Genomic DNA, 72,089 nt, shown 5'->3' with positions numbered 1-72,089 from the left:
GGTGATGATTAGGGATTCAAATTCTAATATATCTTTGTTCTTTCTATTTGTAGATGTCGAACGCGAACAACGCTGCTGCTAGTTCATTCACGTTGATGAGCCTTTGCCAAAAGGTGACTTTCGATGGGACGAACTTTAGCGAATGGATAAGATACATTCGCACAATTGCTCGCTACGAGGACAAGGAGTATGTCCTCGATGAGAAGCTCGAGAAGATTAACCCAGAAATCGCTACTCCGGCTGAAATGACTGCTTTTGAGACTCATGAACGTGATGCGACGAAGGTTCATTGCATCATGATAGCCACTATGAACTCCGAATTCCAAAAGTCCTATGAAGACATGTATCCGTACGAAATGCACCAAGACTTGTTGGAGAGATACCACCAGAACACGAGGCAGGAGCGTTACGAGATTTTCACTAACATGATTTCCGCCAAAATGGGTCATGGAGAATCTCTTACCGTGCACCTGCAAAAGATGCAAAGGTATGTCGATCGTCTTCGCAAGTTGAATGTTGACTTTGGGGAAGACTTGGCGATCGACATGGTACTTCACTCTTTGCCTCCGTGTTACAATCAATTTAGGATGACCTACCACATGAACAAAGAAGAGGTCACCCTAAGCAAGCTCCAAGGTCTCCTTAGGGTTGCTGAAAGCAACCTCAAGGACAAGTCTGTTGCACCCACTCCCAATCCACCCGCTGCTCCGGTTTTGGTCATTGGGCAAGGAAGAGGAAAGAAGAGGAAGGCTTCGTCTAAGAACCATCGCAAGGTTAAGTCCCAAGATGGTGCCTCTTCTAGTGGGACCAAAGTTGATCCTGCTAAACCCTGTCCTAACCCAAAGGAGGTAGAGTGCCACCACTGCCATAAAATAGGACATTGGAAGAGAAGCTGCCCAGAATATCTGCAAGCTATCAAGGAAGGAAAGATCAAGCCATCTTTCACAGGTATATACACAATTCAATCTAATGATTCATCTCATGCTATTTCTTGGGTCCTTGATACCGGTTGTGGTTACCATATTTGTTCTGATTTGCAGGGACTAAGAAGAAATAGGGATGTGGAGCATGGAAGAATAAATCTAATCATGGGGAACAGAAGATCGTCGCCTGTGACCAAGATTGGAGTGTATTCTTTAGTGCTTAGGAATGGTTTATGTTTAGATTTGAACAATTGATGCTATTCGCCAGAAATGGCAAGAAACATCATTTCATTTCATGGTTTGTTTAGACAAGGTTTTAGATTTTGTTTTAATAATGAGAATGGTTCTATTCTTGCTTATCTAAATGGTGTCTTATATTTTGAAGCAATACCGTGTAATGGAATTTATGAAACTATTATGATTGTAGATAACTTAGGAAATGATGTTTTATGCATGGATTCTTCCAATGGTATGGATAGAGCATCCTTGTGGCATTGTCGTCTTGGACATGTCAACAAGAAGCGCATAGCCCAACTCCAAAAGGATGGAGTGTTGGAGTCATTCGACCTTAGGGAAGATGACACATGCGAGTCTTGTTTTCTTGGAAAGATGACTAAATCACCCTTCACTAGTACATGTGAGAGGGGTGAGGGTCTATTGGACCTCAAACATATCGATGTATGTGGACCGTTTAGATCAACCACGAAGGATGGAAACCGCATCTATGTGACTTTTACCAATGACTATAGTAGATATGGGTACATCTACTTAATCAAGAAAAAGTCAGAAACATTTGAAAAGTTCAAAGAGTTCAAGAATGAAGTGGAGAATCAATTGGGCAGGAAAATCAAGATGCTTCGATCCAATCGAGGAGGAGAGTACCTAAGTCTTGAATTCCATGACTATCTCAAGGAGTGTGGAATAGTTTCACAATTGACGCCACCTAGGACACCGCAGTTGAATGGTGTGGCAGAAAGGCGTAATTGAAACTTGTTAGACATGGTTCGCTCTATGATGAGTCGTGCTTCACTACCTATCTCTTTTTGGGGGTATGCCTTAGAGACTGGCGCCCATATCCTTAACCGAGTCCCTACTAAGAAGGTTGCCGAAACACCTCACGAGATGTGGACAGGGAAAGCTCCCTCGTTAGCACATATTAAGGTTTGGGGTTGCGAGGCTTTTATAAGACGAGATACTCACGATAAGCTCGAACCTCGTAGTGAGCGATGTATTTTCATCGACTACCCGCAGAAATCCTTTGGATATCTCTTCTATAGACCGAAGGACAATGTTGTCTTCGTTGCGAGGAGAGGAGTTTTCCGAGAGCGAGAACTCATAAGACAAGGAGACAGTGGGGGCAAATCGAGCTTGAAGAGATTCAAGAGTCGATAGATGAAGGTACCTCTACCGCTGGCACTCAACCCGAGGAGGAAACTCCGGTTGAACCGATTGACGAGTCATTACCTCTTAGACGATCTGAAAGAGTTAGAGTTCAACCGCAGTTTTATGGTTTTCATATTACTACCGAAGGGGATACGTATATTAGTGATGGTACACTAATAAACCTTGATGAACCTAATAGCTATAAGGAAGCCATGGCAGGCCCGGAGTCTGCAAAATGGAAAGAGGCAATGGACAGCGAGATCCAGTCCATGTATGACAACCAAGTTTGGAATTTGGTTGATAATATGCCCGGACGTAAGACCGTTGGGTGCAAATGGATCTTCAATAAGAAGACCGATGTGGATGGAAACGTACACACATATAAGGCGCGATTGGTTGCGAAGGGCTTTACTCAAACTCCCGGAGTTGACTATGATGAGACATTCTCACCAGTTGCGAAGATAAAGTCTATTAGAGTGATGCTAGCTATTGCCGCATTTCATGATTATGAGATTTGGCAAATGGATGTCAAAACCGTCTTCCTTAATGGAAAGTTGGCTGAGGATGTTTACATGGCTCAGCCAGAGGGTTTTGTCGATCCGAAGCATCCAAATAGAGTGTGTAAGCTTGAGAAGTCCATTTATGGACTTAAGCAAGCGTCTCGCAGATGGAGTCTTTGTTTCGATGAGAAAGTCAAAGAGTTTGGATTTGTACGAAGCGAAGATGAATCATGTGTATATGTCAAAGCCAGTGGGAGTATAGTAAGCTTCCTCGTTTTGTATGTCGATGACATACTACTCATAGGAAACGACGTCCCGACTCTACAGGAGGTTAAATCCTGGCTCGGGAAGTGCTTCGCTATGAAGGACCTCGGAGAGGCTTCCTATATTTTGGGAATAAGGATAGTGAGAGAACGAAGTGAGAGACTAATAGGACTTAGTCAGAATACTTACTTAGATAAAGTACTGAAACGTTTTAGTATGGAAAACTCGAAGAAGGGAGAATTACCGATACAAAGTAATGCCAAGTTGAGTAAGACTCAAAGTCCGAGTACTAAAGTTGAAATAGCAGAAATGAGTCGAGTACCATACGCTTCCGCAGTTGGCTCAATCATGTATGCTATGACTTGTACTCGCCCTGATGTAGCCTTTGCTTTGAGCATGGTTAGCAGATATCAAGGGAACCCTGGCAGAGCCCATTGGATTGCGGTCAAGAATATCCTTAAGTACCTTCGGAGGATGAATGAATGGTTCTTAGTCCTCGGAGGGAGTGATGACTTGAAGGTGCGAGGGTATAGTGACGCCAGTTTTCAGACTGACAGGGACAACTACCGTTCGCAGTCGGGCTGGGTCTTTACCCTGAATGGAGGAGCAGTAACTTGGAAAAGTTCCAAGCAGGAAACCGTAGCTGATTCAACGTGGGAATCAGAGTACATTGCAGCAAGCGAAGCGTCGAAGGAGGCAATATGGTTGAAGAACTTCATCGGTGATCTTGGAGTTGTACCTGCCATAAAGGAGCCCATGGAGATTTTCTGTGATAATGAAGGAGCGGTTGCCTTGACCAAGGAACCGAGGGATCATGGTAGATCTCGACATATCGACAAAAAATATCACTTTATTAGACATCGTATAGAAGAAGGACAACTCGTAGTGAAGAGGATATCATCAGAAGATAACCCAGCAGATCCGCTTACGAAGGGACTGAGTAGGGTTAAGCACTTGTAGCATGCTAGGAGTATTGGGCTGAAGGATGATATTAGTATAGATTAGATAGTAGTATTGGAAACGTGTAATAGATAAATGTAATTAACATTTGATGATTAAATAAAATAGTATTATTTATGAGTAATGTTACTGTCTTATGTTAATTGTTTAACTATTGTTTCACTTTGCATGTTTTGACTTCCAGAATAATTGAGCTTATTAAGAATAATCGAATTATTCAAATTGTCCACAATCGTTCATATATTGGAAGTAGGTATGAATGAAGATTATCATGAATTGGTGTGTAGATTGTCTAAATGGTATTAGACATAGCAAAAGTTTGCTGCAACGTTCATGAGTGCTTATGAACTAGTTTTGAGCATTGGAACAAACCCGCGCTTGCTGGAATCACCTTATGGAATGTGATAAAAGGGTGATTGCAAGATGATAATATCATAGTCTTAAAACCAAGATATATGGTTTGTTATTTGTTAATTGGTTGCACATTGATAATGCGAAACCGCATCAGTAACTTGATGTTATAAAACGCATTGTTGTGTATAGTTGATTAATGAATAAGTAAATGCATATAAGTCGAAGTTTATCTGTTACTTTTATCATAAGAGGGTAAAAGCAATATCTCGGCCGCTCGATGATTTGATTTGACTTATGTGCCGGGACCGGTCAGAACTGAATTGATGTGTTCGATTAAGTTCTATGTCAAATAAATTGGAGATCGAGAAACCAAATGCTAGACAGATTGTTCCATAGAATTGTCAGCATGATATCCGCACAGAGGACTGTACGATCCCTTATCTAAAGGACAAGATTGATTAGATCAGAGTTTGACAGCGTCTTTGAGAGCTACGATTGCTAATCAGATTATACTTGTATATAGTTACTAGACTTATCTAAGTGGGAGTCTATTGGAATAGTGTCTAAGGCTGCAACTATATTAGGCAAGTATTTGACCCGGTTGTGCATGGTCCTTTGGGGTTGCCTTCACCATAGCAACTTGATAGGATGATTTATTATGAGAGAATAAATATTATTAATATATTATGAGAATAATATAAAGAGTAATAATATTATTATTTGATTAATATAAGTCATAAATTAATTAAGAATTAATTTGGTGACTTAAAGAGATTAATTGAATAAAGGGGTATAAACTGTCAATTGTATGATAGTTGTACTTTGGGCTATAAATCTCTTATGGATAATGGTGGACGATTTCTAGGGCTTTGGATAGGCTTAGATTTAGTCCAAGACTTATCAATTAGGGTATTGGATTGCTTAGGGTCTAAGTTATCCAATTAGGGTTTAAGGGTGAAACCCTAGGAGTCGTACAAGTATAAATAGACCCTAGGGGTCAAGGGAAATCGGCACTTGTGCTTTAGAAAGAAACCCTGGCCGATTTTGATCCCCTCTCCTCTCTCAAATCATCCTCTTGCTAGTTGGTGTTTGTAAGCCATTAGAGGAGTGACAATTGTGACTCTAAAGCTCCAAGGACAAGAAGATCAAGCAAGTGATTCAAGGTAAACTTCTAATTCTGATTTCATATTGTTATTATAGTCTGTTAGCCATTAGAAGTCTTGGATTGAATGCATGTTTAATTAGAGAAACCTAGATCCAAGCATTAGGGTTTGCATGTGCACATAGGAATGTTCATATGGCTAAAACCCATCACATTTTTGTAGATATAAAATACATATACAGTTCAAATCATTGAAAACATGTATAACAATGTTCATCCAACATAGATAGCAAGTATTCAGATAATATGCACATATAGCACGTAATTTATTTAAAATACTTCATATATATGTGTAAGCTGAGAGTAACTATGCACTCACCTGAGTAGGTAGTGACTCGGCACTTGGACAACACTTCGTTACTCTTAACACACTTTTCCTTCGGCAAAACCTAGTATCATTGCCACTAGGGTTTAGTCTAATGTTCACCGCGACTAATTAATAGTCTAGCTATTATTACTATTATATAAGAATTAAAAGATACTTATATAACCCATAATAATAGCCCAAGTAATTATTATAAGGTCCTAATAACATTACTATATTGTAACATAAGCTATACTAAAGATAGGATCGGTACAACTCACTTACAACGGGTTTTTCGCAAAACCGGGCTTCGTTGGCGCAGCGTTCCCGATCTGAAAGGCTCTTTTCTCGGGACTTCGGGAGCCTCGGGGCTTCCTTCGAGTGCTAAGGGGTTTACCTAGACCTTAGGGGGGTTAGGATAGGCTAGAGAGAGAGTATAGAGAGAGAAAGAAGTGGGGAAAGGTGTGAGAAATGAGATAACCCGACACTTCTATTTATAGGGTGAAATCCTAACGGACTCGCCAAGTCGGTTCACTGACTCGCCAAGTCGGTTCACTGACTCGCCGAGTCAGTGCCACGTGTCATCACCCGATGGCTTTCCTTGGGGAGAAAGCCTTGGCCCATATTCAGCCACGTCACCCCTTTTGCAGCAGCACCCTACCGACTTCTAAACCCTGTAACTTTCGTATACGAGCTCCGTTTTTGACGTTATTTTTTTCCACGCGTAGTTAAAGACAAGATCTACAACTTTCATTTAGACTCCGTTGGCTAATTCTCGACCGATCTCAAATTTAACAGTAGGAGGCGTTTAGACTGTTAAATGACCACGAAGAATTCGTAACTCCTTCATACGAACTCCGTTTTCGTCTATCTTTTTACCGTTGAGTTCCTATTAATGAGATATTCAACTCTCATTTTGGTCGCGTAAGCCAAAAACCGCTCGAACTAAAATTCGAGTTTCGGGTCGTGCACTGCTAAGTCGAATCTTAGAAAAATCATAACTTTTTCATACGAAGTCAGATTTGGGCGTTCTTTTTATGGATTTTCTCGGTTTAACATATTCTACTACTTTCGTTTGGATCACTAAGGCTAAAAAGTCCTCCATCGTAAATTCACTATTTACGTCTCCCGGTGCCGTACCGGTTTTGCCGTAAAACTTCGGCGAGCCATAACTTCTTCGTTATAACTCGGATTTTGGCATTCTTTATATCCTCGGAATCCTTGTTTCGACCACTAAAACTTTATGTAAAGATATCGTAATTATCTCAAACTTTAATTTTGACGCTTATTTTTATTCCTTATTAATTATACATTTATAATTAAATAATAAGCACATAAATACACATAATTCACATAATACTCAAATATTTCATCTTTATTATTTCAAAATGAGTTACAATAGTTGACCTAGACTATTACATTGTCAAACATGCTTAGCCCCGAAACCCGGGTGTTACAATTCTCTCCCCCTTAGGATGATTCCGTCTCGGAATCATGCATTAGCAAACGTATGTGGGTAGCGACTCATCATGTCACTTTCTGTATCCCAAGTGAGATTCGGCGCATTTGAATGTTTCCATCGGACTAGCACTAAGTCGACCATCTTGCGTCGTAACTTCTTCGTCTTACGGTCAATAATTGCCTCAGGCTCTTCGATTAGCCTCTTATTCTCATCCATTATTAACTCCGATATTGGAATTATGTCGGGAACTTCTCCCATGAATTTCCTCAGATAACACACATGGAAGGTGTTATGAATACCATTGAGTTCTTCGGGCAATTCCAGCTTGTAAGCTTGGTTCCCAATCTTCTAAAGAACTTTGAACGGTCCAATAAACCTTGGACTCAACTTTCCTCATTTCCCGAATCTTATAAGTCCCTTCCACGGTGAGACTTTAAGCAAAACCGAATCCCCAACTTCGAAGGTCATCGGTCGTCTTTTCTTGTCAGCATAGCTCTTCTGACGATCCTGAGCTGCTAACATTCTTTCCCTAATCACCTTCAACTTCTCAGCAGTCTCGTGGACTATCTCGGGGCCCACAAACTGCTTCTCTCCAGCTTCAAGCCAACAAGACGGTGTACGACACTTCTATCCATACAAGGCTTGATAAGGTGCCATTTTGATGCTCGAGTGGAAACTTTTGTTGTAGGAAAATTCTACCAGAGGTAAGTGCTCGTCCCAGTTCCCTTGGAACTCGAGGGTACATGCTCTCAGCATATCTTCCAGTGTCTGAATCGTTCTTTCGCTCTGACCATCAGTTTGCGGATGGTAAGCAGTACTCAAACATAACTTTGTACCCAACTCCTCTTGTAGACTCCTCCAAAACCTCGACGTGAAAAGACTATCACGATCTGATACAATCGTAAGAGGAACACCATGAAGTCTTACTATCTCTTTCACGTAAACATTTGCGAGCTTATCTATAGACCACTTCTCGTTGGATGCTATGAAGTGTGCACTCTTGGTGAAATGATCCACGATCACCCAAATCATGTCGTGTCCGTTCTTCGTCCTAGGTATTTTAGTCACAAAATCCATGGTGATGTCCTCCCATTTACCCATGGGTACGGGTAAAGGTTCCAAACTCCCATACGGTTTCTGATGTTGTGCCTTAACTCTCGCACATGTCACCACTCGGCCACGTACTTCGCAACATCGAGCTTCATCGTCGGCCACCAGTAGTAGGGTTTTAGGTCCCTATACATTTTAGTGCTACCGGGATGAATCGAGTACATGGTCTTGTGGGCTTCTTCCATCAGAAGATCTCTTATTCCTCCCGTCTTAGGTACCCAAATTTGATCTTGGAATACCTTCAGTCCTCGGTTGTTTGTACCGAACACTAACGTTTTTCCCAAACGTTCTTCCTTTCGGTCATTCTTCTCTAAAGCTTCTTCTTGAGCTTTCCTGATACTTTCCACAATCGTCGAGACGACTTCAATTCTCAACGCTCTTGGCCTTTTCCTTTCAAGATTGACTTTACGACTAAGAGCATCAGCAACAACATTTGCTTTACCGGGGTGGTAAAGTATCTCACAGTCGTAGTCCTTGAGTAGCTCTAGCCAGTGTCATTGCCTCATGTTCAACTCTTTCTGATTAAAGAGATACTGGAGACTCTTATGATCAGTGAACAACTTGCACTTCGTGCCGTAGAGGTAATGCCTCCATATCTTTAGAGCGAAAACTACCACTGCCAACTCCAAATCATGAGTGGGGTAGTTCTTTTCGTGCTCTTTCAGTTGTCGAGATGCATATGCTATCACTTTTTCTCTTTGGGTCAGAACACAACCCAAACCGACTCCAGAAGCATCACTATAAACCGCGAAATCTTCAAGTCCATCGAGTAGAGAAAGTATCGGTGCTTCACATAACTTCTTCTTTAGCTTCTCGAACGCCTCTTCGTGTTTCTCACTCCATGTATAAGTAGCCCTTTGTGGGTCAAAGTTGTCAATGGAGCAGCTATCGAAGAAAAGCCTTGGATAAATCGTCGATAATATCCGGCTAATCTTAGAAAGTTTTGAATCTCCGTGGGGATCTTTGGACGTTCCCACTTCATCACAGCCTCGATCTTTGCGGGGTCCACCATTATTCCCTCCTGGTTGACAACATGACCCAACAATTGAACTTCTCGGATCCAAAAATCACACTTGGAGAACTTTGCAAAAAGCTTCTCCTTCTTCAACACTTCTAATACTTCCCGTAGATGCTTGTCATGCTCCTCTTGGCTTTTCGAGTAGATGAGAATGTCGTCGATGAACACTATCACGGGTTTATCGAGGAATGGTTTACAAACCCTGTTCATCAAATTCATGAATGATGCAGGAGTATTGGTTAGCCCAAATGACATAACCAAGAACTCATAGTGTCCATATCTTTTCCTGAATGCAGTCTTCTCAATATCCTGCTCTCCCACCTTCAGCTGATGATATCCTGACCTAAGATCGATCTTTGAGAAGTAGCTTGAACCTTGCAGTTGATCGAATAGGTCATCAATCCTCGGCAATGGATACTTGTTCTTCACAGTTGCCTTATTCAGCTCTCGGTAGTCTATACATATTCTCATACTTTCGTCCTTTTTCTTCATGAATAACACCGGAGCTCCCCAGGTTGATGAACTAGGTCGAATGAAACCGTTGTCCAACAGCTCCTGAAGTTGCGTCATGAGCTCCTTCATCTCCGTCGGTGCTAATCAGTATGGTGTTTTTGCTATCGGTGTCGTTCCTGGTAACAAGTCTATACGAAACTCCACTTGCCTATCGGGTGGTAATCCGGGAAGATCTTCGGGAAAGACTTCCGGATAATCACACATAACTGGTATATTCTGCACCTTTTTCTTCTCCTTCTTAGCATCGATTACGAATGCCAAGTATGATGCACATCCTTTGGACAAACATTTCTTGGCTTTCATTAGGGAGATGATTCCAGAATTCACTCTGCGTTTGTCCCCGTACACCATAAATGATTCCCTTCCGGGTGGGTTTACCATTACTATCTTCTTTCGGCATCGAATCTCGGCATCGTTGGCGCTAAGCCAATCCATACCCAAAACGATGTCGAAACTGTTTAACTCTATGGGTAATAGCTCCTCATGGAATTCGTTTCCGTTTAGGTCAATGACGATGTTCCTAATACGATTACTAACAAGTACGAATTTGCCACTGGCAACTTCTACAATCAGGGCATTATCAAGTTTTTCTACAGGCAATGCTAATTTCCCACCAAATTTATGCGACACAAAGGAGTAGTTGGCTCCCGAATCAAATAGTATATTTTGCAGGCAAACCATTTACAAGAAAGGTACCTGAAGCAACGTCTGCTGCCTCCTTCGCAGCCTCGAGCGTCATCTGGAAGACTCTTGACTTCAGCTTGGGTGGTATGTTGGGTCTTCCTGCCTCCTTCTTCTTCGGGCAATCCTTTGAAATGTGCCCCTCCTCGTTGCGCTCATAACAGACCTTCTTAGTGAACGTGCATTCGTTGGTGTAGTGCCCAGGTTTTCCGCATTTGAAACAAGTGACCCCTCTGTCACACTTTTCAGAGTGCTTCTTCTTGCACTTGTCACACCACTTCGCTTCTGATCCTCCTCCTCTCGAACCAGATTTCGAGAATTTACTCTTCTTTCCGAACCTCGAGGATCCGTCAAATTTCCTTTTCTCTCACACCTCCGCTTTCTCCAGACCCTTCTCTCGTATCTGGGTCTCTACATTCTTAGCAGCCCAAATAGCGACTTTCAGAGTGGTATTTTGCTTGACCATTGGTCCAAAGTCCGCTGGTAATCCGAGGGCAAACTTGTTAACCTTGGAGAGTTCAGTTGGGACGAGGTGAGGAACAAGCTTCATTTTCTCAGTAAAGCTTGCAACGTATTCAGTAACACTCATTTTCCCTTCTTTAGATTTTGGAACTCGTTGTTGATCTCCAGAAGATCCTGCTCAGAGCAGTATTGCATCTTCAACTGTACCAGAAAATCCTCCCACGACATCTTGCTTGCTTCACCTTTGGGCATTGAATCAGTTAATAGCTTCCACCAGCTTAGTACTCCAGATTTCAATAGAGGAACCGCGAGAGCGGTCTTCTGCCTATTGCTACACTCTCAACTCTCAAACATCGTCTCCATCTCAGAGATCCAGTTCATGACTTCCACCGCGTCGGGCTTTCAGATAGACTCGGTGGTTTGGACGCCATGAAATCCTTGTATTTGCATCCACGTCCGTCATTTTCTCCATCCTGGTGGTTTTGCCTAACTATCGGTGGGTTGGCTTGACCAACAGTCCCACTGTAGTTTCCTTCCTCAGTCTGCCCTTCGTTCAACTCGGGCTGTTCGATTTGAATAGTCGCTTCCTCTCGATTTTGCTGGAGCAAACGTATGGTTTCCTCCATTTGACGATCCAACATCGCTTGGATCATCGCGTGTACTCCGGCCATTGTTATTGGCTCAGCAGCGACTTCCACAACCGGTATTTTCTCAATCACTGGGGGTTGGTTTCTGTTCCCATTTGCGTTCACGTTTCCGCTATGGGTTCTTGCCATCTTGATCTATACACCGAATAAGGTGAATTTAGATCTTTATTTAGGACTGATGTTCAAATCGTCCTTATCTCTCCGAAACGTTTATATGCTAGTTCTAATATCGTAGTCGTACGTTTAGAATCCTAAACACATAAGGTTTCCAGATCCGGTCGGCAACAGACCATAGATCCGAACGAATAACAGCATATCTGGCACAAAACATTTAGCACATAAAAGCATTTTAGGCATAGTTCCTAAAATAAGCTAGTGCTCACACCTCACAATCATCGCTTAGCATTCTAAGTTTAAGTCTAGAAATCCTACAAATTCCTAGTTCGCTTAAACTAATGCTCTGATACCAACTGTGACATCCCCAAAATCACGGCCAGAAAAGACCGATTTTGTTTATGCTTTGTTTGAAAATCAGAGTAACATTTTAAATAAAAGTGTTGCAGAATTTGTCCCAAAACAAAATATGATAAAGATTTATCAAAAGCATTTCCATAGAAATGTATTTCATTAAAGACTTGTTCGTACAGATCAAAAGCATAAACAGTACAATATAAACCTTACTACATCATTTCATATCTACATGCCTATATCCGTAATCCCTCGTCCAAACATCATATATATGCTCAAGCGCCACTACCTGTAATACATAAAACCGAGTGGGTCAGGCTTGGGAGCCTGGTGAGCACATAGGGTTTTCAACCCACAATAAATAAGTTAATTATTTTCATCAATCAACGATAACCCGATTACCCGTTCCCGTTATCCTCACTTTACGTCCCTAAACACCTATCATAAGGGACCTAGCCTAAGGATCATCATCGGGACGGACACTACTGCTAAGGGGATTCCTTAGCAATAAATGTCCTAAAGGCAACCATGTGGGGGATGGAGTACACCGGTGAACACATCGTTCGCAAACACCTACATGTTGTGAGCTTGCTAGTGTCCCACTGGACTGTCTAGAATAGTCCATGGTCGTCATCCATACTCCGCTAGATGACAGAATCAACAACATCAACATCGAGGCCTCTCATCATTTTTATCACACATCACCTATTACATCTACCCATATTTTGCCCCAACATTTTTGTAGATATAAAATACATATACAGTTCAAATCATTGAAAACATGTATAACAATGTTCATCCAGCATAGATAGCAAGTATTCAGATAATATGCACACATAGCACGTAATTTATGTAAAATACTTCATATCTATGTGTAAGCTGAGAGTAACTATGCACTCACCTGAGTAGGTGGTGACTCGGCGCTTGGACAACACTTCGTTACTCTTAACACATTTTTCCTTCGGCAAAACCTAGTATCATTGCCACTAGGGTTTAGTCTAATGTTCACCGCGACTAATTAATAGTCTAGCTATTATTACTATTATATAAGCGTTAAACGACACTTATATAACCCATAAAAATAGCCCAATTACTTATTATAAGGTCCTAATAACATTACTATATTGTAACATAAGCTATACTAAAGATAGGATAGGTACAGCTCACTTACAGCGGGTTTTTCGCAAAACCGTGCTTCGCTGGAGCAGTGTTCCCGAGCCGAAAGGCTCTTTTCTCGGGACACATTTTTCCTTCGGCAAAACCTAGTATCATTGCCACTAGGGTTTAGTCTAATGTTCACCGCGACTAATTAATAGTCTAGCTATTATTACTATTATATAAGCGTTAAACGACACTTATATAACCCATAAAAATAGCCCAATTACTTATTATAAGGTCCTAATAACATTACTATATTGTAACATAAGCTATACTAAAGATAGGATAGGTACAGCTCACTTACAGCGGGTTTTTCGCAAAACCGTGCTTCGCTGGAGCAGTGTTCCCGAGCCGAAAGGCTCTTTTCTCGGGACTTCGGGAGCCTCGGGGCTTCCTTCGGGTGCTAGGGGGTTTACCTAGACCTTAGGGGGGTTAGGATAGGCTAGAGAGAGAGTATAGAGAGAGAAAGAAGTGGGGAAAGGTGTGAGAAATGAGAGAACCCGACACTTCTATTTATAGGGTGAAATCCTAACGGACTCACCGAGTCGGTTCACTGACTCGCCGAGTCGGTTCCATGTGTCATCACCCGATGGCTTTCCTTGGGGAGAAAGCCTTGGCCCATATTCAGCCACGTCACCCCTTTTGCAGCAGCACCCTGCCGACTTCTAGACCCCGTAACTTTCGCATACGAGCTCCGTTTTTGACGTTCTTTTTTTCCACGCGTAGGTAAAAACAAGATCTACAACTTTCATTTAGACTCCGTTGGCTAATTCTCGACCGATATCAAATTTAACAGTAGGAGGCGTTTAGACTGTTAAATGACCGCGAAGAATTCGTAACTCCTTCATACGAAATCCGTTTTCGTCTATATTTTTACCGTTGAGTTCCTATTAATGAGATATTCAACTCTCATTTAGGTCGCGTAAGCCAAAAACCGCTCGAACTAAAATTCGAGTTTTGGGCCGTGCACTGCTAAGCCGAATCTTAAAAAAACCATAACTTCTTCATACGAAGTCAGATTTGGGCGTTCTTTTTATGGATTTTCTCGGTTTAACATATTCTACTACTTTCGTTTGGATCACTAAGGCTAAAAAGTCCTCCATCATAAATTCACTATTTACGTCTCCCGGTGTCGTGCCGGTTTTGCCGTAAAACTTCGGCGGACCATAACTTCTTTGTTATAACTCGGATTTTGGCATTCTTTATATCCCCAGAATCCTTGTTTCGACCAATAAAACTTTATATAAAGATATCGGAATTATCTCAAACTTTAATTTTGATGCTTATTTTTATTCCTTATTAATTATACATTTATAATTAAATAATAAGCACATAAATACACATAATTCACATAATACTCAAATATTTCATCTTCATTATTTCAAAATGAGTTACAATAGTTGACCTAGACTATTACATTGTCAAAAATGCTTAGCCCCGAAACCCGGGCGTTACACGTATTTCTTTCTAAGTAATTTGCATTTTTTGCCTTGGACTCGGCGAGTTGAAGGACCAACTCGCCGAGTAGAAGCGGGACGGGATGCAGGATTTAAGTGATGGACTCGAAGAGTCGGGTCCCGGACTCCGAGTAGACCCTATCTTGACAAAAACCCTAATCTGAGGGTTTGCACCCTATTTAAATAATGTTATGTTGGCCACAACGTCCCTTATGCTCCCAGAACACCTCTCATTGAAACCCTAGCCGTTATTGAAGCAATCTAAGCCTTGTTGGTGGATTTTGGTGCTTGTGGTCTTAAGAAGGTAGGGGAAAAGCTTGAGGAAGCAAGTAAAGACCAAGGGAACCCAAGTTTGTGCACCTTCTACAGTTCGTTGAAGATAAAAAGCTGTAACCTTGCTCTTTCATTTGTTAGATTCCTTTTGGGGGAGGTTTAGGGATTTTAAAAGCCATTTTTTATGGACAACAATGATTGCAAACATGGTTAGGGGTTAGAGCTTCTGAATCACGTCATTAAGGGAGTCACAAGGCAGTTGGGGACTGCTTTTGCATCTATGAAAGGTCCCATGCATCTTAAGAGCTTGTTTTATGTCTTTTTGAGCTCAAAGTCCCATGCAAGCACGTAAAGTTTGTAACTTTACGAGCTAGATCGATTGTAGAAGCTTGGATCTATCTTTTGATCAAAGGTTGTACATCAGAAATCGAGGATTTAGAGTATGGACGTGACCGACTCGGCGATTCCGTTCCTGGGACTCGACGAGTCCAGGGTTTTGAGCCCCATATCTATTGAAGGTCAAAAGAACTCAGTTGAGTGTTAGAAGGGTTGTAACCGGACATAAAGAGTGACCCAACGCATTGGACGTAATTTTAGACATGGAGTTCATGGGACTTGACGAGTACTAGAACAGACTCGGCGAGTCCAAGGCAATCTTCTTAAGATTGAAGATGAACTCGACGAGTTGTTTTTGCAACTCAGCAAGTCGAGGACATGACTTGTTCATCAGATGAAGGTGGACTCGACGAGTGTTCATATAACTCGGCGAGTCGGATGAGTTTCATGCGATGTTCATACAAGAGAGGAACTCGTCGAGTCAATGCCAAACTCGACGAGTCGAGACGTGGATAAGGATGAGTAAAGGGTTAGGGACTCGACGCGTTGACGGCCCAACTCGGCGAGTCGGGTCAACTTGAAGTTGACTTTGACTGGACTTGGACTAACCCTGTTTAGGGTTGCACGTGTTGTGTGTTGACTTGAAGGCTGTCGTGCAGGAATCGAGGAGTCGAAGGGAGTTGACTTGTGCGCCGAGGATAATTCAAACACTGCACGACATTGATGTGAGTTACCTTCCAGTAGGGGTGGGTCTAAGGCCACAATGTCGGCCCACCAAAAAGGGGTATTTAGAAGATGATTGTCTTTGTGATAATTATCTTGGTCTGGTTATGTGTTTTGGTCATAAGATTTAATTGTATGACATGTTATGTGTGTAATAGGGATTAGCTTCCCTGACAGTGGTCCTTAGGACCCAGGGGTAGGTCAGTACTCGAATATGCCTGATTGTATGCTTATATCTGTTGTTGCATGCTAGTGGTAGGGGTGAAATAGTCCCCAGTTACCGGTTGAAAGATACTGATGGCAGTTACCGGTTGAAAGATACCGATAATGATTATCGGTTGAAAGATACCGATGATGGTTACCGGTTGAAAGATACTGATGAAGGTTACCGGTTGAAAGATACCGACGATATTGTATGGTATGTGGTATGATGGGGGAACTCACTAAACTTTATGCTTACAGTTTTGGTTTTGGTTTCAGGTACCTCTTCGTCGAAGGGGAAGGAGTCGGCGGTGTAGCAGCGCATCACACACACACATGGTTTCCGCATTGAGTTTCTGGGATTGTACTCTGATTTTCATTACTTTTGATGTCATGGTTTGAGACACAACATTATGATTTTGTAAGATGTTGTTTTATCGACAATGTTTTGGTAAAATATTTATTAAACATATTAATTCAAAAATGAAATTTTCGGGCTTGAATTTTGGGATGTTACACATTTTCATGTTGTCACAACTTTAGCACAAATATTGATAAATAATACAAATATTAGTTATCAAGAAATAAGAATATATGAGATGACTAAAAAGTTGTCAAGTGAAATTTGAGATAGTTGTTTTCTTATCTTTCTCTGATGTATTTATAATTTCAGTCGTTCGACTTCAAATCTAAGTCGTTAAGTAAAATTAAAACAACTTGTTTTCCCCCATTTTCTTCTCCACTGCAAAACTTAGGTTAGATATATTATGTAAAGAATTGAGTGATGCGGGGTATTTTTTTCATTTTATTTTTTGTGAGATTTAATTATCATTAATAAAATTCCTAATTTAATTCATTTTATTTTTGGTGATATTTAATTGTCATTAGAATTCCTAAATTAATTCATTTTATTTTTTGTGAGATTTAAGTCTCATTAATGGAATTCTAATTTAAAACGTTACTAGGTGTGAGACCCGTATGTTATACGGGTTGATTAAAATAAAATGTTAAATACAAATGATTAAATGGAAAGTTTATTTTAATTTGAACTTTAAAATAATTATAAAATTATAAGAAAAAAACATGAAAATTAAAATTATTTGTTTAGTTGTCAGACCCATGTACTAAACGTGTTAATTATAACAAAATGTTAAATACAAAGGTTTAAACTGTAAATTTATTTAAAATTAAATTTGAAATTTGAAAATTTACATTAATATAGTAATTATGATATGTTTAATTTATGGAAACTAAATTAATGATATATTGAAAAATGAAAAATGAAGTAAATGACAAGTGGAAAATAAATATTTCAAAATTATGACAAAATGACATGTGGCATAATGCATGAGAGAATGACATTTGGCAAAATCATTTTCATTTATTAGGGAGGATATACGTTTTATAAAATTTATGGAAAAAAATAAAAGGGGTTGACAAAGATGATGTCATCAAATAATTCAAAGGTGGAAAATATATGATTGAAATGCAATCAATGATCCTGATTTCTTTAGTTTAGAATTAAAGGTTCTCTTTTAATAATATTTAGAGAAATGTCTCAAATCCAACACATCCAAAAAAAACGAAAAAAAAATCAAATTTGTGATTTTAACAACCAAAAGCGAAGGATATGACATACCTTGTGTATGAGTCTATCGTTTATAATTTAATTGCTCAACTTATTGAACAATTCGTCAAAAGTATGAAAAAAATGGGGAATCCCATAGAAAGGTTCGATTCAAATTTCTAAATAACACAACTGCGACAATTAAATTTCAAACCACAAAATTTAACACCCTCATAACATAAAAATCAAAATATATTTTACTTACATTCACAAGAACCCAGATGAATTCGACAATTTCTGTTGTTCGTCAACTCCAATTTCGACCTAGAAGAAATCCAAAAAAAATCAAGCAACTTGAGTAACAATCATTTTCATGTTGTCACAACTTTAGCACACAAATATCGATAAATATTACAAATATTCGTTATCAAGAAATAAGCATATATGAGATGACTAAAAAGTTGTCAAGTGGAATTGGAGTTACTTGTTTTCTTACATTTTTCTGATGTATTTATAATCCAGTCGTTCGACTACAAATCTAAATCGTTAAGTAATAATCAAAACAATTTGTTTTCCCTAATTTCTTCTCCACTACAAAATTTAGGTTAGATATATTATGTAAAGAATTGAGGGAGGCGGAGTATTTTTTTCATTTTATTTTTTTGTGAGATTTAATTGTCATTAATAGAATTCCTAATTTAATTTATTTTATTTTTGGTGATATTTAATTGTCATTAATAAAATTCATAATTTAGTTCATTTTATTTTTGGTGAGATTTAAGTGTTATTAATAGAATTCTAATTTAAAACGTAATATACGTTTTTAAAATCTATGGACAAAAATAAAAAGGTTAATCAATGATCCTGATTTTTTCAGTTTAGAATTAAAGTTTATCTTTTAATAATGTTTAGAGATTTGCGTTTATATTATGAGATATTATAAGTATATATGTACATTAGCGAAAACAGTTTTACAATGAGTTTTAGAGTGTTGGTTTTGAAAAAAGTTTTGGTTGTGATCATCAGCTATGAAATATACCATGTATCAAATAAAGCAAAATCAAAATTTTTACTTCGTAGAATTAATGTGAAATGTCATACTCAAAATGCTTTATCTAATATATGGACACTTCAAAATGCAAGTGCTTTACAATTGGCATTGCAATGTAATTTTTCGAATATGGTTGTCAATTTGATTACTACCAAAAATTTGGATCATTTTTGTGATTATTCTATTAGGAAAATACTATTGTAGAACAACGAAGTTTGGTTATTTTACTTATTTGGTCGCTAAACTATTTTTTTATGCAATAGATCATTAAAATTACGTTTTACATGTCAATTACATCATTATGTGACTTGATAAGGAAATAAACAGTTACTTTATTGATGTTGGCATTTTTTAAATTAGATTTATATATATATTTTTAGGAGTTAACTAATCTCCCACTTCTCAGTCTAAAAATAGCAAAGCTTATCTCCATGTTATTTGCTTTCATCTTCATCTCCACCTCAGTTCTTGCTTCTAAACGGCTAAACCTGTAAATCCAATGGAAGGTATCTTACTATCTTTCACTTCATATTTTGATTTCATTAACAACCCCTAATGATTAACACCATTATTACTCGTATTTTGTGAAGTTCATCAAGAGTTAAAGTTCACCTTCCACTTCCCACCACCAACCACCTTCGTCTACCACCGCCCACCATCACCACTAACTATAATTAATGTTAATGAAATCATAATCATAATATGAATCTAACCATGATTGTTAGTCAAAAATTGTCTCCTCCATATTGCCTGCAAGTCAAAATAACAAGATTAAAAGATAGAAATTAATCACAACCACCACCACCATACAGTCCACCACCACCAAACCTAGAGACTCGGATACATTACCTTTAAGGAAAACACAAATTGATTACATTCAAGAAAAACGCAGATCGATTAGCTTCAAGAACTTCACTATCTTTTTGAACTTAATCGCTCTCAAAGAAATTCATATCCGTATTGATACTAATGTAGAAGATTAGCTATCACCGTCGCTCTCAAACAAGGCAGAAGATTACACCTATCTGCACTATATAATCGAACCAAAAACTCAAAATCTAACCCAAAACTATAAGAATCGAACCAAAAACTCAAAATCCAGTTTAGCTCATGTGAGAATCAAATCCAAACTTGCAAGAAAAATCTTTTCATAAATCTAGAATCAAGATTCGCCGATGAAGAATGGGTTTTTCAGATATTTCGTCATTCACGATTACAGAAAACCCATCGTTGATGAAGACAAAGATTTACAAACTCTCATGGGAATGTTACTTTCCAGTACACCTAGTAGGATGAAAGACGTCACTGTCATTGTCGGATATTATCGTTTCAAGAGAGAGAGAGGAAGGATAATGAATTCAATGATTTTTACTTTTTTTTTCCTAAGTGATAAATATTATATGGCATTGTGTTTCCACCTTATTTGCCCTAAAACCCGATAAACGGTTAGTAAATTTGTGGTTTCCCAATTTCATTAGTAAAATATGACTTTGATTATTTATTGGCAAAAAAAAGTAAATTAAATGGGAAAATTCATCAAACTTCCTTGTGTAATAATAAGATTTTCCTATCCTATTATTTTAAGTCTAAGGGGGTATTCATGTAGATTTTGCAAACATTAGGGGCAATGATGGCAAAATAAATGAGTCGGAGGAAGTTCAGTCGCAGCTTTCAACTACACCGCCCCAACTCGCTCGAGACCGTCGTTACACTTACACCCTGCAATTTATCGTCGCTCTCAGTATCGATCTTCTATTTCTATTTTTCAGAAATCGATCAATTAAATTAAGGAATATTAGTAGACGATTGCATCGTCATCAACATGAGGAAGCGAGATTTAGCAATCCTTATGCTCGCCGCTTTCGCCATTTTCTTTTCCCTTCAGGTATATCAGATTATCTCAAGTCACAGGGTTGATCGACCTCAAAACCCTAGAGCTGTTTAAGTTGTTGATTTCTTTTTTATAAATTTGTACTTCTAGTTGGAATTACATGAGTTACATGATTACTACGTCTAATTTATCTCTATTTGACAATAGCACGAAGGCGATTTTTCGTTTAAGGAGGCGTGGTACCATCTATCGGATGAATATCCAATTAAATACGAGGGGGAACGGCTTCCGCCACCTATTGTGTCCGATCTTAATGGCGATGGGAAGAAAGAGGTTCTTGTTGCTACCCATGACGCTAAAATTCAGGTATTGTTTATCTAGTTCGTAGAATGGAATTTGGGGTTTCAATTGAAGGATAGCTCATAGGGATTGGCTCGGACTTCAATAGTTTCAAAGTATGAACTAATTGGGATTATATTCAAATTCCCAAACCTCTATTCTTCTTCTTCCAAGCAATACTCTCAAACACTTGTCATTTTTAACTCAGTGTTGCTCCAAACATACATTGAGGCTATTATTTTCTATATAACCTTGTGTTATCTCTTATATAGCAGATAAACTTTTAGCATTTGTAACTTAAGAATCGAATGGTACTACACTACCACTGTTTATAGTTACATCTATCACCACCTATATTGGGATTGGAGTCCTGAACATGTTCTTTATCTCACACTGATCCAGGTTTTAGAACCTCACTCTAGGCGTGTGGATGAAGGATTTAGTGAGGCTCGTGTTCTTGCAGAAGTAAACTTGTTACCTGATAAGATCCGTGTTGCTTCGGGCAGACGGGCAGTAGCCATGGCAACAGGGGTAGTTGACCGAACTTTCAAACGTGGTCAAGTGCAAAAACAAGTCTTGGTAGTTGTTACATCAGGTTGGTCTATAATGTGCTTTGATCATAACCTTCAAAAGCTATGGGAAACAAATGTTCAGGTGACCTTTTCTTTTTCTTTTTTAAATAAATTTTGCATAAACCTCAGTTTCTATGGGTCAAACTCTAATACATTCTGGTTTTTTCAGGAGGATTTCCCACACAATGCTCACCATAGAGAGATATCAATTTCTGTAAGTAATTATACATTAAAACATGGAGATGCTGGGCTTGTGATTGTTGGAGGAAGGATGGAAATGCAGCCACATGTATGTCTCTTCAACTCTCCTGTTTTTATATTTTCATCATTATAATTTATAACACTGTATCAAAATTGAATAATCATCTCTACACTATTTCAGATGCACCTTGATCCTTTTGAAGAGATTAAAATGGCTGAGGAAAGTGCAGATCAGCATAGAAGAAGCGCAAGCGAAAAAGAAGTAACAATTTTTTTTTAAGTTTTATGTCTTTATCAACATTTTGTTTCTGATGTTTTTTTTTTTTAAATCAAAAAATATATATATTTTTACATGTAGTCTGCAGATGCATCTGCAGCTGTGGATTTACGCCATTTTGCATTTTATGCTTTTGCTGGGCGAACTGGTTCACTTCGCTGGAGTAGAAAGAACGAGGTAATAATTTTATAAACCATTTGTTATTTATAGATTATTTTTTATTCCATTTACTAACATTCATTCTGTTATTAAAAGAACGTGGAAGCTGCTCCATCAGATGAATCTCCACTAATTCCACAACATAATTATAAACTCGATGTTCATGCTCTTAATAGGCGTCAACCAGGAGAGGTACACAAAAAAATTATAAATCTTAAATCTGTTAATGCTACTTAATGATGTCATCATTTGTTCAATTGTAGTTTGAATGCAGGGAGTTCAGGGAATCAGTTCTAGGAACCATGCCACATCACTGGGTGAGTACACATCATACATGGTTTTTTTTTGTGTTCTTTTTTCATTATCTTTAATTTTTTTTTAATAAAATAAATCAGGATAGGAGGGAGGATACAATGCTAAAGCTGGCCCACTTTAGGCGGCATAAAAGAAAGTCAGTGAAAAAAACACCTGGAAAATCCTCAACTTACCCATTCAACAAACCAGAAGAAAACCATCCTCCAGGGAAAGACTCTAGTAAAAAAATTTCAAATTTAATTGGAAAAGCTGCAGATTTTGCTAATTCAGCAAAAACTAAAAAAGCATCACCTTACGTTCCCACTATTACAAATTACACACAGCTCTGGTGGGTCCCCAATGTTTTGGTGGCCCACGAAAAGGAAGGAATTGAAGTTCTACATTTAGCATCTGGTCGTACCTTATGCAAGGTAACATACAACATGTAAAATCATTTATTTATACTAAAACTAATACTAATAAATATATTTTAAATTTTTTAGCTTCACCTTCAAGAGGGTGGATTGCATGCTGATGTTAACGGAGATGGAGTTCTAGATCATGTCCAGGTTTATAATTATTTAATACTATATAAGTTTTAAAAAATAAATATATACAAGTTATTATTATGTGCATTGCAGGCTGTTGGGGGAAATGGAGCTGAGCAAACGGTTGTTAGTGGGTCAATGGAAGTTTTGAGACCTTGTTGGGCAGTTGCAACATCGGGTGTACCAGTGAAAGAACAACTTTTCAATGTTTCCATTTGTCATCATTCTCCTTTTAATTTGTTTCCTCATGGGGAATATTCTAGAAGCTTTGGAAGGGGTCTTGATGTAACTTCACTTGAGGTAGCAACACCCATCCTCATTCCTACAAATGATGGCCATAAGCATCGCAAGGGTAGCCATGGAGACATTGTTTTTCTAACAAATCGCGGAGAGGTAAATAATAGTAAGGACAATATTGTAATTTATAAAAATTTACTCACTTAATAAGAAAAGTAATAGTATTAGAGTTTGGTGATATGATTGTGTGTGGCAGGTAACGGCTTACTCCCCGGGGTTGCATGGGCAGGAAGCTGTGTGGCAATGGCAGCTGTTGACTGGTGCGATATGGTCAAACCTTGGGTCGCCAGCTGGCATGATGGATGCAGGTTATGTGGTCCCGACATTAAAAGCGTTTCAGTTGCGGATGATGCATGATGATAATAACCAGCAGCAGCATTTGATATTGGCAGCGGGTGAGCAGGAAGCGGTAGTGGTGTCGCCTAGAGGAAGTCTACTGGCGACCATTGAGCTTCCTGCACCGCCAAGTCATGCGTTGGTGGATGCGGATTTTTCGAACGATGGGCTCACGGATATTATTGTTGTGACATCGAATGGGGTTTATGGGTTTGTTCAAACCAGGCAACCGGGGGCCTTGTTTTTTAGCACGCTTGTTGGGTGTCTCATAGTTGTGATGGGGGTTATATTTGTCACACAGCATTTGAATTCCATCAAGGGGAAGCCTCGACTTCCATCTGGAGGACACATTTAGAACCACATACAAATGTCAGGTGTTTTTATTCATAGTAGTGAACCCTTATATAGACTTAGAGCGCTCCTTTTTTTTGATTTGTTTCAAGAATCAGGTGTTTTTATGTGATACTATTATAGTATTAACAGGGTTTCCTGGACTCCTGCTCAGTCTTGTCTCTAAAATGCATTTAGCCATCTTGTATTTGTATTTTACTCTTGCACCATATACAAAAATCCACTTTTAATTTTGTAAATTCAAAGCTTATTATTTCAGTTTACAACGCTTGTCGATTTTGCTATTTGGAAGTCAAAACATGGACTATGATTTTGACGACCATGTATGATGTCCTTTTCCCGATATTTGGAATAACGGCCTAAAAAGTTAAATCTTCAACAACAATATCCCATCACATTAAACAGCCCACTAGTTTAATCATCAACTGGATATAATTATAGATATGCACGACCTATCTAAAGTTCATCATACAGATTGCTTATTGTTATCTTTTGGTTTGGCTACCCGTACACCAATGATGATTCTTTCTATTTAGGGGCTCCATTTGATTTTTAACTTAAACTTTTGGTTTTAACCAAACCGTCATTTTTTTTTTTTTTTTTTTTTTTGATTTTCAGATTTTTCCTGTTAATTGTTTCTACTTTCTTCAGCTAAATATTAACAAAAACAAGTATTTCACCAAAAAAATAATTAATACAAGATCCATAAAAGCATACTTGCTATTAATGTTCAATAGAACCGGAAATGCATAATAATTGTTTGGGATAGTGACTTACACGCGTAACATAGTTTTAGTTTTGTTCATGTTTAGTCCTTTAATTTATTTTTTGTCCACATATTACAGTTAAATTTGTTTGGATTGTTCACGTTATATCCTTACGAACGGTTGGAATAGGTTTTAGCCAATCATAAGGATGTAATGTGAACACTCAAAACAAATTCAATTGTAATATATAGATAAAAAAAACATAAGTGATCAAATGCGAATAAAACCTAAGTTATGTTACCATTATAAGTCATTAACCCTTTCTACAATAGTTTATTCACATCACGGGAGAAATAGTTTGATTTTTTTAGGACTGATCCCACTATTTGATAAGCCCGCATGATATTAGGTAGTTGGTCAAATAAAGGCCGACTAAGCCAATGGTGCTTAGCTGGAACTAAGATGAGCAACCAATCCGAACCGAACCTGATTTGGAATCGGAACCGGTTTAAATTAATAATGAGAATCGATAAGTGGACCATTAAGACTATACCGGCTCTGATGCCGGTGTCAGTGCCAGTTTTCGGTTAAATACCCGGTTGGAATTGACACATGTTCTTATGCAGTTGGTACAACTACTGAATGGTTTGAGCCTAGATGTTTAGAATAATACCAAATCAACCAATAAAAATTAACCCAATATATAAAAAAAATTAGGTGTTTATTTAATCTAAAATGAAGTACAAACAATAAACTCAATGCTAAAATAGCATAAATTCAACTTTGATACCCTATGTTTCGAGACCCATAATGCAATCAACATGTAACCAAATAAGGTGTTTACATAGTCTAAAATGAATTACACATAACAAACTACATGTTGAAAAAGATCATGACATTCCAACTTCAAACGAATGAGTTATAATAGTTTAAAGAAGGTGAAAGATTGAGTAGGTCCGAGCTCAAACTAAACACGGGCTCGTCGAAATGCAGTTCAATGGCAACATAGAAGACAACTAGAGTTGTCAAGGCATAAGGATGTAAAATCAACGGTCCAAACAAGTTTATAAGGATGTAATGTGAACAATCCAAACAAGTTTAATGGTAATATATGGACAAAAAAGTACTAAATGTGAACAAAACCTAAACTATGTTACCTACACCAACCATCCAAACAAGTTCAATGGTAATATGCAAACAAAAAATAACTTAAAATGACTAAATGTGAACAAAACCTAAACTATGTTACCCTTATAAGTCATTATCCCTAATTGTTTTACTTTTCAACATACTTAATTAACTCCGTAATCAATTGAACATATACATAAAATGACATAATATTGGGTATTTTGGTTCAGTTTTGGTTTTGTTTTTTTTTTTTTTCCAGCCACCGTCATTTTTCTTTAGATGCTCAAATATATGTCGACAAGAAAACAAGCATTAACGAGTACAAGATCAATATTTCAAATATAACAATTTACACAACTTGATGCAATTCAATTAAACAGTTGGTGGAACACAATATATTTGCAATTGTTCTGAAATATGTATTACCCAATTCCAAAGATCACTTGAAACCTCTAATCAACATCTCACCGAAAAGAATACAATATATGGGATGACTTGGTGAAAGTGACTGGGGAACTTGTTAGTTTTCCCCGCTGGTGGGACCCAGTTTCTCGATGGTGGTCTAGACTACATATGTTACAACAGGTAAACTATATTAGTAACAAGGTTTAATTTGTAGGCTAAATGCAAGAAATAGCAATGTATTTCCATCTTGCCTTATCATATACTATAACCTTTTTTTTTCTTATTACCCTACTTTTCAAATTATTTTTTATTACTGCATTCTATTTTAGAAAATTCACCCATTTTATAGCAATGGGTAACCTAATAACCTATGACATGACACAAGCTAACGAATTCTTATGTCATGTCATTCGGTCATTCTCCACATAGGATGTCCATGTATAATATATTGCTGAAATGGCAATATAATTAATACCTATCCTGATTACATTCGAATTTTTTGTTTTTTTGTAACTTTTATATAAAAAATCATTAACCATGTTGATACAATCTAACAAAAATAAGTAATTTACTAAAGACAAAATAGAAGATGACTGATTGTAAATATATTTTCATTATTTTCACTTACACTGAATCTCATAAATCGTGTTAAACATTTCAATCATACTTAATCAATCAAACTTGTATATAGAACTTATTTCTATAGAACAGAACAAAACTGTGGGTTTTTCAACAGGTCGATTCTTCGGGTTTCTTTTTCAATTCTTGGTTCAGTTATTTTGAGCATCCATATTTGATGCTATAACTTTCTTAAAAATTGGTAAAAGATTTGAAGTTTGAAAGTGTTTTGTTAAAAAAATGCCACCTCAACAATATATTACAGGTGAACATTTTTAAATGATAATCAATTGATTAATTCGGCTGTTGATTGAATGATTATGAATTCGGCTGTTAAGGTTTTCTAAAACAAAATGTGAAACAAGTTTTTTATTGCACTTCTGAGTAGAGTAATTTTAGGTGTAGCAAGTTTTGAAGGGTACCTTTTTGACAGAAACGCCCTTGCAATGTTGTTCGCCCCTAAAGATGAACATGAAGCTCAAATTGAGTTTGCTCTTGTCAGAGGCTGCAATTTCTGCTGTCATGAGTTTGTATTAAGTTTTGAAGGGTACCCTGAGACATACAATCTTCTCCATCAAACCATCTCTTCTCCATTCTAAAAGAGAGATAATTCCAGTGCACACAAAAGCTACATGAGTTTGTATTAAGATCATTGATTATAACTTTTATAACCTGCATGCAAGTGTAAAATCACACCTGTGATTGTAGAAGTTGATAGAATTGTAAGGCAAGGAGGGAAATTGATTGTTGGTGATGAATCTAGTATAATAGAGGGAGTTGAAAACCTGTTGAAGCCACTACATTGCAATGTAAATTTTAATGTTTTTATAAGAATCAAGAAGAATTACTCAGTGCCAAGAAGTCAACTTTGAGGCCCAACACATATGCAATGGCTTCATGATCTTATTCATTCAGAGACTAGATATACAAATTGAGAAATTCTAAGTTTTGGAAAGTAATATGATTTGGTAAAACACATCCAATAGACATCACTTTTCTGTGTTTTCACTAGTAAACGATTTACATTTTGCATGCATCAGAGGAAGAAAAGTCAACACTACATCGAAAGGAGGTCAACAGCTTTCAGAATTCTCCTTCTTTTTCATTTACTATCCAGGAGATCTTGCAACTCGCCATTCCTAACAGCTGCTTCAAGATCTACAAGAATAAATTACATATATAAGAAGAAGAAACCTTGTAAATTTATGAAGAGAACATAATATGTAAAAAAGAGAAGAAAGCTAACCACTAGCACCACCAATATGCTTTCCATTAACAAATATTTGAGGAACAGTGCGACGGCCAACAAGATCTAAAAGCACATCCTGAATTTGGGATCCATCATCTGAAAATGGCATCTTAACATTTTTAGTGTTACACATTATATCATTGATCATTCCAAGTAAAATTGAAGAAAATGCTAAACTTAGTGAACAATGGAAGATTAGGTGACAAATACCTCGATGATCAAGCTCCACAACGTAAGGTTGCTCTTGTAGTTCATTGAAGATGCGTTTGGCACGACGACAATACCTAAATTCGTGACAAATAACACCGAGTGTTCTCAATATTGATGCCGATAATCAATTGTATCTTCAATATAATTACGCAACAAAACTCATCCTGGTGTATTCCAATCGTATAAATAACAAACTACTAATCACAAACTTCGCAAAGTAACGAGATAAAATGAATGATTTCAAGCAGTTCCGTATATTCAACTCAAAAAATTTCACGATTGTTCTAACAATAGGCATGCAGCGTGTTCAAATATATAAATATGAATCGAAAGAAATCTAACGGGCAATAAGATTTGGAGAACACGGCGATCTTGTTAGAGTAGATGACGGTCTGAACAAAAGCCGACGGAGACTTCGAAGCTTCGGCTTTCTTCGGTGCATTGATCAACAACAACAACGAAAGCACAATTCCAGAAATTAACACTCCGAACTTATAGCGATAATTCGACCGAGACACCGTCATCGTCTTCATCTCGCTTCGTCTCTCTATCTCTGTGTTTTAGCTTGCGTCTGAATGTCCGATACAGAAAATGGTGAAATTAGGCAGGTTCATGGGCTTCAAGCCCTTTGAATTTACATATATGGTCCGCAATGTATTAGGGTTCCAGCTTATGCGTCTCTTAGTTTTAAATTTTAATTTTTTAGTCCCTATGCGTTCTATGTGATTCTTTTGGAAAGATAAGGTCATAAGGAGCCGATTTTTCTTTAACAGCTAAATTTTATTCAAAGACCCACAAGCAATGGAGCTAGAAATGGAAAATTACAAAGAAATATAAACCATAATTTTGTATCCATAAGGACCACAAAAACTAACTTTGCGATTCCTATCGGATTTGTTGCTCTTCTTGATATCGTTACTATGAAACACCCTGCGATTTCTATATCGCCACAACATCCAAATAATAGTAATAACAATAACTTCAAGAGCCTTCCTCTTCCAACTTGACACAAGGGTAGTGTCGACCCACTTGGCAACGCGATTCCAAACATGAGCAACTATCGAACAACTCAAAATACGTGAGAAGTATCTTCCAAACCAACATCATAGGAAAGGACACATAACAGAAGGAACATCAACCCCTCTATCCATAAGATTTTTCCTCTATGGAACCCAAATCCGAACACATCGTAGACGTGGTGTAGAGTAAATCAACTTATGGAGCTTTATAAATAAGAGAAAGGATACTCTCTCTCTCTCTCTCTCTCTCTCTCTCTCTCTCTCTCTCTCTCTCTCTCTCTCTCTCTCTCTCTCTCTCTCTCTCTCTCTCTCTCTCTCTGATGGAGGATCCATGCGTGAACACCGTCCCAAGATGGTGGAGTGGTGTTGTCATGAGGTGGGACACATCATACACATTACCATATCGGATGGCCTAAAAATGACTTTGAGGAAAAACTCAATGATCCATCAAGTTCGGTGGAATATGGTTCATGATTGTAGATTCCCAAAATTATGGAATGAACAATGTAATCCTCACCATTTATCAAGTTTTTTTTATTCAATATTTAAAGAAAATTAGTGAAATCAATGCCATAAATGTAATGAAGGCAAGAACGTGTTTGAAGAAAGGATCTTAAACCTACTTGGCTTATGTGGTAGATACGATCAAAGATAAGAAAACAAAGGAAGATATTGATGTTGTGAAAGATTTTCCCAAAGTATTCCTCAACGATCTACCCGAAATTCTAGTAGAATGTCAATTGGAATTTCATATAGATATAGTATCAAGAACCGTACCAATTGCAAAGACACCATATCGTTTGACACCTACATAATTAAGTGAACTAATGACACTTTTTCAAGAGTTGTTAATCCAAGGTTTGTGAGACCAAACACCTCACCTTAGAGGAGGTCCGATCATTGTTTGTGAATAAGAAAGACATATCGATGAGAATGTGTAGTAATTATCGTGACCTCAACAAAGTGACCATAAAGAATCGATATCCTTTAACCATGATTGATTATCTCTTTGATCGATTGCAAGGAGTGAGTTATTTCTTAAAGATACGATCCGGTTATTACCAATTGAAAGTAATATATGAGAATGTGGAGAAAACAAAGTTTCGAACTAGATATCGACATTTTGAATTTTCAGTGATGCATTTTGGCCTAACCAGCGAGCCCACAACTTCTATGGACTTTATGAATAGGGTTTGTAAACCACATATTGATGAAGTTTGTGATAGTTTTCATTGATAATATTTTTATTTACTGAAGACAACAAAAGAGCATAAGGAACATTTAACACATTGTGCTCAAATGATTGGAAGAAAATTTGTATGCAAACTTCTCAAAGTATGAGTTTTGGCTCGAAGAAATACAATTTCTTGGTCACGTGGTGAACAAATATGGAATAAAAATGGATCCAACAAAGATTGAAACTATTATGAAGCAGAAATCCCCAAAGAGTTTACCAAAGATTAAAAAAAAATCTTGGATTGACGGGTTACTACCAACAGTTCATTAAGAACTTGTCAAAGATTGCAAACCTCTTAATGGAATATATTTGGACCGATATTCATAAAAAAGAAACATTTGAAGAACTTAAAAAAGAAGTTGTGTGGGATGCGCACACATATATTCTTAGTTCTTTTTTTAAAATAAACATAAATTTCTAATATATTAGTTTACACTTTACACATTAGGCATGTTTAAAAAAAATGCTTAGTTTAAATTAAATCGTATATAACAATAATAGTTGTTGAATTTCTTTTTCTTAAATATATTCTTAAGAAAAAAGATTTATAACTATGTAGGATTAATTTTATCATTGTTTATGGGCGTTTGTTCATGTATCTTATTTTTTGAACCCTTAATATAACTTTATATTATTATATTAACTTAATATATTATTTGAAATGATATAAGCATGTTAAAAGTGTGGGAAAATTTCAAAAAAGTTATATATTTTGATTTTATAATCGATTTAATCTTTAATTAATGAAGTCCTAAAAACTAGATTTAATTTGGCCATTTTACCCAGTCAACAGGTCATCAAACTTTCAAAAATTACATTTTGACCCAAATTTTAAATTTTATTACAGATTTGGTCCATAATTTACAAGTTTGCCTCAGATTCAAGTTTTTGTACAAGTTATCTTAAAGTTTGTTTTTTTTATGTCTTTTTTTTTTCAAATTTTTGTTTCGGATATGTTTTTTTGCTGTAAAAAACCATATTTATACAACAAAAACATATTTTCCCGTAAAAAACCTTCTTTTTTTTCTATATAAAAATGATTTTTAAAAACATTTTTTATGCAAAATAATTATACAAAAACTTTTTTAAACATTCTTATATGAAAAATACCTATTTTTAAAAAAAAATTATTCTAAACATCTATTTATAAAAACGTTGTCATGTAAATTGCATGAAATACACTTATGAAAAACATGTTATTATACCCATATATAAAACACGTTTTTATAAACACATGTTTTTATACAAACATGTTTTCATAGTAAATGTATTTATATATATATATATATATATATATATATATATATATATATATATATATATATATATATATATATATATATATATATGTATGTATACAAACACGTTTTTATAAAAAAAAAAAAAAAAACGTTTTTATACAAACACACTTTTATATATAAAAAAAACATGTATACAAACACGTATTTATACAAACACATATTTTATAAAAATATATAGAAACACTTATTTCATAGTAAACATATTTGTATGCATTTATGTGTAAAAACGTGTTTGTACACAAACATGTATACAAGAGGTCATCTTGTATATTCCAATGATGAGGTACTTCTAATTTTGACCTTATGTTTGAATAATATGGCATCTTGGCCTTTGTGATTGAAAAGAATTGCAAAATGGCCCATAGTGGCAATACGGGGATTTTGCCCAGGTGTAGTACGCGGAGCGTACGTTGTGTACGCTAGGCGTACTAGGGCGCGCCCTAGTACGTTGGGCATACACCTCATATGCGAGACGTACATAAGAAATGTGCAAACCCTAATTTTTAGAGTTTGGTTCATATTTAAACCCCATTATAGTTTCATGTCTTATTTCTTCATCAACCTCCCTTTGTGAAAAACGACCCCAAGCAAACCTTAAGTGAGAAAACTACTTTTTGAGTCCATTGGAGTGTTTTGGAAGTGTTTTTGAAAAAGAAGAAGGTGGTGAGAAGAGCTTGGAGCTTGGAAGCATCTTGGATATGAGATTTCCTTTTTGTTAGCAACCTTTCAGAAGGTATAAAGTTTGCATCTTGATCACTCCATCTTGTAGATCTAGACGTTTCTTCCTTTAAGACACTTTTTGTCCCAAAAAATGGTGATTCTTGAGCATGACATGTTCTTGACCCAATAAGTCGTCCTTTTCAGGCCTTAGGATGGGTCTTAAGTTATAAAAATGTGGTCTTGATGGTTAGTTTTGCTCCATGCATGCTATAGAAGGTCTTAATGCATTAAGATGTTGAGTTTTTATGTTTTAAGCACTTAATGGGCATGGAAAGTCATAAAGTTGAAAACTTTATGACTCTTGATGATATTTTAGCCTTGGATCTGTGATTGGAAGCATTAAGTCGGAGAATTAAGTACTTCGAGTACATTACTAAATATTAAATGACATCATATGAAAGGCACTATTGATCAAAATAACCAACAACAAAACATACCCTAATACATACATATTATACTAGCAGATGGAGAAGTTAGACAAAAACAAACAACCTTCGACAACCCCCAAAACCCAAAAAACACTAAAATCGCCATTGTGCTACCTACTGACAAAACTACACCCACCAAAGTCCCCACCCAGGGCTTTCGACACAAACACGAACCCTGATCAAGACATCATTGCAACTCCAACAACATCCATCACGGTTACGATCTTTTTCAAGTATCGTATTTCCTCCCTAAACTCACAAAGTTGTTGTCGCATGTCATCTCTCATTTCCTTAATATGCACTTGGGGTTCCATGGCGTGAAGCTCGTAGTTAGTTGGTACGTCTAGGTCTGACACTCTGAAACCACCTTAGGAGAAACTTTGTTCTGAGGACATCTTCTTGATGTATAAGTGGGAAAAGATCGAAATTGGTTGTATTATGCGAAGGTTACGAATTAGGGTAATAAAGTGGGTGGGGATCACGAATTTTGGGCATCCCTTCAATTTATAAGGAGGACCATTGAGGATGTCTTGGCAATCTTGGGGACCAAGATTGCAACAGTACTAGTCCACCGTGGAGGCCCATGTCACCAAAATATGCTTTATACATTTTACAATCGATAAAATGATGTAATTAAACGGTTATATGAGAGTTTATTATTTTAATGTGCAAAAAATAAAAAATAAAATAGTTTAGTGACCTTTTAAAACAAACACGATAAGTTTGATGGACTAATATGACATTTGCCCATATATAATCAGTTTGGATTGCTTTTATTATTTTTTTTAATCGAAAAAGTGGGTCGCTTTGATTGTTTATTACTTTAGTGATGTTTTTCTTCACCTTTATATTTTCCCGGGTCTGTGGTTTTTTAAATATAATTTTTGTGGTTTGTTTAAAAAGAAAGATTTTAATCAATAGTTAGAATTTAATTTTAATTGTTTTTTTTAAAATGTTGTGTGATTATGGCGTGTTCGACAAAAATAACTGGTAGCGGGTATCGTTTTGTTAAACGATACGTGAAGTAGCATTTGAATTTGGAACGTTTTGTTTAAACTAAAAGCTAGAAGCTTGTAGTATCAAACAAGATTTTCTGTTCAAAACGGAGCATTTTGTCAAACACTAAAAACTAGAAGCTCTCAAATGCTCCGTGTTGAATACGTCTTATATTGAGCACTAGGAGTGAAACCTATGTATTACACGGGTTGATTTAAAAAAAGATTAAACATTAAAGTGTAAACAGAAAATATTTTTTAAGTATAACTTTAAAATAAAGAAGATACATATTTATTGCAATTTAATATCATATATATCATATTTAATACTTTACATATATAAGTATATGACTTTAATTTTAAAAATTGAAACAAATCAAAAATTGACAAGTGGATAATATTTATTTAAAAAATACCACAAAATGACAAGTGTCAGAATTAATGAGAGATTGACATGTGGCAAAAAAAAACATTTATTTATTAAAGAGGACTAGGTGTGAAACCCGTGTATTACACGGGTTAATTTAAAAAAAGATTAAACATTAAAGTGTAAATAGAAAATATTTTTTAATGTATAACTTTAAAATAAAGAAGATACATATTTATTGCAATTTAATATCATATATATCATATTTAATACTTTACATATATAAGTATGTGACTTTAATTTTAAAAATTGAAACAAACCAAAAATTGACAAGTGGATAATATTTATTTAAAAAATACCACAAAATGAAAAGTGTCAAAATTAATGAAAGATTGACACGTGGCAAAAAAAAAACCTTCATTTATTAAAGAGGATATGACACTTTCCATCAATGTTTTAAAACCCGGGTTTTTAGTTGACCCGGTGTGATGACCGGTTCACGGGTCAACCGGTTCAACCGGTTGAACAGCCGGGTCAACCCGGATTATGGTCTTTCTCTATTTCTATATACTTTTACTTTCATGCATAATGCATAAACATATAAAACTAATAATTTGATGTCGACAAAGTTTAAACATTGAAAAACATTGAAGAAACTGCAAACGGCTCGTTGTTTTGGCGTTCGCTACTTGTATCCAACTATCCAAACTCTATTGAAACGGGTCAACCCGGTTTAACCGGTTCAACATAAGCGGTTGAACCGCGGTTTAGGGGAAACCCGGCCGGTTCGATCCGGTTCGCATTTTTACAAAAAACCGGTTTCAATTGACCCGCCTTCTACCCCGGGTCACGGTCCAACCGGTTGAACCGGCCGGATCGACCCGGGTTTTAAAACATTGCTTTCCATAACCAAATGACTTACCAATTCAACATTTTAATCGATATATTATGTCAAATTAATTCAAAATGATTTTTTAAAAATTATTGGCGACCAAAAATCATATATTACTTAAAATGAACAAAAATAAATATAGTACCTTTCATGAAATGTATCCTTAAAAAATCTAAAAAACGCTACAAAATCCCAATCTTCAATAAAATATTACAAAAAGGCGAAGTAAAAACCTGCTGCTCCTCTCTTGTAAAAACACAGTGGTATGGTTCGAGAGTGACGTTACCCGCGCGATGAGCTTCAACATGATTTTCGCGTTCTCCTCCCTCTCGATGTTGCTACTCTGAGCTTCTCCGTCGAATTCCTCTACAAATTTTACTCATTTTCGGAGAAATTCTATATCTGTTACTCATTGAGCGAGAATTTAGGGCTTTTTTTTCGTCAGTGGAGAAGATGACAGCAACGGCTTCTGTTTCTTCTCCCTGGATTCCCGAAGATGACCTGTTGCTTAAGAATTCAATCGAGGTTCGATTACGTGTTTTTTTATCTGTTGTTGTCTTTGATTGCAGGCCATTGCCTTTATCCATGTTTCCAACTTCATTTTGGGGATTTTTGACATGCATGATTTGCAACCGTAGATTATGTTATTATTCGAGATTTTTAGGTCACCGTAAGTATGAACTGATGCCACTATAACCTGCTATGAAATTCACGAAGTCTTAATCTTATTTATTATCAGTGGAAGTAAATTGTGTAAGACAATTTTGTTTTGATTTACTGAAACTTGGGATAATTGATGGTTGGTTCATACGATTATAGATTAGTTGCCCTAATACACGACAATACCCCCGACCACGTGTGTGTGTGTGTGTGTTATACTTATGTTAAGTAGATGCACCTGTATTGGTGAAGGTACCTTGAGTGATTTTCAGAATAATTGCTGCATCCAATTATAAATTGCTGACCCTAATAATATTCATGCACACACATGTATGTATTTATCGTCATTTGCTTTCTAGTTATTTGACTATGTAATTAAAATGTTATCATTGATCTCAATAGCAGAATGAGAGAAGTCTAACTGTATGAAGTAGTCAATGACCATGAAATCATATTTTGTTGGCATATTCATAACTCAACTCAATTAGAATGTCGATATTCTCAAGTATCTTTCAAACTATTGATTTTGGAATTGACTGGCTTCATGTGTGATACAGTGTGACGAAGATACGAAAACTCAATTGATCTTTTTATAAATAATTTGGGGTGAAACCTTATGTGGTGAAATTATAATATCTTCAGAACTACAGAATCCCAAATATAGTTATGTTTTAACAACTTTCAATTTCTTTAGTACTTCTATGAGGAATGCTAATTACCATGTAGGTATTCTTCTTTGTCTAGCATGTGTATCATTTATTCCAGGGAGCTTCTTTTGGACACTTTCACATCATTCTACCTCATATTTTGGTCTCATTTGACATGGTGTATCTTCATTATGGCAATCGTTATGTCTTCCTAAATAGTATAAACAGAGAATATAGAGATTCATAACTATAGTGAATAAATATATTTGGTGCATGTATATTCTTTCTATTAGGTTATCGAGGTGGGAAAACGTTTCGATTTTCCTTATAGAGATTAAAGAATCTTTTGCATTCATATTTCTCGAGTTTAAGGAAGTAAAAATGCACATTAGATTTGGAAAATTAATTTTATCCTTGTTTACCTCTTATAGGGTGGAGCTTCACTAGAAGCACTTGCTAAAGGAGCAGTAAAATTTTCACGCAGATTTACCTTTCGTGAAATTCGAGATCGATGGTATTCTCTTCTCTATGATCCCGATGTTTCAGCTCAAGCTTCTGCTCGCATGGCTGAACTTGAACTCTCTGGTTCTAATCCAAACCCATCATCAAAATTCAAACTAGACAATTTAAAAGGAACTGAAAAAGTCCTTGAAAAGAGAAAAACCGGAAGCATCCGGAAACAATATCATTCGTGGCGGAAAAGAATAAAAAACGAATTTTTTAGCTCCCAAAATCTTGGCTTTTATGAAGAACGCAGCCTTCATAACTACAACCATCCAGAACATAAATTTCAAGATCATGTGACAACCAATCACGTGGCTCCAGGTGGCGATGCCATGTTGGATGATTGCCTCGCGAATAATCTAGGGTTTGAGGAAAAGGATTTTGAGATATTACGCCAGGCTTTCCCAGAATCAATAGGAAGCATTGCTACTACTGCTACAACTACAGTTATTGATAATCATAATCCTAATCCTTTTCATATGGAAAGATGCCATAAGTCTGTTGAAAATGATTTTATTAATGGGAGGGAAGAAGAAGAAGAAGGCGACTTGTTTAAATTTCCAGAAGATATTTCCCCTTCAAGAAATGAATTAATCGGTTCTTTTGATCCAATAAAAAACGCCACCTGTGCATCTGAAACTCCTCCCAATCTCAAAACTGATAAACCAGAGTCTGGATTTGGAGGGAAACACCATTTCAGCTCCCCTGTTTCAGATGGAAGTGCTTCATTTCCTTTATCATTTTCATCTCCATCAACTAGACTACCTTTATGGAAGACGTTAGAAGACGTTTCTGCCCCTGATATGCCAGTTGATGACAACAATGCAGAAAGTCATCAAGTCACAGAAGAAACATTACCTCCACTCCCTGATGATTCTGATCACATCAGGGAGAATAAAACTTCACCAGGGGTAGTAGTGTCCCTTTTGGGAAACAGACCTAATGGTTTTATAAATTCAAGTGGTGTTCATGAGGGTGAATACACAGATCTACCAGATTCTCTTCTCAACTTGTCAAATGAAGATGATATTCTTTTCATGGATGTAGATGTGAAGGATCATATGAAAGACACAATGGATGATGTTCCTAATCAAGAAGTTGATTTATGCAATGTTGATGTAATTCCTGGTGTTCAAGATGATGTGGCATCAACATCAACATCAGTATCACAGATAGAATCTGTTCAGCTTACAGAAGGGCAAATCATTTGCACTTTGAACAGGGAAGATCCAGACATACCATGTAATGATGATATCTTTTTACTGATTCACCCTTCTACTCCTTTTCCTCCTTGTATTGGACAAGTTGCTACAACAGATTCCATGTGTCCATTGTCTCCTTCATCTCATGAGAAAGATGAACAGGGGATAATCACAGTAAGAAAAGGGAAAGATCTTACTCCACCATGTTTCCCAAGGCCAAGTGCTTTGCCTGAATTTGGGTCTGTTTTCAAACGCGAGCCTTCTGAGGTTGAATATCGGGCCCCACTTCCTGTGAAGCCGAATAATCATCTTAGGATTCCTGGTCAAACTAGGTCAATGCAATTACACACACCTCTAGAAATCACCCGGAATGGAATGGTGGAGGAAGGTGGTGCTAAAGCTGAACTTCAGGTAACATCTACAAATGGTTTGTTTTGATCATTATTCTTATAACATTAATTATATATTTATTGTGAACAGGGTTTAGGAAGCCCAACATTGTACAATGAGATGCCATTGCCTTTAGAAGTTGGGAGTGTGAAAATGATTGATCCAGAATCAATGGATGATTCTAATGTATCGGATCAGAACAACTCTGATGATGATGCTGACATACCTTACTTCTCTGATGTTGAAGCTATGGTATAATTTTGATTTTTGGTTTTTATTTTTTTGTAGTTCTAGTCTTTAATAGTTGATGATGTATTATTGTTTCAGATACTGGAAATGGACTTGACTCATGCTCAGGAGTCATGCCTCGCAAGTGAAGGTACAGTTTCTTATTATGATTCTTGCAAATCTTGGATTTTATATAAATAATAATATAATGTTGGGTGTTTTGTTATAATAGTTGTGAGAAATGAATATGAGGGAAGTAAAAAGATGATCATTAGACTGGAACAGGCTGCACGTTCTTCATTCCAAAGAGCCCTGTCATCTCAGGGAGCTCTTGCTATTTTTTATGGGCGTCGTTTAAAACACTATATTAAGAAAGCCGAGGTACAATAATTTTATAATTCTTATATTTTTGATTAAACTGACTGAACAAAAATTGTGATTGTTTGTTTTTTTCAGGTGACAATTGGGAGATCAACAGATGACACTGAGGTTGATATTGATCTAAGAAAAGAAGGGCGTGCCAACAAGATATCTAGGCGCCAGGTAATAATCATTACATTTCTTTTATATGATTAAATTTCATGTTATATTATTAGCATTTAGTATGTAAATGTAAATTACTTGTTTGTGTTCAGGCTATTATAAAAATGGAAACAGATGGATCATTCAGTCTAAAAAATCTTGGGGCAAGTTCAATCTCATTAAATGGCAAAGAAGTCGCTCATGGACAGGTGGTTGCACTAAGTTCAACTTGTTTAATTGAGGTAATCATGTGGTGCCTTTCTTAATTCTGATATAAAAAAAAATTTATATAAAATTATTTTAATTTAATGTTGTTATAAATTGGCAGATAAGGGGGATGAGTTTTGTGTTTGAGACGAATGACAAGTATGTGAGACGATTCTTGGGCAAGCAACGAAAGTAAGAGTAGAAGAAGGTTTTGAAGAGAGAGACAAGAGTGTTACTATTAGTATTAGGGATCCCTTGTTATTATTATGTACTTGTGTGTGAAAATGTTCATCTTTGTATGAATGTATTATATTCCATAAAATATGCAAATATGCAATTGTGTAGATATGTGTCTGTAGTATGTATATCAGTAATCATGGTTGCTGCATTATTATTATTACTCAGTCACAAGGGATATACATAATCAACCAATTCTTGACATCCTATACCCATATTTTCTTGGTTATAAAATAACTTAACTTATGCAACAGATATGATTTCGCGAGTTTTTTTATCTTTGTTTCTTTTGCTTATATATGTAGTTAAAAAAATGTAGTATAAGGGTACAAAAGGAAATTGATCTAGGATTCTAGGGTTTAGATATGGGTGAAGAAGCATTGTTCGTATACCTTAATGGGAAAGATATGACATTTTCAGTTGTATTTAATATTCATTTCAGACTAATATAATGGCTCGATCTCTCAACGATGGTCCAATGTAATATGATTGTACGGACTTTCATATCAATCACCTAAAGTTCCATCATTTATAAATTGTGTAGTAACATATGTATGTAGTTACACTTTTACAAAATATTATCATATTTTTTTAATATTTAATTAAATAAATTAATCAGAATTTACTAAAATACACTTAGAATGGTGTTGAAAGTTGGTGTAGGATCAACAAGTAATTTGGCTGTTATGTACACTTTGCTTCCAAGGCATGCCCTTTGCTTTGTTCCCTTCCCGTTGGCTTTTTGCTTCTATAATATTAATCATGAACTGCCCCACTACTTCTCCTTTATTACCCTTTGTGCTTCAAGAATTCATACACACATTTTTCCGCACCTAAATTTCATGGTGTTTTTTTTTCTTCAATAAAAGTAATTATGAATCTTATATTTGGATTAGCGTAATTATTTCAATTGCATCTTCATAGTTCAACTGGGACCAAATCTTGCAAATCGTAGTAGACATTAGTCATATGTTATGGTTCACAAGTAATGACCAATTAATGTTCAACACACGTATTTCATTGCTAAATTCTGTAGTTAGTCTAATGGCAAAAAAATGTATTCTTTTGTCAAGGGTTTTTCTCTTTTTCCTCCTTAAGTCTTGTATAAAGAGTGGATATAGAGTGACATGTGACCGAATGTGTAATGTTATAAGACTTTTTTTCTAAAATGTCTTAATGAGACTAAATAATCATTTGACCTTTATTATTCATCAATTTAAAAAATATTCATCGTTTTTAATATGAGATGAGGTAGATGGAAAAAAAATAGATAAATCGACGATGTCTTAATACATTCAGCCATCTTTTTTTGCATAACCCATTAAGCCACTGGACAAAGTAAAAGAAAAAAAAAGCATCCATGTACACTTGTCCAACTTAAATATTAAACCCATAAAGCTCTTTAAGTTAAATACAACACCATGGCCTAATCCAATCCATGCCAAACACAATACAAAGTCAGCCTGTTATGTTATGTCATGTCCTGTGTTAACTAACCGAACCGTATAATAGCATGGGTTGGATTAGGACATGGGGTTGTTTTTGACTTAACATTCAAGAAGTCAATCACTCAGGGTTTTTGAGGAATATAACATACAAAACTTACGAAATTCCCAAAACACCAGTCTTTCATCCACATCCAAATTCTCTATTCAAGTAATCAATAAACATTCTCTTGGCACTATCAGCATCCGAAGGCGGTGGTGGCCCACTTAAACTCGACTGACCAGTCAACTTTATAAAAGTCTTCCTTAACCTTAACCGTCTCAACTCCGGCAACCCAACCGCCCGTGAAACATTAACAACCGGCAAGTCCGGTCCAACACCGACCCCACCCACCACCGGTGCACCCATGGCCAACGACTGAGCCGCCACAATTGCACCAATCACCTCCTGTGTAGCCCTATCCATTTCATATAAAGAATTCGTCTCTGAAAATCTCACACTTTGCGTCGCTATTGTGGGCTGCAAAATCTTTACATCTTTAGTCTTTGAGTTGACCCTTTTCGTTATATAATCCACAAGATCTAAAATCACTAGGGAATTTTTATTTATTTCGTCTTTAAATGGGTGTAATTCGAATAAAGGTGAGTCCCATCGGTTTCTACTATCGGGTGTTTCAAATCTTCTTACTAAATCTTCAAATATATGATCATCATATGAAGGTTCATTGTTCTTCCTTCGTTCGTGATTCCAGATTTTACATTGACTTTCTTCCACATCACAGAAAAGAACACAATGTCTGATTCCTGCTGCACGTGCTAAACACCATAGCTCATATCGGTAACCTTTTATGCTATTTAGGGAATCTACTATTATGATATTGTTTTTTGATAAAGATCGGTCTACTTAGGATCTAAGGACTCCTCTTAAGTTTTTTTCTGAGCTCATTTCCGCATAGGTTTGGTTGCGATTGAGATGGAAGGAAGTTTCGTCGATGATTTTGAGTGTTGGTTTGGATTCTGTGTTGTTTAGAGCTTCAGATAGGGAAAGGGCGGCTTTTGACTTTCCGCTGCATGGTTGACCACAAATTATAACTAATGCCATTCAAACGAGTTTTACTGTAGTTGCAGAGATGAACTTTTGTTTCTTGTGATGATCGCTTCAAAATCCTGTTTATGGCAACAACATATGTTATGTTAATAGCTTACAATTGAATTTAGATCCTTCAAGTAAATAAATTCAAAGCCGTATATAACTATTTACATCAAGTCGATACAGTATGTTCTTTTTTACAATTTGAATAGGGGAGCATATCGAATTCCTTATTGAAATCTAAACTCTTAAAACACAAAACATACTGAGACATGCGATTAAAGATGAATCGAAGAACCAGTTACCTCAAAGAGAACGTGTAGATTTCGTCCAATGGTGGCCGATGAGCTTACTGTGTGTAAGTGTGCGAGTCCACGAGATAGACGGAAAAGATGGCGTAAACAAACCCAAGTATGATTCCAAAACCTTTTACAAATGCTTTCTACTCGAATTCCAGTTTTCACCCTTCATCTTTACTATTTGCCTCTTAAGCCCCTAGCTCTGTTTTATTAGAAAATCTCGGGGATGCTGAAGACAACGTCTCATCCATCGTCGATTGTTACCAGAGAGTCAGAGACTGAGAGAGACGCGGCGGCGAGCCGGAAGCTTGCACCGACGACCTTGATCTGAAACGACTGATGCTCAACGAACGACGGAAGGAATGCCGGAACGAACGAAATCCGGACGGAGATGCACCGGTGAGTGCACTGAGATGCGCCGGTGAAGTCGTGAAGGAGGGAACTTTGAACGAGGGAGCGCGGAGGGGAGGTGTTGAACGGCGAGACGAGTGTTAGATCGTTGAAGTGTGAATACCTGATTTTTATTTTTGAAATATTTCCTAATGGACTAATGTTTCTATTGGGTTTTTAGCAGCCCAAAGTTTCTTTTATTAACCAGCCCATTTTTTTATTTATTATTTATTAGGTTTGCTGGTTGTTATATAAAATATGAGAAATTAAATATCCTTTGATTTTTTGTTTTTTTTTCCTATAAATCCTCATGCCCAATTAAATAATGACATATATCACATTTAATGCTCATTTAATGAAATTTTGGTATACTAATATGACACATGTCATCATTTAATTTGGTAGAAAGATTTGTAAGAACAAAAGTAGGAGGATATATAAGATCTCATAAAATATTTATAAAAATATAAAATTTATAAAATATTATATATAATCAAACAGGACATTTTCGAGTCATTTTCAATATGAAAATCTTAACCTTAACTCTACCCGTTTAATTTTCATGGTGTGTCGTGTCAACCCGTTTAATTAAATGTGTTTGTATCTTTTACCCAAACCCGTTTATTTCGTGTCGATTTCGGATCGTGTCAAATTTTTATCACATCTACTAACATGTGATACTAAAAGCTTTCACACAACCCAAAAATTTTCGTTCAAAGAAAGGAACATTCGTTTTGAGTTTTGACAAGTAAACTACAAATTTTGTGTCCTTGTTTTGGTTGTTATAATATTAATTTTCGTTCTTAGTATTAATTGAAATGTAATAATAGTTTTAATTTTTTATATTATTGTTGATGGTGAGTGGAAAACCTTCCATTGAATCTCAACCCTTAAAACTCTCTCATCTTTCAATCTCAGCCGTAATAACTCAACATTTACGATTAATCTAAGGTTACCATCCATTTTCAGCTCCACCGCACGCTTCCTTCTTCTTCTCCCCCACTTCCTGATTGAACTGCTTCTTCGTTAACTTTTCCCCTACGTTCTTTGCTCCTTCAACTCCTTTGGGAACTCTCTATTGCATATAACAAAGGTAGCTATTGAAAGAGAACGTCGTTTCTTTAGAACTCTTTCTTCATCGTCCTCTTTAGCGGAATTCCCACCTTCTTCCTCTTATTGTTTGCAATCAACTATTCGATTGTTGTTGATAAAATCTGTAACGAACCAAAAACCCAAGGTAAAAATTTCATTTTTAATATAATTAAAACACATTTGTAACTTTGTTCACACATTGAAAAGCAATTCAAATAAAACATTTATCAGAGTTCATTCCCAGAAATCACATATTGCGGAAAAGACGGGTGTATGCGTTGCGATCGTCCCGAGCTCCTTTATTTGAAAACTGGAGGTACGTGAAACCAAAACTAAAAATCATAAACACGAAGCTTAATGAGTTCCCTGAATACCTCATACCATTCATATCAACTGATCCATACATACCATACATAACCGTGACCATACATATCATTCATATAACATAATCAATAAAGGAGTGTAACACCCAAAATTTCATGCCAATTTAAAACCTTTTTCAAACATTTAAAAAACCATTCATCATTACAAAGTTTTTTTTTTTCAAAATATCTAATATCATAGTTTTTTTTTCAGAAACATAAACAAGTCATGAGGAGTTGTACGATCATGTCTTCCCCTTGCTGCGATCCCCAGATGTATCTGAAACAATAAACTGAAACTGTAAGCTCGAAAGCTTAGTGAGTTTCCCCAAAAATACCGATACATATACAATCCACAAATCCCTGTCAGCAATATCATAACATAACAAACTAAACAACATGCAATGGGTCCACAGCTTTATAGACTGGATTACCCCTAGGCGCACAGTGTGAATCTGGATTGCCTTACGGGCCCACGGCTCACATCTGGCTTGCCATCGAGCCCACAGTACGAGTCTCCCTTAGCCCATAACTGGAATGTTCCCTGGTTTGTTGGTTACCGCATGGAGCAGTCACACCTCAACCCATCCCACATAACATATCCATATAGAACATAACCACTGAGCATGCAGGTAATCATATAACGACACAGGTAGTCCTACAGATCTACCTAACTGGCATAACCACTAGCATGCAACACTAACTTCATACTCAACATACTAACACTGCTAGGATAACATATCCAATGGGCCGGCCTTGGTGCCTTAGACCCCTTAGTATAGTGAGGTAACTCACCTCGCACTGTCGACTCGAAGATAAACTCAAGCTCTTGGATTACTGCCACGAACTCCACCCCTATATTCACTGTAAACCATACATGTAAATTTCCAATCTTTCCAAAATGTCCTCCAAAAGTCAACTGGTTAACTCATGGTCAAAGTCAAAGTCAACTGTCAAGGTCAACAGTCCATGTTGACCTTAACTCGTCGAGTACCCTCAGCTACTCGCCGAGTTCCTTGTAATACTCGTCCGCTCGCCAAGTCACTTGAGTGACTCGTCGAGTTCCTAGTGTTAGCGGTCGTAACTCCTTGGCCAACTCGGCGAGTTTTTCCCTTTACAACTCGCCACATTCATATGTGTCCAAATGTTGGGAAAACCCTAGCCAACTCGCCGAGTCATCGACTGACTCGTCGAGCCCAAGGCAATCTTCTTCGGACTCGCCGGGTTGTTCATCCCACTCGTTGTAACATACACGTTTTGAAATCGTGTTTTAAGTAAATAATATTATGAAATATTAAGTGAATTTGAATGTTGAGTTCTAACAGATAGTTTTTTACTAGAAATGAAGTAAAACTATGTTTAGAATCACTCATAAAATGTTGGAAGTCTTATGAGATTCCAATTAAAAGCCAAATAGTGAAATATAGCAAAAATATAAAATTTTGAATAAGTAAAATTTTATTATTGAAAGTTGTAGATAATCTCATTAGAAACATTTAGGCGAAAACCTCATCGAAATCCGAGTTATAACGAAGAAGTTATGACCAATCGAAGATCCGCGATAAAACCGGCACGACGTCGAATGACGTAAAAAGTGAGTTTTTGATAAACTACTTTTTAGCCTTAGTAATCTAAATGAAAGTCGTAGTATTCGTTAAACCGAGAAGTTTGATAAAAAGAACGCCAAAATCTGACTTCGTATGAGGAAGTTATGATTTTTTGAAGTTCCAGCTTAGCAGTAGACAGCTAAAACCTCGAATTTTAGATCGAGTTATTTTTAGCCGACACAACCTTAACGAGAATTGAAGGTCTCGTCATTTGTAATACAACGGAAAAAAGTCTGACGAAATCGGACGTCGGATGAAGAAGTTATGAATTTTTAACGGATTTTCCTGTCCCGGTCTGTTAAAAATAATAATATTAAAATTAAATTCAAAATTAGCCGAACAAAAGTTGTAGAGCATAACTTTAGCTACGCGTGCATATAAAGAACGTCAAAAACGGAGCTTGTATGCAAAAGTTATGGATTTTACAAGATTTGGCACATTTTTCATTTAATTTTCGCATGAATAGTGCCAGCCACGTCACCCTCGCTCTAAGCTGGCCACGTGTACGAAGCTGCTGTGTGGAGCCTCCGAGAAGCGACGCGTGTCGCATAGGAGTCCGAAGTCGTCACGTGATTCTCGCATGCCTGCCTCGTGCCCAACTCGCGTGTCGCTTGCTGATTCGACCGAAGGTGCGGTCCAATGGCTATCTGACACGCCTCACATTGGCCTCCACCCCACGTCCGAGCTGAAGACCGAGTCGAAGACCCAGCCGATGACGCGCCTAAAGCTGATGACTCCTCGCATCCGAGCCTCGCCGAAGCTGCCATCTGGCCCGAGCCTCGCAGCCACCTGCCCTCTTCCCTTCGCTTCGGATCCGAACCTCGGCCCTATATAAGGGGTGCGAGACCTCCTGGGTAAATGTTTGAAAATTGCCCCTTTTTACCCCTAAACTTATATTTCTTCTAATTCCACTTCCCCCGAAGCCCCGGTACTAATTCCAAAGCCCGAAACACGCCCCGAGACTCCCGAGAAGCCCGAAAAATTTATCTTTTTGGTTTCGAAGCTCTACCTTCGCAGAGCTGGGTTTTCAAGAAAACTCCCGGTTTTCAATGACGAAAGTCATATTTAGAGCCGAAGTACTGCCCAAATTAATATTTTAGCCCCCGGTTATTTCACGGTGAGTTTAATATATAGGAACAATTGTATGTTATGTGTTATATGTACTACATGCTTTTCAATGTTATTATTCTGGGTTATTTTCCCGGGTTATTTTTATTTGCTATTTTTAATAGCAAAGAAATACCTTTGACCATGTGATCAGTGAAAGGACTTAGATTCACGTTGGTACTGGTATGTAGCCTCTGGCCATGTAGAACATGCCTCCGTAAGAGAATGAATTCTATTCTATGGTATTGGCAGAAGGTTAGACAGGGCTTTAAGCCTGAAATCTACCAAAATGTTAATCCGAAGTTGTATATCTTCTGTGCCGTTTGGGCCAAAGCTTTATTGATGTATATCAAGCATGGAAATTGTTATGTCTCATTGATTGTATGTCTTTAAATCAAATCAATGATTGATATGGAATGTTTGTCACATGATTCACATATGCCCTTGTTGTTCCTTGTTCCTCTTTGCTTCTGCCATATTAAAGTATATATGGCATAACGTTATATTGTATCTATTATTGAACTCACTAAGCGTCACCGCTTACCCTCTCAATGTTTAGCAAATTGCAGGAGATAAGCATCCAGTATAGTTATATACTGGTAGAAGATTTTTGAATAGTTTGAAACTATTGTATCGATAGAAGCTTATGAATAGTTTGAAACTATTGTATTTTGCACTCCCATATGTATAAAACTATAGAATCCTGGGAAGTTATGTAATATATAACACTTTAAAATAGTCGGTTTGTATCCAGTAGTTTGTAATCTCTTTATCAATGTAAAATATTGTTTTTATGAATATGCAAGTAGCATGTTTTGGAGTAACTATATTGTCGAGTATGAAAGTTTGGGTCTTTCATAAATACGAAAGTTAGGGTCTTTCACTCGTCGAGTTCATGACCATCTTCATACGACTCGCCGAGTCGCTTTAATCCTTCATCCATACAGATGCTTTTTAAGCCATGCAAAGGCTCCAGATTATAGATCCAACCTTCCACGGCCTGATTATCACGTAAAGTTGTAAACTTTACGTGCATGCAAAGCTTTAAGGCCCTTAAATGACAAAACTAAGCTTGCAATGAAGTCTCACACTTGAGGGAAGGCCCATACTAGGCAAGGCTGATAACTTTATGGATCTAGAGGCCAAAGGGAGTCCAGATCTGAAGTTACAACTTCAAATCTTAGCTCAAACATAAGAAGCCTTTCATAAAACCCACCCAAAAGAGGTTAAAAGAGAGATGAGCCAAAGAAGCAGCTTAATACCTTCCAGAGAGTGACAACTGATGAATCTCTTAGCTCCCCACGAGTTCCTAGCCTTGATTTCCTTACTCCCCCAAGTGTTTCCTCCTCCAAGCTTGAACACACCAAAAGAACACACATACACACACTTGATTTAGAGTTTTAGAGGGACAAGAAATGGTAAAGGGGAGGCTGGGGGAGGCCAATGATCCTTTAAATAGGGTGAAATGCCCCGAAATCTAGGGTTTCATCTTCCAGCTCCTACTCGTCGAGTCTGCTCTTGGACTCGACGAGTAGATCACTAAAACATGTAGACCAACCCGCTACTACTCGACGATTAGGGCAGCCAACTCGTCGAGTAGACCCAAAACCCAAAAAGATTCATACATAAATCAATACCTGAGAATCGGGGCATTACAGATAGTCTTGCCATTATGCCACGAGCCACCTCGTGGTCTTACTTTCTAGGGCGGGGGCCACAACCCTGGGTCTTACAGAAAAGTGCCAAGAGCCACCTCCTAGTCTTCTATGCAAGCATCACGAAGACAACTAGCATGAAAACTATACTACTTAACTAATTACTTGCCAGAGTTCAGACTCTGGTCTTACATATAGTGTGTCAGGATCCGCCTCCTGGTTTTTCATACATAATGCCAATGGATAACCCCCTGGTCTTCCTACTATACATAAACCAAATGGGTCGGCCTTGGTGCCTTAGACCCATACAAACAGTGAGGTGACTCACCTCGAATGTTGAAGCTCATTGCAAGAATCGTTAGCAGTTTCCCTGATAACTCCCTAAGTTATCAATACCAAAATACTCAAACCATGATCCATAATCCATACTTGGGGAAAAATAACCATTTTACCCCTGGCCCAACAAGATTCGTAACCAAGGCCCAAGCCCAAACCAAAAGGCCCAAAACTAGAAGATCAATAAAGGCCTACCAATGGCCTAATTTTCCAAATTGGGCCCAATCCCATATGGGTCTTATCCTAAGCCTATATTCTCCTCCAATACACTCCAGGTTACTCCAACATCCACTGGGACAAACTTGGTCAAAATGCATCGGTTAAAGGTCAAAGTCCAGGGTCCAGGTGACCCAACTCGTCGAGTCCACTCCCAAGTCAGAATCGCGATATTACGATCCAACTCGTCGATTTTTCCTACAACTCGTCGAGTTCCTTTTCTTTTCCATAGACTCGGGGCAACCCCAACCCAACTCGTCAAGTTCACCCATTAACTAATCGTGTTCTTCGATCTATCCACCTAGTTAATGCATTAAGCCCTTTTTCTTGAATCCAAAGGCTCCAAACCTCAGATCCCCATCCATATAGATGTCTAGGAGGATAAAGTTTCCAACTTTACTCCCAAGGATCATCCATGAGGCTAAAAACTCAAACCCTAAGTCCTTTAATGAAGGTCTTGACCCATTAAGCCCTTAAACTCTCATTTCAACGTCCCAAAACACAAATATGATGTCTAAGGGTGGACAATTCACATAAAGTTTCTAACTTTACGTCCATGCATGCTTGAAATGCTCTCTAAGCCCCATTTTTGGCTTCATAATGAACATATGGAAAGCATGGGACATAGGGACCAATAAAGCATGCTACTTTATGCTTCAAGAGGTTATTTAAGGGTCAGATCTGCCCTAACAACCCTTAGAATCCTATCTTTCTTGGATAACTCGGTCAAAGACCCAAAACCAAGCCAAAACTACAAGAGATGAGATCTAATAAGCTACATGTCAAGGTTATGACTTTATACCTCCAAGATGTAGCCTTTGATGTAGGGTTTCTGGATCTAAGATTACTCTTCCAAGCTTGATGTTTTTCTCTTCAATGCTTCCTTCAAAGATCTCCAACAATCACTCTAAAACTCACAAAACTCAAGTAATAAGTGGAAAAACGATCTAGGATTTCTTCTGGACAAGGGAGGCTGGTAAGGAGGCCAGACCTAGAAGTTAATTCCTTTTAATATGGTGCAATACCCGAAAATTTTGGGTTTTCTCTCTTAGCACCAACTCGTCGAGTTGGACCTCCCTAACTCGTCGAGTTGATCTTCAAAACGTGTGTGCCACATATTTCCAACACATTGAGTTTATGCCTTAAACTCGACGAGTTAACCTTTAGAAATAAGGTTTTATTTCCATAATTAACCTTCTAAATTCCGGGTGATACAGGTTCATATTCATTAAATTTTAGATTTCATCTAAAGTCGTGCAACAAAGAAGACAAAGATATAGATGAATCAATCAAAGAAGCATTTCGCATCAGGCCTTTACCCTTTTAATTGGAACGATCAATCAAATTCTAGGTTCGTTGTATTTCTACAATTCACTTATGGTAATCAAGTTCATTGTTTGTTTCAAAATTGGTGAATTCGAATTGTAGATCTTAGCAATTGAGATTAAGAATTAGTTGCTTTTGTTGACAATTTATAAAACATGTTGATTTAGAGTTGAATTAAGTCTTAGTAATCCTAAACAATGTTGATAGGCTGCATAAATGTTGTAATCGGTTGTTGTTGTGGTTTTCTCACACTTTTTACAATAATGAAAATGTCGTCGCTTAGGTGATCGATGATTGGAGAATGTTCAATTCTTTTTTTACACGTGTTCCACTCAACACAAGCTCACTAAAATCAACATGTGAATATTTAAATTCATAATCATCCTATTAATTACCATATAAGTTTCATTGGATACTCTTTTGTTGTTGCCGGATAAACCATAAAATTTCATTGTTGTTTCCCCTGCATACATGGCGAAGTGGATTTAGATTCAGAGTTTAGATCTTTTAATGGGGTATGTTGATCGCTTACTGGGTTTCGATGTTAAGTAGTTTTGGTGCTGCTTAAAATCTTTTGCCCTTGCTATGGATCTTATTGTGGTGTTTGATCCTCTTATTTTAGATGTTTATACATTTATCAACCTGTCCAACAGACGGGTATGTCACTAGTTACTTTTGTTGGAAACAATAAGACCAAAACAGTGGGGATGTTTGCACCTTTTACGTAACGCTCTCTAACACGAAAACCATTTATGTAATTCGTTATTAAATCGGGATCATTACTGTAAAATTTTCTTACAAATGAACCATTTTTGTAATGTTGCTATTACAATTGAACTAGTAACGACTCCCGACACCGCCCTAGCCTCCTCTGTAACGAGCTGGAATGCACGACCTCGAGCCCCCGGGGGCTCCACCCTACCCTGGCGTCCATCCGTAATCCTCGGGGTAGCAGTAGTTGCCGCCTGCATAGGTGGCAAGTAAGAGGCATTGGGACTTCACATGGCCAACCTTCTCACAATAATTGCAGATCCTAGTACTAGACGGAGGAGGTTGCTGATGATAGTCTTTCATAAAGTGTCCCTCCCAGCCGCAATTATGGCATGTAGAAGAAGAGGACTGAAAAATACCCTCATGAACCTTGCTTCACTTCCCACAAGTGCGGCCCCTCTGTTCCCCAGATCTAGAATCAGTAGGCGTAAACTGATTCGCCGTAGGCTGAGAGTGAACAGGAGCATGCCTCAACTCTCTCGACTAGAGCTCTATCTTAATCTATCGCCTCCTCGCGGCCTCCTGAAGCTCGGCGAGGGAACCATAGTGTTGGGTGACTACAAACTGCCTGATATCCTTCTTGATCATTCTCAAGTATCGGGTCATCTGAGCCTGTTGTAACACCGTAAAAATTCAAACCAATTTAAACTTTTCAAAAACAACTCACTTTCATTAATTCATTACAAAAAGGCTTTCAATACTTTTATTATTAGAGTATTTTTCCCAGATCCATATCATAAAACATAAACACGAGGAGCGGTACGATCACGCCTTTGCCTTGCCACGGTCTCCTGAAGTACCTGAAACATTAAACCACAACTTTAAGCCCGAAAGCTTAGTGAATTACCCCCAAACTACTACATATAGCACATACGCCTTTCCAGGCCATAACATCACATACACCCTTCCAGGCCATAACAACACATACGCCCTTCCAGGCCATGACTCCATGGGATCTTCTGATCCGAATGTCTCAGGGGATTTCCATCCCATACCTCTGTTGACCTTCCGGTCCGTACTCTGTTGACCTTCCGGTCCATATCATATTAACCTTCCGGTCCTTATCATACATGACATACATAGCACATACATATCATATAACCGCATATAACATGGTGACCTTCCGGTCCATAACATACTGCTCATAACATCCTAACTATCAGAATACCGACCTTAACCAGGTCCCTAATGTATACCATCCTAACTACCAGGATGCAAACATAGCAAAGCAATAACATAAAAACAATACCCGGATTTCCATCCGATAGAGGGCCGACCTTGGTGCCGTAGACCCTGTCAGTATAGTGAGGATAACTCACCTGCAACTGCCGACTGAAAAGATAAGACCAAGCTGCTCCGACCACTGACACGATCTCCACCACTAGCCAACACCAAATCACTGAACTCAAAATAATTGCCAACAATTACCAAAAGTACCCCTGGAAGTCAACTAGTCAACTCTTGGTCAAAGTCAAAGTCCTCAGTCAAAGTCAACCTTCCTGACTGACTCTACTCGCCGAGTCAACCCACTGACTCGTCGAGTCCCTATACTCAGAACTCCCAATCCATGACTCAACTCGCCGAGTCGCCCCAAGACTCGCCGAGTCCAACAACTCTGAGTCCTTTCTCACTCAACTCACCGAGTCGTCCCTCGACCCACTGATTCACAGCTCAACCTAAAAAGGTTAGGACTCCACGACCAGACCCGCTGAGTCCAAGGCAACATTCAACATACTCGCCGAGTTGTTCTTCCAACTCGTCGAGTTCCTGCTCATCATCATCCAACTCGCCGAGTTCACCCATGTGACTCGCCGAGTACCTCTAGTTCTTAATCCATACAGTGGCTTTCCAAGCCATGCAGGGGATCCAATCCATAGATCTACTCTCCTACAAGCCACCCATCACGTAAAGTGGCAAACTTTACGTGAATCCAAAGAGATCTAAGCCATATACACTCTAGGCTAGGGTTTGGGACAAGGAAGCTTCACTCACAACTCAAGAACAGGGACTTTATGATCTTCCGGACCATCTCAAGTCCAAATCTGAGGTAGCAACCTCAGATCCAACCTTCAAAACCGAAATAACTCTAGAAATGCCCCAAAACTCAAGCAACAAAGGATCAAGGAGCTTAAGCAATAAATTATTACCTCAAAAGAAAGCTCCAACTGAAGAATGAACCAAATCTCTGCAAAGCCCCTTGCTCCAATCTTCTTGCTCTTCAATTTCCTTCCAAAATTCCCTCCTCCAAGGCTCTAATCTCTCACCAAGGAAAGCTCACACGAATCTAGGGTTTCTGGAACTCAAAAGGAAGGTAAAGAGGCTGGGGAAAAAGTGTTATGTTCTTTATATAGGGCACAACTCCCACGATTAGGGTTTTCTCATTCCAGCATTGACTCGCCGAGTCTAGCCGCCGACTCGCCGAGTCAGTCACTTAGCACATGACCAAATCGCGACTCGACTCGCCGAGTCTACCCATTGACTCGCCGAGTCGACCTTCTTATTTACACTTTAGCCCTTCAACTATACTTCTGAATTTCCGGGATGTTACACCTGCTCAGAAGCAACAAATTAAGGGCACAAAAGAGCTCTCTCAGTAAACATCTTGATGATCTATGTCACTGTCTCAATCCCCTATCTCAGATCCATATAATCCTGATCCAACCACTCCCTCTCCACTAAGGGAACATACCTTAAGTGAAACATCTCCGAGAACTGCTCTCAAGTAACAGCAGCTCTCTGCTCAGGAGTGTAAGAGTCACTCACTTATCTCCACCAATCATTCTCCCTTAACTGGAGAAGGTTTAGGGCGCATTTGACCTGCTGGTCAGCAGGGAAAGGGCATGTGAAGAAACAACCCTCCACATCGTATAGCCACCTTAACGCTACAATCGGGTCCCTGACCCCATCAAAATCTGTGGGATTCATATTGTCAAAGTCCCGATACTGGAAAGCTCTCTCCCCTCGAATCCCTGCAGTAGAAACGGTCGCGGTAGAGGCAACAATGACAACATCAGAAAGAGAAGTATACTGATCGTCAAAGACTCAATAATGATGGTCTTGATAGACCCAAACATCTCTAGCATAGACCTCCAAACAACAGCAACCACCGCAGTGGCAGTGATCTCCCGAATCTGATCATCAGTTAACTCTGGCCTATCCTGGCCGCTCGCTCTAGACCCGGAACCAAATACTCTTATAAACACTATACTGAATATAAACCAAAATATGGCAGAAATGCCACAAATACACATTGCCACATTCATGAGACGAGACTAAACCCTTGGGGTTTGTGACTTCCTTGATATGCGTATAGGTCTTGTGCTTTCAATAGTATGGGCCCATACTACCTTCCACACCTACTCGTATTTGTATGAAGAATCATCACAATCGCTCACCACAAATACAAAAACTAGGATACACATACATCCTATCCTCACTCTCTCGAGAGTGATTAAACATTTCTCCTCTGACTGACTGCTCACACATATACTCATCCATGAAACTTCCACCAACCCTGCAACACTATCGTATGCTAATCACACATAACACCAGATCCTATAGCCATTCAAATATTTGATGCTACCCTAAGCCCAAAACCAAACAAGAAATAGGTCAAAGGCTAAACCAAACATTCCCTGGCTATAAAATCTTAGATGATGCATACACTAAGCATGTAACGACCCAATTTTTCAAAAGAATTTTTTTCAATTTTAATTAATCAAACCATTTCCACAAACCATGAAATCCCAAAACAATTGTTTTCAAATCCACATTCATTACAGTTTTATTTAAAAAAAAACATTAGAGTGTCCCATAAAATGTCGGTGAGAGAGTGCACACTGAACCATCAAGCCTTGCCCTTACCCTTGGGCTCAGATGCACCTGAAACCATTCCACAAAATATAAGCTAATGCTTAGTGAGTCCCCTAGAGCATATCCTACACACAAATGACATAACACATATAAAATTAGCTATAAGCTACACATATCACATAAGCCATGCATACAACATATAAGGAGCCTTGGAAACCCTCTCGGGTCTTACACCTAATGCCACGGGAACCATCACGTAGTCTTATATGCCATGGGAACCCCCACATGGTCTTCCTGCCTTAGGAACCCCCACAAGGTCTTCATGCCTTGGGAACCCCCACAAGGTCTTCCTACCATCAAGACAGAATGCAAATTATACAAGCAGATATCCTAGGATGTCATGGAAACCCTGCAAGGTCTTATACCAAATGCCACGGGAACCCCCACGTGGTCTTCCATGCAAATGTCATACTATCATATCACATATTCAATCAATAATCCGCATATCATAAAATGGATCGGCCTTGGTGCCATAGACCCATTGATATGGTGAGAAGACTCACCTTTGACCGAAGAATCCGAAAGCTGCTCTCCTAACTGTCCACAACCACCCGCACTGAATAATAATATTAACCAATGTTAGGACTTCACTTGATCAAAGGGAAACCCAAACCCCAAGTTCTTCCATAAAGGCCCAAAGTCCATGTCCAAAAAATCATTAATGGGCCTCATGGCCCAATAAGGCCCAATCATAACATCTATGACCCAAAACAGATGAAGTGGTCCACTATCCCAAAATACGCCCAGGCCCAATAACCAATTGAGGCCCAACAGATCAAGGCCCAAAACAAAGTCCAAGTCCATATGTGGTGCGTATGCTTAGTGTGCCACCCTGGTAAGCGTAGTGTACTGCGTCTCTGGGGCTTACGTGCGGCGTACGCTAGGTTACACCTAACATACTTAACAGTTTCAACACTTTCTCCATTAAGTGCTTAATACCCGATTCTTTTACATCCAAAAGTCAGATCTAAGCTTATTAAGACGTCCTAGGGCATAAAGTTGGCAACTTATGCCTTTCCATGCCTCATATGCTCCCAACACCCCAATTAAGACCTTTCTAAGGTTCTTAGCCCATGCATGAGGTCAAAACACCTACCAAGACTCCATTTTTATGATGCAAAAGGACCAAGGGACCTCAGATCTGTCATTTCCATCCTCTGGAGTTTCTTAACTCACAAGAAGAGGTACAACATCAACCAATGTGACAAAAATAGAAAACCTTAGCTAGGATCTAGTGATTAAGATGGAAAGGTCCAAGCTTTATACCTCCATAAGCTCCTCAAGGTCGACTATATGCAGATTCTTGAAGCCAAAAGACACTCCAAGCTTCCTTGACAACTTCTCCTTCTTGAATGAACTCTAAAATGGCCACAAAACCCATTCGTTAAGCTCATAAAACCCTCTCACACAATATCTCAGCTGTAGGTGGACGAAATGAGGCTAAAGAGGCTGATAGGGTTTGGTCCAAGAGGCTAAAAGGTGTTTAAATAGGGGTCAAGTCCGAGATTTAGGATTTTGGCCCTTTGTTGCGTATGCCCGGCGTACCTTTACGTACGCAAGGCTCCTTCACGATCCTTCTCCCATAGTACGTAAAGCGTACCCTTAGGTATGCCCAACGTACGAGAGGGACCATTTTTGCCAATTAATTCATTTTCAAGGGTTTCAAAGGTGTACATGATTTGGAGTGTTAGAAAGCAACTACAATAATGATGTCAACTTCATATATGAAGTAAATCTAGGCTATCAGGCATCATACATCAGGGAATTCTATCATGCAATTTGTGAAGATCCCTAGCATGTCACTAGCATGTTGTTCTATCATAAACATCATATCAAATAATAGTGGGGTAACTTGGGGTATACTTTCTTGCTCCGGTTGATCATACACATGGTATCCTTCCTTGATTACTTTTGAAAACCATTTTAAACCTTTTATAGTTCCCAAGTTTGAGTCTCGAATGTTCATCCAGTTCTCTCAAACCAAGGCTCTGATACCAACTTGAAACATCCCAAAAATCATAGAAATTTAAAATTTTCAAAAACAACCCATTTTAACCATAAAGTGTTTACAAAACCATTGTTTCAATAGTATAATCATAATAAGAGTTTTCCTAAGATCCAATATCATAAAAATAGGAAGATGTGCACGACGTATTCGCTTTCCCGCGATCATTTGAAGTACCTAAAACAATAAACTAAAACTGTAAGTCAAATGTTAGTGATTCCCCAAAGTACCACTACACAACACATAACATATACAATCTTTCATGATGCGTCCGCAACCTCCCGGTTGGATTACCCTGGCCCACAACCTCCTAGTTGGATTGCCATGCATATCACATACTGGTCCACAACCTCTTGGTTGGACTACACTGGCCCACAACCTTCCGGCTGGAATGCCTTGGTCAGAACCTCCCGGTTGGATTGCCTCGGTCGGTTGACTGATAGCACAAAGTAGTAGTCTCAACCCTAACATAACATGTCGAAATATAACAAATAACAAACATATTCAACGAATAGATAATCATACAACTAGTAATCATAGGTAGTCCTATAGATCTACCAGTCTAATGCATATCAACAGCCGTCATATAATCATACAGATCTACCACATACTCAACATATCATCAATCAGTATATATATCAGGATATCAATCCATTGGTTCAGCCTTGGTGTCTTCGACCCACAAGTATAGTGACGAAAACTCACCTCTCAGTCTGAACAAATAGTTGAATAGGTCTATGATCCGAATCTCAGCTCTACCCATCACCTATTAATCAAATAATGACCAATCTCAAACATAACTCAAAATACCCAAAATACCCTTAGGTCAAACTTGGTCAAACCCTGGTCATACCTAAAAGTCAAAAAGTCAACCGAGTCAACTCAGCTGAGTACGTTGGGCGTACTCAGCCTGTACACGTGGCATACACGAGCATTGCCCAAAAATGGGGGCTTGACCGTGTACGCGCATCGTACCACTTGGTATGCCCAACGTACGTGCTTGGCTCCTTTTCCATCTCATTAAGAGCTTAATGCTTAAGCCCCTACATCTAAATTACATATCTAGACCCCAAATGTTGTCATTGACCATAAAATTTCCAACTTTATGGTCTTGCATGGCCATTACATGCTAAATACCAAAAGCTCTATCCTCTTAACCCATTAAGACATGCATGGAAGGGAAATAAAGACCAAGACCATATTTTTATGCTTCTAAACACTCCAAAGCGTCTAAAAGGACAACGTAAATGATTTAGAGTAGCTTATACTCAAAATACCAAACTAATGGGACCAAAAGAACATAAACTTCATGGTCAAACTAGATATAAGCATAAGTTCATCAAGTTCAGAGCTTTTTACCTCAAAATGATGCCAAGTAATGTTTCTATTCTGGATCCAAAGAGTCTCACTCCTCCAAGATGATCTTCTCTTCTTCCTCTTTACTTTAAGATTACCAAAACACACACAAATGATCAAGAATGCTTTAAGATGGATTAGGATTTGCTTGAGGACGAAAGTGGGTTGGAGGCTGATGAAAGAAGACAAGTTGTGGACTTAATGATGCTTAAATAGGGTCCAAACTCTAAAAATTAGGGTTTGAGGTTTTGGAATGTATGCCTAGCGTACTCTATGTACGTCCAACGTCCGTGAGCTCCGCCCAAAATTTACAAAAATGCCACTATGGGCCATTTTGCAACACTTCTCATACATATAGGCTAAAATGAAAATAATCTTCATACTTAGGGTTAAAATTTTAAGTACCTCATCATCAGTATGTTACAATATGTTAGTGATATTATGTTAGATACCTAAAATTTATTAGATGAATGTTTAGTTTAAGTACTTAAGAAATTAAGTGCTTGATTGATAGTAGGAGATTTCTTAATGAAATGATACGATAGAATGTTTATGTGCCAAGTAGTGTGGAAAACAAGGTAACGAGTTAGAGACAGAGAGAACAATAAGAGTTAGAGAGAGAGAGAGAGAGAGAGAGAGAGAAGGTGAAGAGTTAGAGACAGAGAGAAGGAGAAGAGTTAGAGATAGAGAGAACGAGAAGATATACAAATATGGAGAAAGTGAAGGGTTAGAGACAGGAAGAATGAGAAGAGTTAGAGATAAAGAGAATGAAATGAGATAGATATATAGAGAGAGAATAAGAAGAGTTAGAGGTAGAGAGATAATGAGAAAAGATAGGGATGGAGAGCATGAGAGGAGTTGGAGATAGAGAGAAAATGAGAAGGGTTGGTGATAGAGAGATAATTAGAAGAGATAGAGATCTAGATAGAATGAGAAGAGATAGAAATATGGAGAGATAGAGAGATAATAAGATATATATATATATATATATATATATATATATATATATATATATATATATATATATATATATACACACACACACATTGAGTAAAGGAGTAGAAAGTGAAAGTAAAAGATAGCCAGTCAAAGTACTCAGTGAGGGATTATAAGTAGTAGATCCGTTGGGGATCATTGTAATCGCGATGGATTATACGTAGAGGATCCGCAAGGGATCATTGTGATCCACACCACAAGGGATCATTGTAATCCGCAAGGAATTATACCTAGAGGATCCGTGAGGGATCATTGCAATCCACGAAGGACTATACATAGAGGATCCGTGAGGGATCATTGTAATCCGCGAGGGATTATACATAGGGGATCTGTAAGGGATCATTGTAATCCACAAGGAATTATAGATAGAGGATCCGTAAGGGATCATTGTAATCCGCAAAGGGATTTTATGTAGATGGTCCGTAGGGGATCATTGTAATCCACAAGGGATTATATGTAGAGGATCCGTAAGGGATTATATGTAGTGGATCCGTAAGGGATCATTGAAATTCGCGAGGGATTCTTGAAATGAAATGTGGCTAAAGGATCCGCGATGGATCAAAGTGAGAGGTTTGAGTTCAAATGATTGTACACCGGTAAGGTTAGAGTTATGTTGCCACTCTACATGATCGATGTAGTTATTTTATGTGACTAGACCTAGACCATGTGGGTCTTAAAGAGAAAAGAAAATGGTAGAGTATGGGAAGATGAGAATAGAGGAATAGAGTGATAGAATATGAGAATATAAGAATAGAGTGGTTTATATATAACTCACCAAATTTGTTGTCTGATGTTTGTAGTTTTTCATATGTTGCAAGTTCATGTAGTAGTCGTACTTTAGTAGCCGTAGTACGAAAGGAGGTAGTAACACCAATGATACTAGATGCGGATTTTTATTTGATATATCTTTGTTGCATTAAATTATGATTAAAATATGTTGTAAACCCGAATGTATTCTAGGATGTAAAATTTTTTGAAACGCTTGTTTTTTAATGTTTATTGTAAAACTCTGATAAAAAGTTGGGTCCTTACACTTTTATTATGCAATTATTAGAGACACGAATAATATTAGACTAACATCTGTTTTGATGCACCCCGACCAAATTATTGATCAAAAGACAATCGTCACCGCGGATTGCTTTCATAACCCGAACCCACAAAGCATGATCATTTTCAAGAAAACGCCACATCCATTTCACGCTCATATCACGGCTCAATCTCTCAATGATGGTCCAAAGTAATGATTGTACGAGCTTTCATATCAATCACCTAAATATTACATCATTTATAAATTGTTGCGTAGTAACATATGTATGTAGTTACACTATTATGAAACATTATTACTTTTTTATATTTAAATGAATATAGGAAGGGGACAACAAGTAATTTGGCTGTTATGTACTCTTTGCTTCCAAGGCATGCCTTGCTTTGTTCCTTTCCCTTTGGCTTTTTGTTTCTATAATCATGAATTGTCCCACTACTCCTGTATTACCCTTTGTGCTTCAAGAATTCTTTAGACACATTTTTCCTCCCAAATTTCATGATTTTTTTTGTTTGCAATGAAAGCGATTGTGAATCTTATATTTGGATTATCATAATTATGTCAATAGCATCTTCATACTGCAACGGAGATCAAATCTTGCAAATATTAATATTAGTAGACATTAGTCATATGTTATGGTTAACAAGTCTTGACCAATTAATGTTCGACAAAAACTCTATATGCAATCATCTATTGTACAAGATATACTTTAGTGTAGTAATAAAAAAATGTCCATTAACACAACAAATATAACTTTTTTTAGAACGGGAAACAAATAATATCTCAATGCTAAATTCCGTAGTTAGTCTATGATGCGGTTTTTTGTACAAAAACGAATCATTTCATATATTCTTTTGTTACCTTTACATTGACCCATAAAAAACTAAATGAGATATTTTTATTTATGGTCTTACATTACATGTAAAAGAAAAATTCATATATATCTTAAAGATTATAACTAACAAAAACCAATTAACATCTTGATTGATAACAAAAACCAATTTGCGTTTTGATTGATAAGGCCAGTTATAGAAAAAAATCTATAATAATGACAAAACTTACCAAACAAAATTATAGAGTCTAAAACTAATTCAATTTGAAATATATAATTAGAAATTTAAACAGACTAAGGTCACGTTTGATAGTTTCTGTCTGGGAAAGTGTTGTCTGGGAAAGTTTTCTGACTGGGAAAGAAACAATGTTGTTTGATTGTACATCTGATTGACTGTGCTGAATGATGAAAAAAAATAATTCAATAAAAAATAAATTTTAAAAAATTAACAATACAATAAAGAAAGAGAGAGGCGGGGTTTAGTGTATAATTGTCTTTCCAGCCTCTTCAGCCAGAAAGATATGATTTTGGGGCTTTCTGGGAAAGACATATCTTACCGAGAAAGACCTTTTCTTTTGTGCAAATAAAACAGTCTTTCCGGTCCATTCAGCCAGAAAGATCTAGTTGGACCTGGAAAAATACGTATCAAATGGGGCCCATAACTAAATGGTTGGATTGGAACACAACAAATTTAAGTGAAATGTTCTTTACTATGAGCTATTTGAAATATAAAATTTATATAAAGTAAATTTCATAAAATGGAATCATTTAAAAAAAACAATTAGTTGAAAATGTTTCAAATGGTCAACTCCTATTTTAAAATTTTTATAGTGTCAAGATATACATGAGTGTAACAAAATAATCAATAGACAAATGTAAAATAAATATCCTTATATACATCTTAAGTTTCAAATAAAATATCTTCTAAATATTAGTTTTATGTGGGCTACTAAAAAAATCTCGAGTCTCTGATCGGATACCAGGTTAAACAGTATCAACCCATCCTAACTAGATGCACAAAGTCATAATATGATATTATGAATCTTATTTCAAAACAAGAAGTCTGTCCCCCTCTTAAAAACACTTTACAAAAATCATTTGGTGAATGCACAAGTATTACATATAGTACTTTGCATTGTATATGCATATAGCATTTCGAATAAGAAAGTTCAAAGTAGAATGTTTAATATGAACTTGTTTTCTTGGATAATGAACCCATCTCACAAGTGTAGCAGACCTTCCAAACCATTTCAATAGATGAAACGAGATATCAAGTATCACCTAAGTAACCATATTCAAAAGTCATTATCACTAATCCATCCCTGATTAACAAATTAATGTTATTAAACTTGTTTAACACATTTTAACTATCAAACACTCAATACTTAACCCTAGGGTAACAATAAGCAACCGAATTCTTCTCCAAATCCTTAAGACTAAGTTATGATTTTTTTTTTTGTGATATTCCTCAAGATATAGTACATGGCTTAGGGAGAAGTTCTCCATGCCTGATGGAAACAAGTAATCACTTTTGTCCAAAAACAACAACATACTTTGCTAATCATACTACAACGCTTCCAACACCAATATTAAAGATTTATATTGCTTATACTAGGTTTCAAACACTATTTAATCATATAAAAACTTTCATGTATCATCCTTAACTTAATCAAATCATAGATTAAAGATACCATATTGTAAACTATGTATAATACGAGGTAGGAGGATTCGCAACTGGCCATTAAGAGAGACATATAAGGGAGAGGTTAGTAGTAAGAGGAGAGCATTAGTGTAGAAGATAGCTTTATGATTGTCATTGAAGAGAGGCTAGGGGAGGAAGACAAAGATGAAACAGAGAGAGTGATGAGATTTAATAAGAAAAGAAATGTACATATACGTAGGCATCCAAGGTGGTCACCAAATGATGTCATCCTTTTTCACTGAATAAAAATTATTTAACAAAAAATTAAAATTCATTTTTATTTTTTTTGCGTGGCTAAATTTTATTACCACACTAGCAGGGCTGTGGCTAAAATCCAGTTATTTGAATTGTAATATTTTATAATTCAGTTATTACATAACGACATGGATCTTGTGGATGTTGTTTAAATTCTTTTTCGAATATATGATACGATTAAATTCTGGATTTCTAAAAAATGTATTTAAGGCGGGAGTGACATCCAAATTTCGAAGAAAGGTAATTAATGCGGCGGAGATGGTGGTGGCCCTGACAATACGAAGTCAACTATTTTTGCAAATTTGTCAAAAAGCAGTGGGCCAATTAATTTTGAATTTTATGTATCGAGAAATGAGAAATGAGGTGTTTCGAAATTGGCAAAAGTTTAAGCCATAATTTTTGTTGTAAATCATCTGTTTTGTTAAAATTAATTGGTATTTGAGTTTTTTTGTCCGTACTTCTTGAGATGGTGATGCTCTATGTAATATAAACAGTATTTAATTTTTAAGCTGATAAAATTTATGAAAGGGTAATAATATATTTTGATAATTTTATCAATTTAATAATACAAAATAATTCAAGATAAAACGATCAACTCAGTTGTTTTTTTTCCATGCATGTGGGGTTACTAACTAATAACGCAACTACTTTCTCCTTCTTATCCTTGATAACATCAAATCATAGTAAACCTCCATTTATTTCCCCCTTCTCCCAACCTTTTGTTATGCAGGTTATTTCTGTTTCGATACTTCTTACATTACATATAACATGTTTATATGCTTCCTTTATTCAGTTTCTGAAAGTTTTAATGGGTGTAGTGTATTATAGTTGAAAAAAGAAGCAAATGGAGTACTGTGTTGAAGAAGCATCAAAAACCAGTTCTACAGGTGTTAAATTAAACCACTTTACACCGTCGTTTTCCGATGATTTCTGGGCCGTGAATGGTGTCTCCGGCGACGATTTCTTCGTAGACGGTTTACTGGATTTCTCCTCAGACGGCAGTTTTCTCGAAGAAGACGATAATTCCCAAGTTCTGAAACACACAGATGATTCCAAAAACGACAAAATCTCCTCTCTTTCTCCGGTGAAAATAGTGAACAACGAGGATAAAGCCACCACCATCGTCTCCGACACGGAACTTTGTTTTCCGGTGCGAATTAATTAACCTATTTTCATTTTGGTGAATAAAAGATTGTTGGATTTGAAAATTGAACCTTTTGTAACAGGTAGATGATGTGGCTGACCTTGAATGGGTGTCACAATTCGTCGAAGACTCATTTTCCGGCGGCGGCTACTTCTTAACATGCTCGGAGAGGAAACCGGAGACAGAAACTGTAAATCTCGTCGCTGTAAATCCTTCATTTAGGAATTTGGTTCAGAAAAAAGCGAGAAGCAAGCGGAGTCGTACCGGCGGCCGTGTTTGGTCACTCCGGTTGTCGTCTTCGTTGACGGATTCCTCAAATTCATGTTCCTCCTCTTCGTCCTGTACTTCAAACGCTCTGTTACCCACGCAGGAAATTTTGGGCAGACCGCCGACGGTTAAGAGGCAGAAGAAGAAAAAGCCGGTGGCGACTGCTGACACGCCGGGGTCCGGCTGGCCGCAGCAGCCTCGGCGTTGCAGTCATTGCCTCGTTCAGAAAACTCCACAGTGGCGAGCCGGTCCACTAGGCGCCAAAACTTTGTGTAATGCATGCGGGGTCCGGTTCAAGTCGGGTCGGCTTTTTCCAGAGTATCGACCGGCGGGTAGCCCGAATTTTTCCAGCGAAGTTCACTCTAATAACCACCGGAAAGTTCTGGAAATGCGGCAGAAGAAGGAGGCAGAGGAAGGAGGTCCACCTCCTCCGGTTGCCGGTTCGGGAAGAAGCATCTGACGAGGAGTAGAGAACATCAGAACAAGGTAGGAAGTAGGATAGATGTGAACCCGGTTTAAGTGAACCGCTGTTTTCCATGGTTTTGTTGTTGTAGGTAGTTGTGGCACTTCTATGGTTCTATTCGATTAGGAGTCTTAGTGTATGGTAGTTTAGTGAATTAGTATTCATATTTCATCCCCTTTGAGTAATTCCGTTTTTGAATCATAGTATTTTTCTTATATAAACTATTTTATAAAAAATTTACAATAATAAAAATTAAAAGTTTGGGTTTGGGTTTGGCACCAAACGTTTAACCTTTCGATTTGGAAAAATATGTGGAAATGCCAAATTAATCAAATCGAACCGAATACATATATCAATACATTCGACTAGACAAATAAAGGGTGTTAATTTGGTTGACATACTTTTCTGAAAGGCATTGAAATTTATGTAAGAAATTGGAATTTAGCGAATTTGTAATTTAGAGGAATTGAAATTTTATCATCTACTTGGTTAAAAAAATATAATGGGATTTAATTCCAGTTATTCTATAAATAGGTGGTAAACTACAAACTTATCCTTATAAACCTTTTATTCTAACATTTATAAACACGTATATACAATTACATTTACAGTTTTATTAGATACATTATCAATATATATTCATTATGCTAAACTTTAATCCATCTTCATTTGATAACGAATTGTTTTTCCTTATTCTTCATTTATGCATTGCAGGTTATGGTGTGTGGTAGGTGAGTCAAATATCTTTAAGTTAGGCTAGGCTTTTATGATCTCCATGTATACAACTATCGCATTTGTAGACTTTGAGATATATATGGAATTCCTTAAATGCGTGTATAGCCATGAATAATGCAAATCAACAACCTAATGTGTTTGTAAGTAATTACATTAGTAAATCAATGTTCATAGACACTTACAAGGGGAACATTAAGTAATTAAATTGTAGTTGTTTTTAGCCCACAACATATACAAAACCACTTCCACCAGTGGTCAGAACCAAGAAAGCACTTTATTTAAAAAAAAAAAAAAAAAAAAAAAAAAAAAAAAAAAAACAAAAAAAAAAAACTAATTAGGGGACTTGGTATGATAAGAAGTTGGTCCATTCAAAAACTTGTTTTGAATGGCATAATAAGGGAACATGCAAGAAGAAAAGATTAGGAGGCCATGTGCATGTGAACAACCCAGACAAAGAGGGAATGCTGGGATAAGCACTAGACTTTGGAAAAGTAGGGGATAAGGTCTAACTATCCAAGTTAGGTCAAGTTGTAGAAAGGTACAATTTATTTTCAGATAATTTTACTTTTAGAGAGGTATATTTCCTTAATAATTATTTACTTATTTAAACATGGCAAGGAAAATGTGTTTGAACTCAACGTTGTAACACCCACACTTTATACAAAGGGAACTAGCAAATAAATGACACCATATACTATAATGTCAATGTCCAACGAAATTTACAGTCTATCTTTTTGTCACATCAGCTTCATCACCAACCTACCACCATCTAGTGTTGTCACCTCTATGTCGTGTCAGCTTCACAACCAACCCACTAGACAAACGAAATCGTTACCACTCCAAAATTTTATTTTTTTATTTTTTTCTGATTAAATTAAATAAAAACATAATTTAAAACATAATAAAATATTTTAAATGAATTGAGACCGCATTACATTAATTAAAAAAAACATAGAAAATTAAACCAAAATTACTAAAAAAACATAAAAACACATAGAAAATCAAAACTAAAAACAAAAAAAACTAAAAAACATAAAAATAACATAGAAAATTAAACCTAAATTACTAAAAAGCATAAAAAAAAACATAAAATCTAGTTACGATATTTGTCAACAACTTCTAGTTGAATTTTTAAAAATGCTCTTAAATTTTCTGGGTCGAGATTCGGTTGCGGAATCGTGTTCATAATCTGAAGATCGGTGAGTGCCACTTTTCGTCGACTAGCTTCCTATGTTGATTCAAATTTTTTTTCCAAAAAATTTAGAGTTTTGTCTATTTTCTTTGCTAGTACGTCCTCGTTGGTTGATTTTCCGCTTTAAGACACCCCCTTTTCTCGCTTTGTCCCTTCCCGGTGGTCGACGAAGTAGGACGTACAGTGGACACTCCTCCTCGGTGGCGTCAAACTTATCATCGAGGTCGAGGTTAACACCAATGTTCGACTCGAACGTTCTCGGCCTTTTGTTGGAACCGGTGGTAGATCCCGATTGTGTCGTATCCGAATAAAGGACCCATTTTGAACAATTGCAACAAACTTCTCATGTTTTTTGGATGGAAAATGGTTTACCATTATTGGTAATTTTGAATTAGTACAACGCGGTTGACAAAGTGTTGAAATCATTGCTATTACTTTTATCCATATTTTTAATATTTTCAAATATGTCGTTAAATTTGGTGCAAGCCGCTCGAAGGTCATGTCATTTTGCATTGACCGAGTCGTATGTCCGATTCGTTTGTTTTCCTAATAATGTGTGGAAGTGGTCTAAAACACGATTCCAAAAGCTTTGATTCGTTTGTGTGTTGCCGACACTCCTGTCTTGTGATATGAAAATCCAAGTTTTAGCTAAAGTTTCACTCTCCTCCTCGGTCCATTGCGTACTTTTATTTTCCCTTGGATCTTTTGATTTTTTTTGCCTTCTACGACTTGGTTGTGTTTCTTTAACTCGTTCGTTGTCGTCGTCATTGTTAAGGTTTATAGGTTGAGATTGAGATAATGGAACTTGAGATGGTTGTGAAGCTTGTTGACGTTGGGAAGTTTGGGGTTGAAATTGCGGATAAGGTTGTTGTTGAAAGGCTTGAAATTGGGGTTGATTGAATTGTGGTGGTAGTTGTTGGTGGTAGTGTGGGTGGTATAGAAGATTGGTGAATAGAGGTTGTTGTTAAATTGGAGATGTTATCAATTGCATGTAGCTAAGATTTGCTAATTGATCATTTGGAGTGTTAGGAGTGTTAAGGATGGGTGGGGATATTTTGGTTTGGATCCATAAAAATATGTGAGGAATGAGTAATTTTTTTGGTGAATATGTGTGTTTGTGTTGAAAGAGTGTGTGTTTTTGAAATGAAAAATGAGTGTTATATATAGAGAAAGTTAGTAACTGAATAATTTTTTTAATGTACAAACGGTCGAATGTGGAATGGTCTAAACGGTCAAAAAAACAATTAGTCAATCGAATCAATCATCTTAGCTCGTCTCCACGTCCACATCACAGTCAAAGCACCGAACATGGGGGGCGGTGTTCACACGTCTTGGGGGATGACACGTCAGCCTCCCACGTGTCTCCCACCTCCCATACCGGGCAAATTTAGGAGGCCATGTGTATGTGAACAACCCAAACAAAAAGGGAATGCTGGGATAAGCACTAGACTTTGGAAAAGTAGAGGATAAGGTCTAACTATCAAAGTTGGGTCAAGTTGTAGAAAGATAATTACTTTTAGAGGGGTACATTTCCTTAATAATTATTTGCTTATTTACATATCAAAAGGAAAATGTGTTTGAACTCAATTTTGTAACACCCACACTTTATACAAAGGGAATTAGCAAATAAATGACATCATTTGCTATAATGTCAATGTCCAGCGAAATATACGATCTATCTTTTCGCTTTTAAATTTTACAATACAATAAACCGCACGTGTATTACAATCACAAACCATAAGGAAGCACTACATAAAATTTACAAAGATAACTGTATATAAACTCTAGTGTTCCACTCTTGCTAATTCACGATCTATTAAGTCCTTCAACGAAGCTATCTACATACAATACAAACTTCAGCTTGACTTGGTATCTGACACACATGCCGTTTAAAGGATAATGCGTAAGACATTTGAAATATCTTGTAAGTACATGGATTTTTATTCAAAGTTATATGTAGAAATACCCTTTCTTTATTTTTCAAAGTAATGACTTTATAAATCATTTTTAATCTCAAAAGCTTTTCCAATTACAAAATGACGCATTAATCAAACATTTACATTTATGGCGTGTTTGGCAAAAGTAGCTGTTAGCTGGAAGCGGGTAGCGGTTAACTGGTAGCGGGTAGCTGGAAGCGTGTAGCAGGTAGCTGGTAGCGGGAAGCTTTAGCTTTTATTTGTTATATGAATGTTTAGCAAAAGTAGCTTGAAGCTTTTGAAATATATAAAATTACATAAAAGGACAATTGATTAAAAATAAATAAATATATAAATATATTTTTAAGGGTAATTATGGAAATTGATTTCAAAAGCTCATGAGCGTTTTGTTAAACGCTACATGAAGTAGCTTTTAGAATCGGAGCGTTTTGTTAAAACTAAAAGTTAAGCGTTCGTACTGCCAAACGAAGCTTTTTGTTTAAACTAGAACGTTTTATCAAAAGCCAAAAGCTAGAAGCTCCCAAACGTTTCCAAAAGCTCTGTGCCAAACACGCCCTTAATCAAAATATATTTTTACAAGTATAGTACTTTCAAATTGTTTTACTACTAAAATACCTTTAAACCAAAAGTAGACAAAACTGTAAAATTGGTCCCTGTAGTTTGTAAAAAACTTTGGATATGGACCAAAAAGTTTTTAATTTGCATGGAAGGTCCAAAATCAAGAATTTCTTGTGGTTTTGGTCCTGATACACTTGAAAAGTCAATTTTACCCTTTTCATTTTTTTCTATTTTCTTTATTTACTTTAATATTCAAATAATTAAAAAATAAAAACTAAAATCCCACCCCATCCTACCCTTCTTCCACCGGTACCCCCTATGTCTCTCTTCTCTGTTGATCATATACTTCATCGCAGAAATCCACACACTCACAAAATTAAACACTTACACAGTGAAAAAACCCAAATTTACTAAAATCCCAACCCACCCCTACCCCGATTCGTCAACCCCTTCCCTTCAATCGACTTGTAGGTTGTAACAATCCGTAAAAATAGGAACGATCGTACGATGCTATGTTTTGATTATTAAGCAATATGAGTATTTTATCAAGAATGGTTGAAGGAATTTAACCTCTTTTATTTAAATAAGTTCTTGTGAAATATAAAACATGTAACTATTGATAAATTTCGTTATGATGTATGACTACGAACCATCACTGGTTTGTGAAAATTAGCATATAACATTATTTGAACGCAACAAACTTAATTTTTGTATCAACATGTATCTAGTTTATAATTATGTTAGGTTCTATGTAAAACGTGTGCTTAATACTTGTGGAAGATCCAAATTTGACAAATATACGAACCAAAGTGACAAAACGTGTTTAACGATATGGTTAACCGGTTAAATGTCACGAAATTATACATTGGTCAATAAAATTTATATTAAAAAAAATATAAAATGAATTATTATAAGGTACAATTAGAATGTATTTAAGTGTTTTTAATAAAAAAAGTAAAACATAAACATTAAAGTTCAAATACACAAACTACATTGTTATTTTATACTAAGTATACATGTATGTATTTGTACAAATGTATTATTATATAGTGAATGACTAGTTATGGCTCATGACTTAAAGTGATTTCATGTAAGGAATATGATGTCTAAATCAATTAAGATAAGAGAATTGGTGGAGATAAGTGCCAACTTAATTAATAAGTGCTTAATCACTTAAGACATTTTACTAATAATGCTTCTTAATCCCTCTTCTAATTTTCGAGATTAAGACCTTCCCTCTCCTTAACTAGAACTCCTAAATAACTAAATAACTAGTAGTTAGTTAGTTAACTAACCCTATCTCTAAGAAACCACCCAAGCAAGTGGCTATACAAGATCACATCACTTAAACTCACATCCCATCACAGGCTAGTCTAGGTTTTGTCCCTTTATCCTCTTCCACTCTTTCCTCCTTCGTATCCACGAAATTTCCTCTTCATTTTACCCTCATTTTACCAGCCAATACTCCAGGGAATTACTCTTAACCTTCATCTCATTTTCAACCACAAGAACTTCCTTCCAAAGCCATCAAAACCGTGAACTAAAGGGTTGTTGTCCCTTTTGTGTTTCAGCCACCATTTCACCCATCTACACCTTCCTTTTGATTGATATTTTTACCACCAAATACCCCTGGAAGTTATTTGTTATACTACTCAAAATTATCGATTCAAAACAGTTATTAAACTATCCTTTTTCTTACTCTTTTGTTGTGAAGTTTTCGTGACAGCAACATAGCCAAAACAGTGGCTGTTTTGGAGCATCAAACCAACACCCAAAAGTTCTTCATCTTCAACCTTCCATTCTTCAAGTATTCACATAAGGTGAGTTCATACCCCTACATTTTTATGTTTTCTTCAAGTTTTATGGGGGGAATACAAGTTAGAACACTAAACACAACTTAAATTTAAAAGACAGTTTTCTACAGAAAAATTGAGTCCTGTTCACGGACTGTTTTGACCATCTTAAACTTAATATCTTTCAA

General features: G+C 37.1%; 4 protein-coding genes, 1 long non-coding RNA gene and 1 pseudogene across 7 annotated transcripts; 3 read left to right on the top strand and 3 right to left on the bottom strand.

Moving 5' to 3' along the window:
• Positions 1-20,646: 20,646 nt before the first annotated feature.
• LOC111913336 (uncharacterized) lies at positions 20,647-24,421 on the top strand. Its single transcript, XM_023909057.3, has 12 exons — positions 20,647-20,862; positions 21,016-21,174; positions 21,550-21,801; positions 21,889-22,008; positions 22,102-22,182; positions 22,279-22,374; positions 22,453-22,548; positions 22,620-22,673; positions 22,752-23,081; positions 23,154-23,219; positions 23,292-23,591; positions 23,692-24,421. Exons 1-12 carry the CDS (start codon positions 20,800-20,802, stop codon positions 24,184-24,186), a joined length of 2,112 nt encoding a protein of 703 aa, XP_023764825.1. The 5' UTR covers positions 20,647-20,799; the 3' UTR covers positions 24,187-24,421.
• A 3,502-nt stretch (positions 24,422-27,923) lies between these two features.
• On the bottom strand, positions 27,924-29,106 carry LOC111913337 (glutaredoxin-C3). Its single transcript, XM_023909058.1, has 4 exons — positions 28,842-29,106; positions 28,500-28,573; positions 28,287-28,385; positions 27,924-28,198 (listed from the first exon to the last, which is right to left on the bottom strand). Exons 1-4 carry the CDS (start codon positions 29,030-29,032, stop codon positions 28,143-28,145), a joined length of 420 nt encoding a protein of 139 aa, XP_023764826.1. The 5' UTR covers positions 29,033-29,106; the 3' UTR covers positions 27,924-28,142.
• Positions 29,107-35,659: 6,553 nt separating this feature from the next.
• Positions 35,660-40,162, top strand: LOC111913338 (uncharacterized). Its single transcript, XM_023909059.3, has 8 exons — positions 35,660-35,983; positions 37,197-38,882; positions 38,952-39,113; positions 39,189-39,240; positions 39,322-39,470; positions 39,546-39,632; positions 39,725-39,853; positions 39,940-40,162. Exons 1-8 carry the CDS (start codon positions 35,912-35,914, stop codon positions 40,012-40,014), a joined length of 2,412 nt encoding a protein of 803 aa, XP_023764827.1. The 5' UTR covers positions 35,660-35,911; the 3' UTR covers positions 40,015-40,162.
• Positions 40,163-41,322: 1,160 nt separating this feature from the next.
• Positions 41,323-43,109, bottom strand: LOC111913339 (protein KTI12 homolog; annotated as a pseudogene).
• Positions 43,110-52,373: 9,264 nt separating this feature from the next.
• LOC128132072 (uncharacterized) lies at positions 52,374-54,294 on the bottom strand. The gene is made up of 3 exons (XR_008230005.1): positions 53,899-54,294; positions 53,071-53,150; positions 52,374-52,551 (listed from the first exon to the last, which is right to left on the bottom strand). It is a non-coding gene; the product is annotated as an uncharacterized LOC128132072 (long non-coding RNA).
• A 10,100-nt stretch (positions 54,295-64,394) lies between these two features.
• On the top strand, positions 64,395-65,871 carry LOC111913340 (GATA transcription factor 5). 3 transcript variants are annotated; one of them, XM_023909061.3, is made up of 3 exons: positions 64,395-64,542; positions 64,631-64,962; positions 65,039-65,871. In XM_023909061.3, exons 2-3 carry the CDS (start codon positions 64,657-64,659, stop codon positions 65,681-65,683), a joined length of 951 nt encoding a protein of 316 aa, XP_023764829.1. In that variant the 5' UTR covers positions 64,395-64,542; positions 64,631-64,656; the 3' UTR covers positions 65,684-65,871. The 3 variants fall into 3 exon arrangements, with proteins under 3 accessions (XP_023764829.1, XP_042755189.1, XP_023764828.1); XM_042899255.2 differs by having other exon boundaries at positions 64,424-64,542; positions 64,641-64,962; XM_023909060.2 differs by having other exon boundaries at positions 64,537-64,962.
• The last annotated feature ends 6,218 nt before the right edge of the window (positions 65,872-72,089 follow it).

Source organism: Lactuca sativa, chromosome 2 (assembly GCF_002870075.4).
Source record: "Lactuca sativa cultivar Salinas chromosome 2, Lsat_Salinas_v11, whole genome shotgun sequence".
Classification (NCBI taxonomy): domain Eukaryota; kingdom Viridiplantae; phylum Streptophyta; class Magnoliopsida; order Asterales; family Asteraceae; genus Lactuca; species Lactuca sativa.
The sequence above is the reverse complement of the archived record's forward strand: the minus strand, read 5'-3'. Positions and strand labels throughout refer to the sequence as shown.

Bases quoted from the DNA above. Each gene is read 5' to 3' on its own strand.
- LOC111913336 (XM_023909057.3), top strand. From the start codon at position 20,800: ATGAGGAAGCGAGATTTAGCAATCCTTATGCTCGCCGCTTTCGCCATT. The intron at 21,802-21,888 runs GTGACCTTTTCT...TGGTTTTTTCAG, and splicing joins TATGGGAAACAAATGTTCAG to GAGGATTTCCCACACAATGC. The intron at 23,082-23,153 runs GTAACATACAAC...TAAATTTTTTAG, and splicing joins CTGGTCGTACCTTATGCAAG to CTTCACCTTCAAGAGGGTGG.
- LOC111913337 (XM_023909058.1), bottom strand. From the start codon at position 29,032: ATGAAGACGATGACGGTGTCTCGGTCGAATTATCGCTATAAGTTCGGA. The intron at 28,574-28,841 runs GTTAGATTTCTT...TCACGAATTTAG, and splicing joins TTCTCCAAATCTTATTGCCC to GTATTGTCGTCGTGCCAAAC. The intron at 28,386-28,499 runs GTATTTGTCACC...TGCCATTTTCAG, and splicing joins TGTGGAGCTTGATCATCGAG to ATGATGGATCCCAAATTCAG.
- LOC111913338 (XM_023909059.3), top strand. From the start codon at position 35,912: ATGACAGCAACGGCTTCTGTTTCTTCTCCCTGGATTCCCGAAGATGAC. The intron at 35,984-37,196 runs GTTCGATTACGT...TACCTCTTATAG, and splicing joins TGCTTAAGAATTCAATCGAG to GGTGGAGCTTCACTAGAAGC. The intron at 38,883-38,951 runs GTAACATCTACA...TATTGTGAACAG, and splicing joins GTGCTAAAGCTGAACTTCAG to GGTTTAGGAAGCCCAACATT.
- LOC111913340 (XM_023909061.3), top strand. From the start codon at position 64,657: ATGGAGTACTGTGTTGAAGAAGCATCAAAAACCAGTTCTACAGGTGTT. The intron at 64,963-65,038 runs GTGCGAATTAAT...CTTTTGTAACAG, and splicing joins ACACGGAACTTTGTTTTCCG to GTAGATGATGTGGCTGACCT.